The sequence below is a fragment of the Calliphora vicina genome, chromosome 3 (assembly GCF_958450345.1).
Source record: "Calliphora vicina chromosome 3, idCalVici1.1, whole genome shotgun sequence".
Taxonomy (NCBI): Eukaryota; Metazoa; Arthropoda; class Insecta; order Diptera; family Calliphoridae; genus Calliphora; species Calliphora vicina.
Window position 1 is genome coordinate 8885748 of NC_088782.1, and position 61491 is coordinate 8947238.

The window sequence follows — 61491 nt, forward strand, 5'->3', positions numbered from 1 at the left end:
ATTCAACCAATAACGAAAATTGTATATTCAATTGTCAAAATAATCAAATTCAAAACTGAAAATTCAATAAAAAATATCAAGAAATTTTGTTTTTGAGCAAATGAATACTTGATTTAATTATGAAATGATTGAAACCAGTTCAATATGGGATAAATGTTTGAATTGAAATATAATTTTTTTCTGTGTCAGATCGAATACTTGCTAAGAATATAAAAAATTACTCATACCACCCGTATCCCTTATTAATTAATTACTATTTTTGGATATTATAGAGCTACATGTCGTATGAGTAATTTTTAATTAATTTTCTCTAAAACATCTGAATTTATTTGTGAAAACTACATTATTGTCTATGAAATATGATTTTCTTGCACTTTTATTTTATCCAATGGATAAACTAAAATGTTTATTGAAAACAGGTTTTAAGGTAATAGCAGAACTAAATAAACAGAGGATGGTTCATTTATAATCGTTCATGAGTTTCCACCATCGGGTGGTTACTTACATATGAATGTAACTTCCATTCAGTGCTATTTTTGTATTTTATAAAAAAGTATAAACTAAACAGCATTAGAATGGAGAAGTTGTGAGGTATACCTAAACCTATAGAGTTGTACTTTTAAAATACCTATGTGTTTGCCAAGATTTTTTTTGGTAAGTTTTTACGCTTCATGTTGTAAGTAAGTACATACATACATAAACATTTGTGATTGTGTATATAAATGCGAATTGTGCACAACTCACATGGAAAATTATGTTGCACGTGATGTGTTTTGATAATTTATAACCGCACACACAACAGAACTCGACAGCATTTTAAAGATATTGTACATATACAAATGTATATAATACATACATTTATATACAAATGTATGCATGATTTTTAAGTATATAGATACAAATATTCATACATTTCTACATATTAACAGTTACATAGTCTTCAGCGTTTACACAATAATCCGGTACATTTACTTCTTTGAGGCATCCACAAATTAAAGTACATATTTTATTTTATTTCGTTTTCCTATGTTCGCTTTTTTATTTTTTTTATTTTATAATAACCACCTACCTGACACACCAAAAAAAACAAAAAACTCGTACATGGATTCAAACATTTTATCTGTTATAAATGTTTCTGAAGACACGTTGGGAGTTTACATTTACAAACATCTACTTTTATATTTTATTTTTCTAGTTATGTATGTGCAATGTGTTCTATTGTATATTTTGAATTTTATTTTATAACTACTCCTTTTAAATGGTGCATGAAATGTTTTTCGTCTGACATTACAAAACAATATATCATGATTTAATTTATGATATTTCATTAGGGTTTCTAAGTTCACGATATTTTTCCATTTCCGGGGAATATTAAAAGATCTTTTCATTCCCAAAACATTTTTATACCCTTCACCATGAGTGGCAAGCGTATAGATAAGTTTGTCATTCCGTTTGTAATTTCTTCATTTTTCATTTGCGACCCCACAAAGTATATATATTCTGGATCGCAGACTTGGGCACTACCAATTACATTTTGTAATTAATTAATTGTCAAATGCCAATTACCAATTACATATAATTGGTAGTTGGTATTGCCAATTACTAATTACATGTAATTGGTATTTGGTTATTGTCAATTACAAATTACATGTAATGGGTAACAATTAATTGAAATAGAGAGTAATTGATAAAAAATGTGTAATGATTACTTTTAAAGTATTTATTACCAACAATGTAATTATTAAATAACTCGTACATTACACAATATACAAAAAATAAAAAAAAAATTAATAGAATCCAAATATGTTATTACTACGGGCGGATTAATATGTAAATGCATGTTTTTTCTCGAGCGTCCAAATAAAGTGTAGGCTAATTATCTATTAGAATCGCACATTTTGCTGTAAAATGGCATTGATTTGTTATTGATAATACAATGTAGTTATATTTAAGTTCAAAATGCATATTTATGTGCATATTATCCAAGTTTTTAATAAAAATAGAATGGGCAACATATTTGTCAAAATTGTTATATAAATAGCTCCAAATGTTGTCGACTAACTTCTTCATTTCTATGAGCAATTGATAATAATCATTTCAAAACATTTGGCTTCAAAAAAGTTTAGAGTTAGAAAAGCTAACAAATTTAAAATTCAAACTTGACGGGTGTTCAAGAGGATATAGGAAAATTGGTACATTTTCTTTTAATGGTACATTTTTAATATATTAAATTAGTTAGCTTATATACATTAAAGTTGACAAACTAATGAGTACTTTTTCGTTCTGGTACTTTTTGAATTTTCTATAATATTGAACCTATAACCAGGAAATTACTTTGATTTCAAACTTGGCGGGCGTTCAATTGTGGAAAATTGGTACTTTATCTTTATTATATTTATTATAGATACAAAGTTTTACCGCAGTCATTTCCCAGCAGTTCTATGAGACTAGTGATTTTACCTATCATTTAGGGTGACAACTAGTTACATAACTAGCTACGTGACTAGTTATTTTAACACGTGAATGTCCCAAGCAGAGGGTCAATTGATACTTTGTATTACTTAGAGACGAATGCAATACTTAGATTACTTAGATGCACTTAAGTGACAATTGTCTTTACGCTAGATTACATGGGATGCATAAAGTAACTAATTGACATCTCTCTGCAATAAAAATAGCACAAACGTGTCAAATGACCCAAAATATATCAATTGGAGTCAGTCAAGTCATCAAACATTAGTCTATAATGGATAGATTTACTACTTTCTTAACTGCTGGGTTATTACTTTACAGCTCGATCAAAAAATTTATGATTTTAAAATACAATTTTCTGAAAATATGTGAATTCATTTAATTGATGCTTTACGATAAAGCAATAAATCTGAACAATTTCTGCCGTTTTCGATTTTTTTAAAACAAACAAATTTGCTCAATTGGTTATTATAACTCCGAAACCACTGAGCCGATTCAAACGCAATAAATAGCGGATTAAAGGTTATGTAACTTTAAACATTTCTAAGTTTTTTTTTATAATATCGGACTAACCCTTTTTGAGTTATCATAAATTATGTGGAGAAGCGTCTAAAATATTCACGATTTTACAAAAAAAATTGTTTAAAAAAAACTTTTCCATATAATTTAAAATTTGGCCTCTAGATACTAAAGTACTAGGATTTAACCTAAAACAGTTTTTTCAAAATAACTCAAAATTTTGAGGGTGTTTCAAAATCTTTTAAAACGGCATTATTATGTCCTCACCAGGCCTACAACCCTCATTAGGCCGATTTTAAAGTTCTGATAAAAAGTGTTAATTTGTGGCAGAGTGTTATTATTTAATGTTGTTTAGAAATTTAGAAAAAAAATTAAATGTAATTACCTTTTATGTAATTAGAATTACATTTTTATCAATTACATGCAATTACTTTACCAATTACTAATTACAGTAATTGGTAATTGGCTTTTACCAATTTCCAATTACTTGTAATTGTAATTGATATTTGTTGGTTGTCAATTACAAAATGTAATTGGATTTGTAATTGGTAAATTTCAATTACTAATTGCTAGTAATTGGTAATTGGTATTTTTCAATTACCAATTATATGTAATGTAATTGGTAATTGAAAAGTAATTGGCAACGCCCAAGTCTGCTGGATCGTTATAGATAGCGAAGTCGATATCCAAATCAAATTTCCGTAGCCCCCAAATAACTTACAAACATGATTGATACAGCAATATATCGAGAATTCTCCCGGCTCAGCTGCTGTTTAAAATCGAAAAAATCAGCCACCAAGCGGCTGAGATATAAGGAATAAAACGGGACAACCTCGATTTTTGGGCTATTTTTTATCTATATCTGGATTACTAAGTCATTAAAATAAACAATATGGATATCTAATGATAAATATTTCAAATAAATGGACCTACAATGGGTCAAAATCGGGAAAAATATTTTTTAACCCCAATTTTTTTCAAATATCTTTTTACATTAAATAAATAAAATAAAAAAAAATGTTAACCTAAAAATAAATTATAGTCTAATTTTAGATCTTTTTTATAATTAAACAAGTAAAGTAGGTCGGTCAAGCCCGACCATATAATACCCTACACCAAGTAAATGAGTAAAAATATTTTTCTTTAATCAATAATTTATATTCATGAGTGATTTTCGGAAGTGGGCCTAATATGGGAGCTATGACCAATTATGGACCGATCGCCTTGAAATTAGGTCGTGTGATTTATGTCTATATTAAAGTTAACTATGTTGAATTTTGTGTGTATACCAACATTTTTAAGCGATTTAAGCAAGTTAAAGTGATTTTCGGAAGCAGGTCTATATGGGAGCTATGACTAATTATGGACCGATCGTAACAAAATTTGGTGACATGAATTTTGTATATATAAAACTTATTTGGAGCGAAATCTGTGTAGATAAATAGATAAATTAGACATTTATGACCGATAAAGTCCAATTTCAAGGGGACTTTGTATGGGGGCTAGGTGAAATAATAGACCGATTTCAGCCAGTTTCAATAGGCTTGGTCCTTGGGCCGAAGAAGTAATATGTACCAAATTTGATCGAAATATCTTCAAAATTGCGACCTGTACTCTGCGCACAAGGTTTACATGGCCAGCCAGCCAGCCAGCCAGCCAGCCAGCCAGCCAGCCAGCCAACCAGACGGACGGACGGACATCGACTCAGAAAGTGATTCTAAGTCGATCGGTATACTTTAAGGTGGGTGTTAGACTAATATGTTTGGGCGTTACAAACATCTGCACCAACGCATAATACCCTCCCTACTATGGTGCTGTAGGGTATAAAAAGTGAAATTTGGTATTTTAAAGTATAAATTGTTAAAGGGTATATAAGGTTCGGCACAGCCGAATATAGCTCTTAGTTACTTGTTAATACTAAATTAAGCCACAATTTAAGAAATCTAACTAAGTTTAATCTGGACAGAATGTATAATTCGTTTTAAAATAAAAGTTTTTGAAATCAGAACGTATATAAACAAATTTAAACCAATATTATTGTCATTATTTTCTCTAATATTTATTTCATAGCTTTTTCATTATGCTTTGCATAATTTACTTTTATTTAGGAATTTTAATGTTAAGCATCCCAATAATTCCTGCAAGAACTTAAAATTGCAATCTGTATTAAGTCGGTCTACTAGAAAAGTTAATTTTTCTGGTTTAAATAAAAATGTTTCTGTTTTTGTCACTCAGAGAAAATAGTTATAACTACATTCATATCTAATCAAATGATTCACTCTAAATTACCGAACTTTTATATACTGAACATTTTTAATTGATTCGGTTCCTTGAATCTTAGTTCTTCTGAGATCACTGATTTCCTTTTACTAGTATCAATAAATCGATAAATAGAGATATCCTTTGTTTAGGGACGATTTTCTATTGTCTATCCTGTTCATGTGAGAAACAGAAATCTACGAGTCATTAGCAGTAACATTCAACTTTAAAATCTGGCTAACACTTCTAAAGTTATTAACAGGTTTACTTTACATATTTTGAACTTTGAATCTCTATAAAAACCAAAAACTAATTTCGAAATTCTAGAGAAAATTTTGTATGGCCATGAGAAATTATTTGTTTCATCCCTATAAGTATTTCTTAAGAGACAAATTGGAAATTCCTCATAAAAAACCAACAATATATCCGAATCATAAAATTGTTCTTTTGATATTTTTAAATCTTTATATGAGAACATCAAAAAGTTGTGTCAGGTTTCTTATATGACCTTCTAGAACTTTAGGTATAAAATGTGTAAAATTTCATAAAATTTTAAAACATTTAAATTCTACCCCCAATATACATACATAGGTACCTAAAAAGTCTAATATAAATTGTGTGTGTGTTGTCTATCTCTCTTTGTTTTCAATGTGAATCACATCGAAAGTCGTTGTCGTTAAAGTAACTGTCAACATTCCCCGAGGTATATTTGTATTCACACTTACGCTAATGTTAGGCAGCCTTTTGTGCACCTCTCTAAATACGTCACGAGAATATAATAAGGCACGGAAGCACTAGTATAAAATGCGGTAACATCATCAACAGCATCAGTTACAGTAAATCGAGGATGAGCACACGTTCCATATGAAATTTATACACATACGCTGCTCCGATGCAAAACACGTTTAAACAAAAACACTTCACACGTTAAATGATAAAACCGTCTTAAATGTATTTGTGTTTATGTGTGTGTGTACTCACATGTATACATGCCTCGTTGTATGTGTGCGTGCGGTGATAATCAGGTTATTTAGTGCGATTGAGGAGAAGTAAGTAGTCGCGATTGTCGTGTAAGTGCATCAATTCACTATCAATGCTTTGCACGTAAATATGTTTTTTTTATGTAAAGTAAGTCTAAATATTTGAAAATTATTGCTGCCAGTTGGAAATTTTAGGTCTCTGTTGAGTTTTTCCATTTGGTTCCATATACATATTCTCATGATATTATCTGACTTTCTAATAAAGAGTTTAGGACACACGTACGCAAGTTTTGCATTTCCGTCATTTATGCAGTTTTACATCTGACAGTTTAATTAAAAAATAATGAAAAGCAAAATCATCCTACGCGATGATTTCCTATCGATGACTTTTTGAAGTCAAAGGTCTATACCATTATTTCGCGGGGCAGAATAGGATATTAAACATGTATTCCTCTGAAAACTAACTATTGCAATGTCAACATTTCATGCTTTTATACCATTTTATCTACCCTTATTATATTTAAAGAGAAAAGTTTCTAATATTTCTCACTTTGATTTTTGGTTTTTGTGGTAGTTCACTGCGTGCGAACAATCAACACCACACCACTCGTCAAATGTAATCTCGTTTTACATAGTAATATATATAAAAATGTCGAGTTTGCTAGACCCAACCTGTAGCCATGAGGTAGGTCGTTAAGTTTAGACCCGGCTACCTCACCAAGGTTGGCCAATATGTAGTTGCCTATGGTCGTTAAAATGGAGTCCCAGGCGATTCGCATGCTTGCCTAACGTCCAGTGCCCTTTTAATGCTGCCAGCAAACTCGATATATCATTTATACCGAAAATACCGAAAGACGGTATGAGATGCTTTAACACAAAAAAATCAATGATACGAGGGCGGTTGACTTTTTGAATGAAACAAAGGTTTTTGGATAAAAAATCATTTTATTTTTCAACATACATTGTTTTTTAACGTTTCACCAATTTGTGTATCCCTATCAAAAAAATAAGATTTTTCGAGTAAACCACATTTTTATAATTTAAATTGATGTTGCAGAGTACCCCTAAAATTATCATGCTTAGCCTGGCGTGATGATTTTTTCCGCAAAAAATAATGCTTATGCTATCAATGGCTGTCAAACACAAACTAAATAAGCAGCTTGTTCCAATTTTGACAGATTAATGTTAACAGTAGTAGTATTGCCCTTTCAGTTAAGTGGAGGGCAATTCAAAAATGGCTTACCCTCGTATGTACCCTTCACGTGAGAAGGGTATATACAAGTTTGTCATACCGTTTGTAATTTCCACAATATAATTTTCCGACCCTATAAAGTATATATGTATATTCTGGATCCTTATGTCTGTTGAAATTAACATTCCGAAGCCCACAACTAACTTACATACCCGATTCATACACTAATATCTCCTGAATTCTTCCGGCTCGGTTGCTATTTAAAATCGAGAAAATCGGTCCACAAATGGCTGAGATATAAGAAAAAAACCAGGACAACCTCGATTTTTGACCTTTATCTGGATTACTAAGTCATTACTATAGACAATATGGATATCTAATGATAGATATTTTGCAACGACGTTTTTAACCATAGTAAGTTGGACCTACAATTGGTCAAAATCGGAAAAAAATATTTTTTAAACCGATTTTTTTTTTCAACAAAATTTTTTTTTTCGCTATAAAAAAATTTAAAATAAAAAAAAAAAAAATCAAAACTTTTTTTTATAAAAATTAAAAAAACATCTTTAAAAAAAACAAGTAAGAGAGCTATATTCGGCTGTGCCGAATCTTATATACCCTTCACCAAATTATACTTAAAAATATTTTTTTTTAAATATTTTTATTTAAACAAAATCAAAAATTTTTTTTTCCAAATTGTTTTTTAATTTTTTTTAAAAAAAAGATTTTCAAAAATTTTTTTTTAAATTTCTTTAATTAATTTTTTTGGAAAAAGATTTTATGACAAAAAAAATAGTTTGATGAAAAAAAAATTCGGGTTAAAAAATATTTTTTTCCGATTTTGACCCATTGTATGTCCAACTTACTTTGGTCATATATACGTCGTTGCAAAGGTCTTTGAAATATCTATCATTAGATATCCATATTGTATATATAAATAGGTCAAAAATCGAGGTTGTCCTAGTTTTTTCCTTATATCTCAGACATTTGCGGACCGATTTTCTCGATTTTAAATAGCGACCGAGCCGGAAGAATTTCGAAGATATTGATGTATGAATCGTGTATGTGGGGCTTCGGGAAGTTGATTTCAACACACAGGCGGACATGGCTATATCGATTCCGATATCTATAACGATCCAGAATATATAGACTTTATGGGGTCTCAAATGAAAAATGTGCAAATTACAAACGGAATGACAAACTTATACATATATACCCTTGCCACTCATGATGAAGGGTATAATCAATTTTGTTTACCTAAAAATATTTAAAATTTTTATTTTGAATTATAATTTGGTGAAGGGTATATAAGATTCAGCACAGCCGAATATAGCTCTCTTATCTACTTGTTTTTTCCACAAACTGTATAACTAATTAAACTGCTGAAGATGCTAAAGCATCTTTTTGATACCCAAGTTCCAATCAAATATTTTATATTCTGTATAATTCTTTGACCACTGTTTATCCTTTGAAATTTTAGAGTCCATTAAATGGCATCTGACTCGATGAAGAAAAACTACTGGGACCTTTTCTCGAAATCAAGTTATCGCCAAATTTTGATTTCAATAAATCGATGGTTTCGGTCAGTGTATGGCCATACTGTTGAAATCACATCTCGCCCGGATTAATGTCATCCATATTTTCAAACTGAAAATCGTTGATCATAATCATTTACCGTAATGCGAGCTACGGCTTTACGTAGCTCACTCTATATGTGGCAATTTTGTTTATTAACAAACCCTTTAAGCCAAAAATAAGCCTCATCGCTGAATACAATTTTGCGATAAAACAGTCGTCTATAAGTTGCGCGAATGACTGAGTTTCCAAAAAAAATTGGATAATATAATTTTTCAATCGTCAATCTATTCATGATGATTTTCCAGAGTTTACTGATCAAACATTTAATAAAGTGAGTTATATCGGGCATAAAAAAATAACCTTTATTTCCATTCTCTTTTTTCAATTCCCCCAATGAGTCCGTTCCCCATATGCCAATTTAAGGCTAGTAAAAAGGAGGGCATTACATGATAGAACAACGCTGCTATAATTATTTTTATTTGTAATTACAATTTTTAACGATTAATAGTTTTTATTGTTCTTATTTATATTTGTATTTAAAAAATAATAATAATTAAATAAATAAATTCATAAATTCTTCCCTAATATTATTTAAATTATTTATATGTAATTTCCAACGTTGGCTTGAGGCAAATATTTTACATAACCTATATTCTGCTTTTCTCAGAGCCGTTGGCAAGAAAAGAAAATTATTTTCATGTAATTGTTAAAAAAAACAACGAATAAACAATACAATTTCCACACACTGAAACTACAAAAATACTTATCCTGCATAAACTTGCGGTATAGCCAGATACTTTAATTATGAGCGAAATTTGTTGCATGAGTTTTCAGATTTTTATAAAATAGCGAAATATGTAGAGCAAAACTTGCACTATAGCCAGATACGAAATATTTGTTTTTAATTTCTTAAATACATAAATATAGCACATAAATAGTAATACAATTTAATTATGTTAATTTCTTTTCCACCCAAATAATTTATATTAAGCCGAATCATAAATAACATTTCTTTTTTTTTTAATTTAAGTGTTTATTTATAGAGGTTTTCTTTTATTTTCTGGTAATAAATGAAAATGTACATAAATAAGTGTCGAGTTATATTTGAAATGAATGTGTTCATTAATTATAACAATATATGTATGTATAGAAAGAAACAAGTTAATAAAGTAAAATACACACGCTGCCACATTGCAACTCGTACTCTAGTACTCACTCGTACAAGACACAATAAAAGTTTGAAAGATTAAAAACACATTAATATTTTTTTTCTTACTTACAATTAGAAATCAAAATCTTAGAAATGAAAAACAAAAATATAAAAGAAAAATACTCGTACACTTGAATATTACTGCTTACTGCCCTGCCCGCCTGCCACCTTGCTCGAGTAGTATTATTTATGGTTTGTTGTCCATGCCACACGTGGCTAGAATCGGTTTTTATTCATACTCGTCCTCGTAGTTGTGGTACGTAGTTTTAACGAATGCAGCAGCAGCTAGTTATCTTACAATGTAATTTTTGGTATGATTTTGAAAAGTTTGTAATAAATCCTTAGAAGGCACATAATGAGAGTAACACCAAATGAAGTCTTTAACAGGTTGTGTACGAAAAGCCATCTAAATGGAATGGAATGGAAGACAAACAGAAAAAATTAAATACGAAAATAGAATGAAAATGTAGGAAGATTGCAGTAACATAAATAAATAATTACACCGGTCAACACATTCGGTCAACTGTGGCGAGTGGTTTCATTTTAAAACTATTCCTAGTAGGAAATATTGCAATTCAGCAGACTTTAAAGGTAATGGCACAAAATATTTTAGTATAAATAAATTCGAATTATTTAAAATCCAGTTGAAATATAATAACGGGGGATTTTTGTAAAATATTTGGGAACTTAAAAATATGCTGTAATAAATTGAGAAAATATATGCAAAGCTTTCGGAAATTATATTCTTGACCAAATTTGTTATAAATTTTTCATATTTTTAAAATTCCTACAATAAAAATAAGAACACTATGTAACAAATTGTATGGGTCAGTGATTGGCGGGGATTATGAACACCTGGAAAAGTTATATCGGTAAATAGTCGCTGGGTCAGGTCTAGGAATCGAGATATATTGATTTGAAGGTAGCAATAATCGTGTAGGGAACATTGTTATTTTGTGTGCCTTTTTCTTTTTTATTGACCGATATAACTTTTCCAGGTGGTCAGGTGAGGATCTTATAATTGACTTATCGAGCTGATATGATAATTCTATCTTCATGGGTGATTTTAATACAGATTTATACTCTAAAGCGAGTACTGTGAGAGGTTTTGGCTCCCGATCAAATCTTTCAGTTGTTCACAACAGTATACCCACTCACATTAGCGAGTTTCATAATTGTTGAACCTTAATTGACTATTTCTTTGTTTCAGATGTTAATTTCGTTAGTGGAAAGAGTCAGTATCAATTTCCTGCTTTAAATTCTGGTCACGCTGTTATTTCAATAACATGCAATCTTAGGAATGAAGGTCAACCAGAGGAATACTGGTATAGGGATTATCGAAATATTGATATAGATAGATGTATAGATCAACTCAATGAATTAAGTTTCTCTGATTTTTATAGTACTACATGTGTAGAAAAACAGTCAGATATTTTTAACCGTATTATTAAACAGGCTTTGGAAACAACCCTAGGGGAAAAGGAACTAACACCAAACTTATCACGTGACAGTTCCAAAGTAGTAGGGACCGGTTCCAGTTCTAACACTTTACATGAAGGGGACCTGTCACTTTAACATGGGGATGTCCTAGGAAAGGGTTAATTGACACCTTTTTGACACTTTGTGACATGTCTCTGAACTTACCTAAATGGACGTATTCAATTTCGGTTAATACAAGACCTGTCTCATATATTGTCCCAAGTGAACAACTCGCTGAACTAACCTAAGCGCACTTATTCAATGTCGGTTCAACTTTTTTTTATAATATTTGGTAAAAAAAACCGGTTCATTTGCATTCATTATGTAACCTATCACAATGAGCCGAAAATATGTGACTTCACCACTTTCTAGAGTCTAGAAAGTGGTGAAATGATGGCAATGATGTCTGTCTAGAATCTAGACCAACATCATTGCCATATAAAGAGATTGAACACCCACAAAACCCAGTCACAAGACTAATTTTGTGTCAGTTACCTTTCCTCAGTAGTAACTACACTTTAACACTAGTTAAGTGATATGTCTTGTTTTCACCTATCATAATTCGTTCCTTTTGGTAATAATTTTGTATTCACTGGTCACAGGACAAGTGCTCTGAGAACAATTGACACAAATTTCCCGCAGGGAAGTGTACCACTTAGACAATATTTTCCTGCCAAATCTGAGAAATGGTTGGAATCCAGGGAACTCAAAATAGCTAAGGTGAACAGAGATTTAGCTTGGCGAGCATACTGCTAGATTAATTCTGTATCTAATCGTCAAATTTATTGCAGATATCGGAATAAAGTGAAATCGGTAATTAGGCGATTAAGAAGATTGAATAGTATTCGATTCTTTGGTGACTGTACTCAGTCCCAATTATGGACGAAATTAAGATCAAAATGAGTTGTTGGTAATGATAACATTGGTAATTCTATTGATATTGAGGAGTTTAATGAGCATTCATTGCTTCCACCAATTGATCGATGTTTTTTGCATTTCATTGCAATGGGGGCACATTTAGGAATATAGACTCGTCGGAGGTATTTGAGGCGATGACAAGCATTAAGACGAATTCTGTTGGACCTGATGGTATTTCTTTAAAATTTCTCAAAATTATATATCCTGTTATTTCATCACATCTTACTTTTCTATTATATTCTATAATAACAACCTCTATATTTCCAAAGTCGTGGAAAATCGGTCGCGTTGTACCAATACCAAAAATAAAATTACCACGTTCACATTCGGACTATCGCCCAGTAAGTATATTAAATGCCTGCTCTAAAGTGTTAGAAATCTTGTTAAGAAAACAAATGTTGAGTTATATTAGTTCCAGGAACATGATAAACCCATATCAATCTGGTTTCAGGAGTGGTTATAACACTACGGGGTTAGTATTAGATATCACTGAGAATATACGGAAGAATATTAAAATTTTTAGGGGGGTACCGCAAGGATCTATTTTAGGACCTCTTTTATTTACAATGTACTTGAATGATATATATAATATGATAAGGTTTTGCAAGTGTTATACATATGCGGATGATGTTCAATTATTAGCAAATGATTCTGGTTTTGGTCTGAATTTCCTTGAATCGAATGTCAATGATGATCTAAAACGTATTATAGAGTGGTCTGAAACTAATTATTTACATTTAAATTCTTCCAAGACAAAAGCCATGTATTTTTCGCATGATACAGTTCTACTACGTGTATATTTAAAGGACGAGAGCGTTGGCTTTGTATCTCATTACAAGATTTTGTGTATTTATGTGGACACTAAATAGGATTTTATTTTTCACATTAATTTTATAATATCAAGAGTTTCTTTTATTTTAAGTAAACTTTATTGCATCGTGATATACCTTCCTATGACTGTTAGAAAGACAGTGGCATTATCCTTATGTCTTCATTTATTTCTTTATGGCCTTGAGATATTTTCAGGGATATCTCAACAGAATTTAGCTAAACTGAAAATATGCTTCAATCGAGTTATTAGGTATATTTGCAATCTTAAGTTTAGAGAACATGTTTCTGGACATATTTTCAGTATAATGGGCTCAGATTTTGAAAGTTTTATCAAATTACAATTAATAATGCAATTTCATAAAATTGTTAAGTATTGTAAACCTCCATATCTGCTTGAGAAATTCAACTTTGGCAGATCTTCTAGGACGAACACACTTATATTCCCAAATCACTCATCTCTGTATATGACTAGATCTTTTCTATTCCGAGTTACAAGGTTATGGAACAACTGTCTTCCCAATGTAGAGCGAAATTTTAACAAATCTATTAGACAGTTTTAGAATATTTCGAAGAAATATATTTAAGTCCTATATTTGCTGTTACTAACAAAACAAAGATCTAAGCGTTTATCATCAATATTCTATTTTTTTTAACTTCGATATTTTGTGCAAAATTGGGGTTGGTTTTTTTTTTTAATTTTTTTTATACATAAAATTTAATTAAAATTAGATTTTTCTTATTTATAAGGATACTAAAATTATATTAAAATTTGTTATTATGAATTTGTTTAATATATAGTCATATTTATCTCCTAGATGTATTGGCCTTAAAGGCTTGTAATCTATTGAATAGTGCTAAAATGTATAAAAATACAAAAAGGGATTTTTGTAAATTTTTCGGGAATTTATATAATTTAGTCAGAAATCTTATAAGAAATTTTAGGGAGTTATATTCTATTCAGGAATTTACAGAATTAGTTTAAAATTATTATAAAATACAAATGATACAACTTCAGTAAAATTTTTCGCAATCCTGCTAATTTTTTGGAAGGGGATTTTTATAAAATTTTTAGGAATTTAAATAATTCTTTAAAGGATATGGTAGAGGGTTTAAAAAGTTCTAGAATAATTTATAAAAAAAATTTGAAAACCCGCAAAATTTTCGTACGGGGGATTTTAGAAAATCTCTAAAAACTCAAATAAGTCTTTCAAAAATATATTAAAATGTTTAAAAAGTTCCCGAATTAAAAAAAATATTAAAATGTTTCAAAATCCCGGTCGTGGGATTTCTATAAAATTCTTAGGAATTTAGGAACTTAAAAATTTGTTTCAAAAATGTGCTAAAATGTTTAGAAAACTTCTGGGATAAATTAAATTTTTAAAATTTTCTGAAAATAAAAATTTTAATAAAAATTTTAGGAATTTAAATAAATCTTTCAAAAATGTATTAAAATGTTTAAAAAGTTCAGGAATAATAAAATGTATTAAAATTTTTCAAAATCCCGCAAATTTTTGGGATATGGGATTTCCATAAAATTTTTAGGAATTTAGAAATTTGTTTCAAAATTTTACAAAAACTTATTAAAAAAGTTTTGGAATAATTAGATTTCTGGAAAACCTTCAAATTTGGGATATGGGATTTTCATAAAATTTTTTAGGAATTTTAAAAATGTGGAACATTTTTTAAAATAGATCGAAAATAATTAAGTTTTAAAATTTTTTAAATATTCCTCTAATTTTTATTTCAGTGAATTTTTATAAAACGTTTAGGAATTTTGAATTTTTTTCTTAAATATTATAAAAATAAGCTGCAAATTGTCGAAATTATATTTTTGACTATATTTTTTTTATAATTTTATAGAAAATTTATTTAGTTTTTTCTTTAAATTTTGGAAATAGAAAACAATTCTTTAAGAATATTTTTAAAAATTATATAAAAATCCTAATTAGATATCCTTAAAATTTTGAACAGGAACTGTTAAAACATAATGTTGCTACCAGGTTTTTAATTTTTATGTGGAACTGTGTTACGGTTGCAAGTGACCTTCCTAAGAAACCAAACCAAAGCAAAAAAAATGTAATTAAAAACTACTTAGCTAAAGAAATTTATTTTTTTTTTTCACATAATAAGTATGCAATTAATTTCCTGAAGTCTTGCTTGGTTTGTTTCAATTCCAAATGATGGCAAACTTTGCTCCATTTATAAAAAAAAAATAAAACAAATTTTAAATGTTACTAGCGACGCGACACTGTAAAAGTTAATAAACCGAAATACTTTATTATCATAGACATACCTTCGATAAAAAGTTTTCCTTTTACGCAAATCAGTTTCGGTATCCTTGAAGAAATACTTGCGTATGCCGCTTAAATACGAACGAAAATACTCATTCCAATTAATCGTGTTGGTATTGAATTGTAAAACTTTCTTTTCTTCGGCTGTCATCAATGCATCCAATTCAGCGATATTTTGATTGGAAAACATCCACTCTTTGAGACCAAACCAGGACATCATGTAAATGATTTTTGTAATCTTTGAATAAGCTTTAATGTAACTACAAAGAGCAAAACGAAAGAAAGAAAGAGAACAATGGAAGACAACAATCAGAACAACAACATCATTTATATTTAGTCTTGGTATGTATTCATAGCATTGATTGTACGTATGTGCATTATTCAATTCAATTCAATTGAAATTCGTATTTTCACATTCAAAGAGAGAAACATGCCAGGCCAACAACAACTACTTTTTTTCAAATAAATAATTGACATACTTACATGCATTTCTGTCCGGTAGCCATGGCAATTAAATCTAGTACATAAGCCGGAATATGATGTAGAAAGATGGAGGCGGCATAATGTAATGGCTTCCATGGTATTATTATGTACGAAAAGCACCTGATCCAAAACCAAACAGAAAAGAGCATTAAAATGAAGGAAAGAACTCATACACAAACAGCCAAACGTGTATTGTAAAGTTTTAACAATGACACTTTGTTCGCTCAAACGTTCGTTCGTACGTATGCCCGTTCGTCCTTTGGTCGTTTGTTTGTTTATCATCGTGGGGATTTAAATAATTTAATCGGAAAATGTTGGGTTCATATCATTCATACATTGTTGTGTTTGAGACACATACATGTTAAATCAAATACTAAACAAAAACATGCGATTAATCAACAACTTACTTAGAAGTAGTTTGGTAACGACTGTTATATAATCTGTTATATAAGCACTTGCTTACAAAATTCAGAATTAATTCATATTGAAATTAGTTGAACCTTTGAATGTTTATATTTATGTTAATTCAAATCTAATCCAGACACATTTAAAATAATTTTTATACCCTTCACCATGAGTTGCAAGTATATATATAAGTTTGTCATTCCGTTTGTAATTTCTACATTTTTCATTTGCGACCCCACAAAGTATATATATTCTGAATCGTTATAGATAGCGGAGTCGATATAGCCATGTCCGTCTGTCCGTCTGTGTGTTGAAATCAACTTTCTGAAGCACCCAAATAACTTACATACACGAATGATACATCAATATCTCGGAAATTCTTCCGGCTCGGTTGCTATTTAAAATCGAGAAAATCGGTCAACAAATGGCTGATATATAATGAAAAAACCAGGACAACCTCGATTTTTTACCTATTTTTGACCCATATCTGGATTACTAAATCATTAATATAGACAATATGGATATCTAATGATAGATATTTCAAAGACCTGTGCAACGACGTATATAAGACCATAGTAAGTTGGACCTACAATAGGTCAAAATCGGAAAAAATATTTTTTAACCCGAATTTTTTTTTTTACCAAAATTTTTTTTCACTAAATATTAAAAAAAAAATTTAAAAGCTAAAAAAATTTTTTTTTAAAATTAAAAAAAAATTATTAATTAAAAAAAAAATTAAAAAACAATTTCGAAAAAACAACTGGAAAAAAAAATTGAATTTTGTTTACCTAAAAATATTTAAAATTTGTATTTTAAAGTATATTTTGGTGAAGGGTATATAAAATTCGGCACAGCCGAATATAGCTCTCTTACTTGTTTTTATTCAGTCGGTTTTTTTTAAATTTCTTACCCCCATTAACACAAAGTCTGGTTATGCCTTAACTAATAGTTATACTGTCGGTTAAAAATTTTTTTGTATAAAAACTGTCAGTATAACTATTAGTTAAAACATAACCAGATTTCGTGTTACTGTGGGTTAGAAAATAAATGAATGTAAAATACAATTTGTAATAGATTTTATAATTATAACCATAGATAATACATATAGAGCGGAAACTCTCCTGTCAAATACCTAACTCAGTTGTCAAAAACCTAAGTTGTGAGAATGTATTTGTAAAAAACTATGTGAAAAAAAGTTTCCGCTCTACGTATATTTAATCTATGGTTGTAACTGGGGGACTTATTTTCATGAAATAATTACGCAGGTCAACATCCAAAAAGGGCTTGACTAACCACTATAAAATGGTAAAATTTTTCAATTCTATGGATAGATTTTTTTTTAAATTTTTAAGTAAAATTATAAATTTTGTTAGACGTTTCTCCAAATAATTAATTATAACTCAAAAAGTGTTAGTCCGATGTTATTAAAATAAACATAGAAATGTTTAGATTTCCATAACCTATAATCTGTTTATATATTGCGTTTCAATCGGTTCAGTAGTTTCGGAGCAAAAAATATATTTTTTACATGAAAATAGCAAATTTGTTTGTTTAAAAAAATCATGAAAAATCGAAAACGGCAGAAGTTGTTCCAGTTTATTACTCTATCGCAAAGCTACATGTAATAGCAACAAAATGACATATCGATCATAAAAATCGATTGATTCTTTTCGAATTTTTTCACAATTAAGTGAATTCGCTCATTTTGACAAAATTTTTGTTTTTTGTTTGATGTACATAAAATTGAGTAGTTAAAGTTCTTCTTTCGAATGATTGAATTTTGAAAACGTATTCCCCATACTATGTACAAATTTTCAAATATAAACTCCGTTTCAATCTGCTCAGTAGTTTCGGAGTTATATTAACAAATTCAAGCAAAAAATATATTTTTTATATGAAAATAGCGAATTTTTGTGTTTTAAAAAAATCATGAAAAATCGAAAACGGCAGAAATTGTTCAGATTTATTACTCTACCGTAAAGCCACATGTAATAGGAACAAATTGAGATTTCGATCATAAAAATCGATTAATTCTTTTCGAATTTATATAAAATTAGGTGAATTCGCTCATTTTCACAAAATTTTATATGACTATTTTGTGCTTGTTTTGTTATTGTACACCATCACAGGGAACCTGTACCGAATGCAACTGATTCGTTTAAAGCGAGCATTAGTCAGACATACAAGGTATTGGTTTGAATCGTTCTTGGCCTCAAAAGATGAGCCTTTCTTTTGCCTCGGAATTCATATGTTGCCAGAAAGATGAGAAAGGTCATAGCTAACAATGACTAATACTTTGAATAAATTTATATTCCACAAAGTTTCAAAATAAAAGCGAAAAAATTTTTAGTCGTACACCCAATAGGGGAGCAGAAAAACTATTAAAAAATAAAGATATGATGCGGTAGCGGTAACTGATCTGAAATGGTAGTTTGGGGGTAACGGGGGTAGATAGCGTTGAAAGTAGCCAACCTTTATAGATACATTTAAAAGTAGTTTGGTAAATAAATGGACAATAAGTAGAGCTTTCATAGTCGTATAAAAAAATGAGAAATGCAAATTTGCTTGATTTTGAAAAATTCTTACGAATAAGCTTTCGAATTTAACCCCTTTATGGACTTAGACTTAAAAAATGATCCATAAGTCGACTTCAATGTATAAACACTTTCAGCTTATATTTTGTTTGCATGTGTCATTCTCAGAAATTTTTTTTGTTTGCAAATGTGATGGCAAAAGCAGGGATTCGATGTGAGTGAGAGTATGTGTTTATGTTGCATGCACTTTTTATGTTGCATACGCAAATGTCGGCAAAAGTGTATGTGTTTATGTATATTAGGGTGGCCCTTATCTGGCACTTTTTGGATTTTTGGTGCTCCAAAGAACTAAAATTATGATCAAAAATTAAATTTCATCAAAATTTGGAAATTTCAAATCTAACCCCAAACAAGTAAGAGAGTATGTTCATCAATGAGGCTCAATCGTCGATGACCCGTTCGAGAAATGGGTCTGTAAATTGGCCTCCAAATTCGTGCGATTTGACACCTCTTGATTATATCCTGTGGTGCCAGTTGAAGTCACTGGTTTATGCTGATTAATCAGCAACAAGTGATGCCTTGGAGGTCAATATTGTTCGTGTTATTCGTGATATACTGCCATCAATACTCGAAAAATTAGACTAAAATTTAACTTCGTCTTTTACATGAAATAATTTTTTGATTAATATGTACTTTTCATCATTTTGTTTTTAAATGGCGGACAACAATTTAAAACCTTGGGAGTATCAAAAATCCAAAGCAGGCTAAATAAGGGCCACCCTAATGTTGTATATATAATATATGTTTGTGTTGGTTAGTTTGTTTGTACTATTACTTGCATGTTCAGCACCACTACTATCATCATATGGTTGGTATCAATATTGCTGTATCGGTTTTAGGTTACACTGCAGATAAAGTTATTGGATGAAATAGTTTGCCAAGTGTTTTGAGTTAGTTATGGGTATATCACAATGTATGTACGAGTATGTGTTTCTAACTTTTATGCATAAATATACATAATAGGGTGGACAACGTTTGTATGGTCAAAAACTGTGTTGATTCTAGCAACTAGATTTAAAATTGAAGATACAATTTTTCAAAGTTTTTCTTTGTGCGTAAATATATGCTGAAGGTTTATCCCAAAGAAACCATATATAAAGAGTTTTATAATAGTATCACATTAAAGGAATTAGAAAGAGTCTGAAAGAGCTTCAAATCAAATGAAAGAACTTTATGAAGTTGCCCAAAATGTTAAAATATTTTAAAATAGAATGTCTCTTTATTTTGCTAAGTATAAGAATAACAATAATATTTTGGAAAAGCTTTTGATCTTCTATATATTTATACCATGTCTTTTACTGGATAAAGCAACAAAAAGTTTCTTTTCAAACAAAACTAATGTTCCATTGTTTCTAAATTAAAGCGAATTTGGAGTTTCAAAATTTGTTTGGTTCAAACACAAATAAGAGCTGCAAAAAGTGCGAACATCGAAACTGCCACAAATCCGCGTACGTTAAGTATTATGGTTTAATGGCGACATTTAATAATGTTACGAAAATAATGTTAAAAAAATTTTTTTTTATTGCAAAAATTAAAATTTTATGGACCGACTGATGTTTTAGCGTTCTCAGAATATCAAAATTGTTTATAACTTCAAAATTATATTTTATCGTAAGTCAATGTTTACATTTTACAGTAAACGAATTTTATAGTAGTAGTACAGAAAAAAGAGGGAAATAAATCTGTAACTTCTAAATGGTTAGATTGGTTTCAATGAAATTTCACGTGCGCAAAGAAGAAGTGTTCTCGAGTTTAAATTCTGAACGTGGACCTCATTTGCCCACCAGGGCCGCGACCAAGGGTCCTCAAAGTAGAACACCTCGGGTATATTACATTTTTAAAATGAACCTATTTCTTCGTTTGTGATCCGATTTCAAAACAATTACACACATAAAATCTTCTCATCGAGTGCTACAAATGACCTAGTCGTAGCTATCAATTGTCTCTTATAGCTTAGGAGATATTCGCATTTGAAAATTAAATTTTCAACATTTTTACCCAACCTACTTCAGTTTTTTTGATAACAGCGATTTTCTCCAGTTTTCCTTTATTGGACTAACAACATACGTATGTGTCAAATAAGAAAAGAACTGTTTAATAATAATGACTAAGTCGAAAGCTATATGCATTTGAATTTATTTGAGAAAAAATAACTTTTTTTCTTTTTAAGTTATCGCAAAAAATTTCTAAGAGGATGTATAAGGAATTTATACTTTCTGAAAGCTAAGTTTTCACAAAATATTTTGAATGAAAAAAAAATTAAAAATTTTTGTTACCGAGGGGATCAGGTCCATTCAAAAAACACCAATTTTTTATGTAAAATTAAACGTTAGGCCTAAAATTCTTAAATCGCATATTCGATATTAAAATATAATAACCGATTTTAAATGGCCCAATATGCTTTTAATTAAAGGATTCCGATAACTTTGACCCTGGTATGGATATTATAACCAAAAAACTACAAATTTACATTTTTGGGATTTTTCAACACTTTTTTGGGAATTGCGGGATTGCTGATAATAAATTTCAAAATTCGTTTTTATTTTTCCATTTTAAATAGAAAATTTTACATAACCGTGAAATTTCATTAAAAACTATTTATAAATAAAAAATTAATTTCAATTTGAGAAATTTGTATCTATGCAGAAATTCAATAAAAAATATTTTTTGTCATATTTTTCAATAAAGTATTCCATGAATTTCCAATAATTGTCAAAAGTTATAAATATTTTTGAAAAATAGACAAATAGCTTGAACGAAATTATAATATATTGCATCATAAAATTTTTAATTCTATGTATAAATTTTAAAATAATCGAAAAAACCTTCTCCTGTAAAATTTGTGTTTTGTCGCTTACGATAATTTGGGCTCGATACTAACTGTGCTGTATAACATTCGAGTGTTTCTGGAAGTCAGTAGAAGTCGGCGCTGGTGTTTATAAATTCTGGTAGTTCGCCAACAACCGTTAAGTTTATCGTAATCAATGTTCAAGTTAATATGAATTGTGTTACCAGTGTGTGTTTAAAGTGTGTGTATTTAAAGAGAGTGACTTTTTAAATTGTTGTATTAATTTGAATAAAGAGATCTTACAAGTTTAAAACTAATTGGAACTGTTATTTGCATTTTAAAAGAATCCGGTTTAGTTAAAGGAAATATATTGATTTTTAAAAGTTGAACCCATCTAATATTTATATCTTTCAATGTACAGATTTGTTATTGTTGTTAGTTTTTTATTATTGTGTTCTATTCATAGACTCAATCACGAGTGGTTGGACTGTACAAAAGTTTCTCGTTCAGTTTGTAACATCCGCAACTGTTGGTTATACAATAATGATAAAGTTTTGTAGATTTCAACATTTAACAATATCACTGTCCGGTGTTCCCCAAAATGCATGGAATAATAATTGAAATGCCTATTTCCTGATCTCGCGAATATTTTGATCCCCCATATTTATTCGTCTACGATAAAATAATGTCGTTGTAATGGCAACAAGATGTCGATATTTGTTTATGGTCCTTCGAACCAGATATGAATCAGTGACCTATTATATTTATATTGAGCATACCACTGCTAATAATAGTGAAGATTATAAAAATGTACTTTTTGTCTAAGTTTGAAAAGCTTGTGGTCATTTTGGTTTTGGATGCATTAAAGACCTGAACTCAAACGGTTAAATAACCATATAGTTTTTTACATATGCTGTAATATTTAAACATCAACATCTTATCGAAAATCAAATGATGGACATTTTTTTAAGGTTCTACGAAGCGGATGTCAGTGAGCTATATATTGCTTATACCACACGTTGTTCTCTTAATTGAATCGTGTAATTCAAAAACCAGTCAAGCAACAAAAAATCCAAAATTGAGTTATTGGGTGATTACTGTTTTGTAAAGGTAAATGCGTGTTTATTACTGAAAGAACACAAGTGACAGCGCTTGACTGGCCCTGATCTATTTTCTCATAAATATTGTAATAAATGTAAAAATAAATAAATACGCTAATTGGTTGGATATGAAGAGTTTTATGGTAATATTTTCCAATGGCCTACAACAGTAACAGAATGCACGAATAGTTATTTCAGAACAAATACTTATGTGTATATGAATATGATGTTATACATTTTACAAAAACTTCATTTGTCATTTTACTTTTGAATTTCCTAATAAAATAATATTTCGTATGAAATTTACAATAGTAATGGTAGTTTGTTTCAGAAACCAGTCAAGCGCAAACTTTATGTTATTTTTTAAATATATGTTAATATAGACAAAAAAGCTTTATGTTTATCACACAGCTAACTTTCATAGGAAAAAATATCAATTTTGTAAAAGTAATTTTTAGGTTTCTAGAAAGTTTTTTTGATCTACTCAAAACTAATAATTTGTTGCTTGACTGGTTTTTGAAATAAACCAATCAATTATTTTATTATTTTTTATAACCATAACCATTTTAAAAGAATATATTGAACTAAAATATCCGAAGAAGCCATTTTCCAAAAATGTGAAATAAAAAATATTTGAGTTGCAAATCACTCATACCACCCGTTAACCATATAAGACCCCTTTCACACTAGGCAATTTAGTTGCGCAAGTCTCTTGTGTTTGTAGATGCCAGAGGTTATGTCGGGTTAAGGAGAAGAAAATTTTACATGCTATTTTGTTGTTGGGCAAGAGACTTGCGCAACTAAATTGCCTAGTGTGAAAGGGGTCTAATTAAATAATAAAGAAATTCAATTTAAACATTTTATTAAGAAAGCGTATTCATTCGTAATTCAACTCTGGGTGGAGGAAGAACTCGTGCGACAATCATATATATGATTGCGACAATCATGTCAATCGTAACATTAACATATTATGGTTAATGCAATCATATACATAATTACAGCGAACATAATATTGTTAAAAAACTTGTAATAATGTTGAAATGGTTACAAAAAACATGTAAAACTATTTTATTTTTCTCTGTGGCGCATGTAGAACAATTGATGTTGCAAAAATCAAAAATTGCATGTGCCCCTAAAAAATATTGAATAAACCTACTTTACAGTAAATTGTCCAACGATTTCAAATATGCTACTATTATTACAATCAGACTTGGTTCAGAAGATATAGCCCTTCAAAGTTGACTGATTTTCAGTGTTCAAAAAAACAGATCATTTTTAGGTAATTTGGTCCGCTTTCAGATACAGTATCTCGAAAACTAGGTAACGGATTCCATTGATAGATCTACTTATTAAGAAAATAATAAAACAAATTGTACTGTTTGCTTTCTGTTTGTCCAGATAAATCGATATTTACCAACTATCCATTTTTTCAATATTTCTCAACTTTGATGAAAATATAAAAAAACCGTACATTTCTTTGATTATTCCTTTACCGAATGCAAAAATTTCCGAATGTCCCATTTTTTGATAGAGATAAAATTTTGAAAAAAAGACATGGTTCCAAAAATGTGTTGCATGTATTTTTGGGGAATTTATGACCCATAAAACAAATTAGATATACATTCATTTGTGGGTTGTGAGCATTATTTTATAAAAATTTAAAAATAAATAAATCTTTTTTTTAAATAATTTTTTTTTTTGAAAAATAAATTAAAAAAAAAATTAAATCTTTTCAGAAATAATTTTAAATCATAAAAAGGAACATAAAAACTGAAAATTTTTAAAAAATATTTTATTTTACTACCCATAAAATTGATTTGTCCGCTAATTTCAACTTTGCTAACCCATAAGTAGGGAACGAAAAAACTCAAATGGCGCCACTGCGCATTACAGTTTCTCGAAGTTTGCATTGTCCAAATAACCTATAAATTATGTTAGTCTGCTTTTACACAGGGCAATTTTTCTTGCGCAAGTCTAGAGTTTATAGGAGAGAGAGGCAAGAAGAAAGAAGAGGGGTACACACTTGCTTGTACTGGCAAGTCTCTTCAATTCTCTTTTGTTTTCTCATTTTCAACATGGCGTCTATTAGGTTTTGATATACAAAATTGCTCACAGACTTGCTGTGTGTAAACAGACGAGCAAGTTTAAAAGGGAATCGACGAGACTTGCTTCAAGTAAACTTGCCCTGTGTAAAAGCAGACTTAGATTCATATTGGTGGAGACCATAAAACTCAGGAGTTTGTCAATATATTCCGGCTTCCTATACAAGGTTATAATAGGTCTATTGGCAGTTCCAGGACGAGGCTCTTCTTAGGCATAAGTCTTAATTGGAATTGGCGTTATGTATTATTACAGGGCAAGTAATAATTGACATGAGATTTTCTATAGAAATTTTCACATTCAAGACATGTAAATGAGATTTTGGCAAAGGGTACTTTGCAAACGTTTTAAACAAACTTGTCATTCTTAGTTGGTTTACATAACAAATGTTATTTTGATAGTTTTTTCAAGTATATGTAAATATACATACACCAACACACACACACACATAAATGAAAATATAAAATATTTATCTATACATGTAGTATGTTTGTATCTGTGTATCTCTCTTTATTCGCTTGTATGTATTTGTTGTTCCTGTGCATTTTTATTGTTTGTTTTTGTATTAAATCCATAAAATATGTCAAATTCATTCGAGCACAAGTCGTTAAAAAAACCACCATAGAAAAACAGCAAAAATACAAAATGTTAAAAGGGGAACGCGAGGTGTTTTATTTATTTTTATTTACTTGGATTCGAACAATTTTAAACTGCTGTGCAAAAAATGCAGCAGCAACAGCAGCAGTGAATGGATAAAACTTAAACACACTGCCAACGCAGTGACTTTTAAATGCAGGGGTAGAGTTAAAAAAAAAGTGGCATACATTATTGGTACCACTACAGTAATGTTTACATACACATACTAACAATCACACATAAATGTAAGTAAGTAAATATGTATGTATGTATATGTATTCATGTTCATATGTATATGAAGTAACATAAATTTTGCATAAATGTATCTATAAGTAAGAACATAAATTTACATTACACTCACTATTATTGACTTGTTGGGAATAAGTAGTGGTTTCTGTTTTTTTCTTTTTTTCTTTTTTTGTATTCTGAACTTTTCAATATTGACAGACTACATATGTAGTACATTTTATGCACTTTGAATTTACGAAAAGTTTGTTTTGTTACGAAAGTCCTTTTAAAAATAAATTATTATAAGGTCTCAGGTTGGTAAAATTATTTGGGAATTTCTAACAAAACGAATAGTTATTTCAATTAATAAACTGCTATATATTTTAATAGTTGAAATAATAAATAAGATATTCACAAAATTGTCAATATACATAAGTATTTGGGCCAAATATTCAAAACGAAAATTTACTGTTAAGTTACCATTTCTCAAAATTGGCTTCCATATTGTTCCTTCGTTGCGAATATGTGAAAAATCAGATTTCCCTCAGGCAGAGAAAAAATATAGTTCTGCATGTTTACTGTAACCATTTCAACATTGTTACAATAATATGGTTAATTTACGATTCAGATGATTGTATTAACCGTATATATAGTTACAATAAACAAGTAAATGTTTGTGACAACCATATAAAAAACTTGTGACAATGTTGAAATGGTTACAGTAAACATGCACAACTATATTTTTTCTCTGTGTGCTGTAAAAAGGAATATCACACACTCAAATAAGCAAATAAGATGTTGTGCTCATCTTCAAATGAGTAGACAGGGTTGGAAGATTGTAATATAAGGTCATTAAGAAAAATAACAAATAGAAAAAGATAAAAAACTGAATGGAGGGATAATGTTTTAGAATTGTTTCAGTACCGTTTTCTGAAACAATAATTCAGTTCTGAGCCTATTTAACTGTTTCAGTACTATGTCAGTTATATTAGGGTTTCTGAGTCCCATACAAATGTCCTCCTGAAATAGAAGTTTTTTTAAATAAATTTCTAATTTATATTGACATCCACACAAATTCCTAGACAAATAAGTTTTATATAAAACGAAACAACATTTAAACATTTTGTTCAGATCGATAATTGATCATAGTTCCTATGAAGGGCCCACTTTCGAAAATCACTTTAGCGTGCATAAATCTCTTAAAAATGTTTATATCCATTAAAATTAAACTTAAATAAATTTCATTTACAAAGAAATACAAATCACTTTAACGAGCATTTCTTAAGGTAGGGTCACACATGGCAAATATTTGCTCAGAAAAGCGTAACCACTATTTTTAGCATAAATTTGTTTGACGTGTTTACTTGTACAATTGTTTTGTAAAATCAAACAGCATAAAATAAAATAAAACTAAATTTTTTGTTTTGAATCATTCAAAGTAAAATAAGTTTTTGAAAAAAATAAAAGAAATCAAATATATTTTATTTAGTGGTTACGTCTTTTTCGTCAAATATTTGTCATGTGTGACCCTACCTTTAAACATGTTGTTATCCACACAAAATTAAAAAATCAAAGTTTTATATAACAACCAACAACGCTATCTATTCATAATTGAATCGTTTATTTCAAAAATCAGTCAAGTAATAAAAGAATTCAAAATTGGGTTATTAGGCGATAACAGTTTTGTAAAGGTATCATTTAATGCAAAAATAAACTAAATACTTCCCCCTTTTATGGTGAGAAATCCATGTTTAGTGCAAAAAGAAGTCAAGTGACAGCACTCAGGTCTCAATAAATGTAAAAAAAATAAAAGATTTACAAGTTTTAAAATCCTACTTGGTTGGATATGAAGAGTTTTATGGAAATATTTTTTAATGAACAATGGAAGCAGAATACACTGTAGAAGGAGTGAATGAAGACGAAGAGTTATTTCAAAACAAATATTTACATCTGAATATGATGTTAAACTTATCAAAGAGATCATTTGTCATTTTACTTTTGAATTTCTTAATCAAATTAGAATATTTAATATGAAATTTAAAATGGTGATGGTTGTTTGTTTCAGAAATCCAGTCAAGTGCAAACTTTATATTTGGTCAATTCACAAGGTCTCTTATCAGTCATATTGACATAATGTCCTAATATATCACGACTCGGCAGCTCGGCTTAACCGACTCTTAGACATTCGGCGCAGGTCTCTGCTGGTTGGGTACGATATTTTTTTCTTGAAAAACAATAAAAAACATTGTGAAATATTAGGACATTATGACAATATGACATGCTAAGAGACCTTGTGAATTGACCAATTGTCTTTTTTAAATATATGTTAATATATTTATCAAATAGCTACACAAAATGGATAGCTTTCATAGGAAAAAATATAAATTTTGTAAAAGTAATTTTTAGGTTGCTAATAAATTTCTTTGGTCTACTAAAAATTAATAATTTGTTGCTTGACTGGTTTTTTAAATAAACGATTCAATTAGTCATAGCTCCCATAAAATACTTCCAAATTCCAAAAATCATTAATTCACTTATGTAATTCAAATAAAATTTAATAGAGATATTCGGCTGTACAGAATCTTATATACGCTTCACCAAATATACTTTAAAAAAAATAATATTTTTAGGTTAACAAAATTTAAAAAAAAAAATGTTTCAAACATTTTTTAAACCTTTTTTTAATTATTGGCAAAAAAATTCATGCCAAACAATTTTTTTTAAATTTCCTTTTTAATTTTTTTTTTAATTTATTAGTCAAAAAAATTTTATGAATAAAAAATTTTGTTAAAAAAAAATTGTGGTTCAAAAATAATTTTCCCGATTTTGACCCATTTTAGGTTTGACTTACTTTGGCCTTATATACGCCGTTGTAAAGGTCTTTGAAATATTCATTATTGTATATCCATATTGTCTATATTAATGACAGTAATCCAGATATAGAGAAAAAATATGTAAAAAGTCGAGATTGTCCTGTTTTTTTCCTTATTACTCAACCGATTGCCTCGACTTTACATAACAACGGAGCCGGTAGAATTTCCGATATATTAATGTAAGAATCATGCATGTAAGTTGTTTGGGGGCTACTATCTATAACGGTCCAGAATATAATAGCTCCCATATAGGACTACTTCCGAAAATGACTTTAACATAAATTTCTTAAAAAATTTCGTATTTAAATAAAATTAAAAAAATAAGTATTGTATCTACGTAAATCATGCGTTTTAATTTCATGACAATAGGTCCATGATTAGTCATTAGTCCCATATTAGATTACTTTCATAAATCACTCACGAAAAAAAGTTATTCACATTTTAAAATAATATTTTTTTTTTGCTTTTATACTTAGCGTTGGGTGTTATAGGGTCGGGCTTGACCGACCATGCATGGGAAATTTCGTTTAAAATATGGTTTGAATATTGATTTAACTTCGTTAACTATGAAGAGCGTAATTCAAAAATGTTTGGCGAAATTTAGGTCATCCAAAATAAGTCATATAAATGTCAATATCGTGGATATGAATTGGTGAAATTTATTTGGTGGCATCGGAAAGTTGATTTCAACAAATAGACGAACATGGCTATATCGACTCCGCTATCTATAATTATCCAGAATACAAATAGTTTATGGGGTCGCAAATGAAAAAGTATAAATTAGTTGATTTAACTTTGTTAACTATATTATAAAAGTAATTAAAAAATGCAGAAATAAATTTAAGTCGTCCAAAAACAAGTCATAGAAATGTCAATATCGTGGTCAAGAATTGTAAATTTTAAGAAGTTCTCTACATTTAAAACATATATCACACAACGAACTTAAATCATACTCACCACAATGCCTTATCGAAGGGCTCGTGAAAACCTTTGCGCGACAAATGCATATACTGGCCCCAGGTTAAATTATTTTTATCAAATATATAATTATATACCGGAATTTCATGCCTTACTTTCGATTCCTTAACAGAGATATTATATCTGAAAAAATTAACATATATGTATTTATTTATTATATTTACAGTGGCCTTGACAACACCTACCGCCTGGCAACATCCCAAGCACTGGATATCATGGCATTTACACAATAATCAGCTGGCACCATATTGGCTTTACACTTCGCATTGCCATAAATACAACGTACTAAGCCACGAGCCGACCATGTACAAAGACCCGATGGACCATATAAATTATCCGTCCAACCCGGTATGGGATCCTTGTAAGTAGACATAACTAGAAATGAAAATATTATTAATTGATTTTAAGGTAAATGTTTTATTAAGGATTTTAAGGCAATGAAAGTTAAATCTTATTAATTTTAAAATGTATGTAAAACAAATTTACATATTTATACATATATTTGTTCGATGAGTTTAACGATCTATTCTTTATTTCATTTTGTACAAATTTTTTGGTTTTTTTATGCGTGATTTGCTTTCAGTTGACATCACTGGCGCATATTCGGAAAAAAATACATACAACCTAAGTGAACATTTTGCCTCTTACCACAAAACCAAAAATTTCTCAAAATTTTAGGTTAAACTGAAGCTCGTTGTATTTCATTGTACGAATACATGCAAAATGTTCATTTGTGCGAAGAGTATTCTAACTCAAAATGTGCAATATTAAAAAGAGAACATTAACTACTCAATTTTATGTATAGCAAACAAAAAACAAAATTTTTTGAAAATAAGCGAATTTAGTTAATTGTGAATAAATTCGAAAAGACTCCATCAATTTTTATGATCAATATCTCATTTTATTTATATTACATGTGGCTTTGCGATAAAATAATAAATCTGAACCGTTTCTGCGTTTTCAATTTTTCATAATTTTTTTAAAACAAAAAATATGTTCTATTTTCACGTAAAAAATATATTTTTTGCTTCAATTTGTTATTATAACTCCGAAACTACGGAGCCGATTGAAACGCAAATGTAAATATGAAAATTTATAAATATCACGAGGAAAATTCAATCAATTGAAAGAAGAACATTAACTACTTAATTTTATGTATATCAAACAAAAACCTAAAATTTTGTGAAAATGAGAAAATTCACTTAATTGTGATTAAAATCGAAAAAAATCAATCGATATTTATAATCAATATATTATTTTATTCCTTTTAAATGTGGCTTTGCGAAAATGTAATTAGTCTGAACAATTTTCGCCGTTTTCGATTTTTCATGATTTTTTTAAACAAAAAAATTGTGCAATTTTCGTGTAACAAAATATATTTTTTGCTTCAAATTGTTATTATAACTCCGAAACTGCTGAACCGATTGAAACTCAATATTTAAATGAAAATTTGTACATAGCTTGGGGAAAACTTTTTCAAAATTCAATCAATCGAAAGAACAACATTAATTATTAAATTTTATATATATCACACAAAAAAGTAAAATTTTGTGAAAATGAACGAATTCACTTAATTGTGAATAAATTCGAAAGGAATCAATCGATATTTATAATCAATACCTTATTTTGTTCCCTTTAAATGTGGCTTTGCGATAAAGAACAAAAATCTGCAATTTTTTTGATGTTTTCGATTTTTCATAATTTTTTTTAAACAAAAAATTTAGCTATTTTCACATAAAAAATATATTTTTTGATTCAATTTGTTATTATAACTCCGAAGCTACTGAGGCGATTGAAATGTAATATATAAACGGATTAAAGGTTATGTAAATTTAAACTTTCCTATGTTTATCTTAATAACATCGGACCAACCCTTTTTGAGTTATCATTGATTTTGTCTGAAAAAATTTATAATTTTGCTTAACAATTTAAATAAAAACTCTCCATAGAATTTAAAATTTGGATCATATTTGTACTACTGGAACCACAATACATAAAAACAAAGACCAAACATAAATTATAAATTATTTTAGAACTTTTTTGTTTGAAACACAAAAAAATTTTGTTAAAACTCTCAAAATATATTAGGACATTATGACAATAGGACCAAATAGCAGTGTGTGAATACCCCAAATATATATTTTTTTACGTTGCTCATAACTTTTATTTTTGATTTTTATGTTTTTAAGTTGCCTAATAAGAGTTATTCTAAAGAATATATTTTTTTCGTTGCTCATAACTCAAAAGAAGTTTCTTTCGCCACCTTGGTTGCATTTTATTAGTACATACATTGAATTTAACCTTTAAAGTCGCAAAAAATAAGCTTGGACTGATGTTCTTTATTGTGTGTTTTTTAATTATTTGTTTCACAATCAATGTTTTAGCAAACGCATTGTCCGCCAAGTTGCACCTTTTCTCAGTCAACAAAATACGCAAAGCAGAAAATGCTCTTTCAACAGAATGCATAGACAATATGAACTAATTTATTTAAAAATTGCAAAAGTATCCTTTTTCTCTTCCTAATATTGCAACCACTCGGCTTCTACGTCCAGTCTCATAGGTTTAAAGCTCTCTATTTCAGCTATAGCTGCTAATAACTCTCGCGATGTATTGCCTTTGTCATCTTCTGAAGATAAATCCACTTCAAGTTCTCTAATTGATGTTCCGAACAACGATGACGTATTTAGATTCGTCGATTCGTCAATCATAAAATCGGATATTGGTTGAAGTGGAGATACTTCAGGTGAAGTTAAATCGAAAATAAAAGTTAGGAGTAACGAAAACAAAATATTTATTATGAATAACACTTATTGAAAAGCAAAACTTATTTTCATTGAGAATAACTATTATTTAAAGAAACAAAAATTTATTTCTACAATATAACAGTTATGGCTAAATTTTTTTAGATATTTCTTATAACAGTTATGTCTCTGCATAAAAATTTTGTGGTGGTTTAAAAAGCCTTTAACATTTTTTCGATTTTGTTGCCTTGTGTTTGATTAAAAGGTTGTTATTACAAATCCGCATCCAATCCGATTTATTATATAGCCATTTAAACACCTTGCTAAATAATAAACATTCTTGCTAGTTACTTAAACCAAAAATTCTTAATTTGGAGTTAAGACAGTCTACTCAATAATGACTACTAAAGGATACTATGTATATAAACGTGTATATGTAAGTGCAAGTATTTAGTTTGTTAGTTATTTGTTTGTATCTCTTTTTTACTATTGCATCTGAATGACAAACTTTTGTTTGGTTTATCTATTTACATCTTTTGCTCTGATTCTCAGGACCAGAAACAACAACAAAAAAAAATAGTTGTTTTTACTTTTATTTGAATTTTAAACATAAAGACATTTTGCTAAAAATTTTACATTCTATTCATATTAGGCAGCTTCAGCAAATAGTAATAACAAAATTTAAAAACACCTACATAAAGAAACTCGTTTCAATATAACCAAACATTATATTATACAATTTTCAAAACTGTCCTTTAAAAAAGGTAATTTTGCCCAAAGCCAAAAAGTTTTAATAAAAAAAAGAAAAATTTAAAAACAATTTTAATTCATTTACAGTTGTGGTTTTGACACGGAAGACAAAATTTGCCCAGGCCAGCCAAAAAAGTGGCATCCACAAAGCATCTCCATATATACGATCTGTTGCAGTAGATTTTCGCATATTTCCCATGTGAGATTGCAATGTCCTAGTTATTGGATTATTGTGCGTCTCCATGTACGATGTTGCTATTAGATCCAGTCTTTTTGTTATTTTGTATCAGTTTCGTTAATCGGTTGTTGTTCCAGCTAAGTCGATAATTAGTCTGCTGTAGCTGGTCTAGGCTAGAAACAACATCATCTGTGTATTTGGTGTAATGGTGGGGAACCTTGCTAATCTTTGATTCCCACCTTTTTTCCATGGAGATGGCGGGATGCCTGACCTCTCTTCCTGTGGGAGGAGTGGTCTGGGGTCTTCTTGGATGGATTGTTGAGAGGGGGTTAATTTTTAAAAACTCGAAATCCAGCATTTTTAATTATACACCCAATAAGTTAAAAAATTTTATTCATTCAAATAAAAAATATATTTTTACCTAGATTATTCGAATAATTTGTATTCGTACCTAAGTACTTAAAGATTTTTATTTATTATTATTTTAGCAATCCCATCAATTCTAGTGACCGTCCTTTTGCATGTTTGTGTCGGAAGAAGACAATTGATACTGCATAGATTACAAAGCGACAGTCTAGTACCTGGTACAAATATTAAACAAAAATCAATAAACTTATCCAGTTGGCGCTATTAACCCCTTATAATACTGCGAGTCAAATTTGTCATCTTCTGCAAGCCCAATGATTCCAACACGATATGAAAGTAGATCAATGGACAAATAAAAAACTTGTAGGATTTTCTAAAATTGGTTTAAATTTCCGTTTAATGGACTCTTAAAATTTGTCTATATTTCAATATAAAAAAACATAGCAAATGACGCCGCAATAAATTATATAAAATCTTTTCTTTGCAGCTACCTAATAAAAACAGACAACAATGGACACAAAGAATCGTACTCAACCACTGGGACATTATTTTACTCACTAATGTTCATGTTGCAAAAAATAAAAAAAAGCAAACAAACAAAACCCAAAAAAAAAATGTGCAAAATAGTAATTTTTTATCATTTAGATTCTTTGCAACACTTTTAACAAACTAAAACCATTAACTGACTGTTCATAATGACTTGCAACGTTATTTTTTGTTAGTAACTTCATTCTACAATTTTGTTCACCCAAGGGTGTTGTCTACTAAACTCATGTAAAATACGAGTAAAATAATGATGTTCCTGCTTATATATCAAAGACCAACAATCAGGAACATATTTAAATAGATATAGATGAACAAACAAAAATAAACTTACCTATAGGAGGTCTAAATATGCCCGCCGGTAAATAGAAAGCCCTATGATTAACCAGATTCTCGGCACATTTTTTAGTCATGGTGTAGGTATTGGGCATTTCACCTATTAAACAGGGTCTAAATTTCTCCAAAGTTTCATCATCAAATATGCGAAAAATCTAGAAATTATCAATTTATATAATGAAAATTTAAGATTCTTTTAATTTATACTACTTACCTGCATTATTTTCTCATAACCAATTTCATTTTCATAAACTTTCTCTTGTATCTTTTGCAGATTACAATTGCAATACAAAGTGGAAATATGCACAAAAGACTGTAAACATAAAATCAATATTTAAATTATTGTACATATTTTCTTTTTGTATTTATCAAACACTTTTCTACCTTTAAGTTTTTCATTTCCATGGCTAAATCCAATATTTTCTTTGTACCCAGTACATTGATGTCGATGGCATCACCAATTTTTTCATTAAACTTCACAGAGGCAACAACATTGAAAACAATCTGTAAAATAAATAAAATAACAAACAAAAAAAAAACATACAGAAACTGTGAAAAAATTGAAACATGCATTCAATTAACTCATTGATGAACTATAGTTTACAAACAAATATTTGTATTTACTAGTACTACTATTTTTTCTTTTTTTCAAATATTTACTTAAACATATTTACATGTATACAATGTCTGTCGACAATAGTATACTCTACAATATATCATTTTATTTACATGAATTTACATGCAACGTAATAAACAATTTTTGTACGTTTTAGGGTATCTACATAGGAAATACCTATTATATTCACAGTATTCAAAGAAATTTTATTATTTAAACTTCAGGGAAAGAAAATCTTTTAAATTTATAAGAATTTTACATTGTCTTTGAAATTGAATTAAACTAAAAATTTCCAGGAAATTCACCCACCGTGCGTGAATTCATGCAGTGCAAATACTACCAGAAATTTGGTATGTTCTCTTTGTGCCCTTCACTGCTATATGTTTCTACACATATCCCTACAGTTTTATTAAAGACAATGTATCCCTTTTAGAGAATAATTTTATTACTGTCGATTTACTTGGCTGTCTTCAGTTCCTGTATTTTTAGTTATATGATACGGGGTGGGGGTCCACAGATTACTTTACATATCCGAAGTAATCTTGTATAGAGTCAACTGTCACTTTAGTGTCCCTAAGTAGTCTAGAGGCCCGCTTCCGAAAATCACTTTAACGAGCATGAATCTCTTAAAAAATTTTCTTATAGACATAAATCACACAATCTATTTTCATAGTGATCGTTCTATAACACTGTGCAACTAATGAAGACTTTTGGAAAAACACACTATCATGGAGAAATAGGTTCGACTCTACTACCAAAGGGTAGTAAAACTCTATACTCAGTTTGGCGTTTTTGGTGACGAAAGATTCTGAAAATCAGTGGGCCCTCAAAGAAATGTGTAATCAGTTTTTGGCCAACAGCTAATTCAGACTTGGTGATGTCGCTTGATTACATATGGCAAATATATAGCTAATAGTCCACCAAATAAATTTTGCTTACAATTTTTCTCAATAAAAATAGCTTTTTCGTGTCCTTTTTTTGAAAAATTTTTTTTTATATTTTTTAGAATAACTTCCGGGGATTCCTCATTTTTCACCAACAATATTTAACAAAGTTGTAGCTACGAAAAATACTCAGTTTTGAAAATTCTTTCGAATAGTTTTCATACAAATTTTTTCGAATCATTTTTCATTCGACACAGTTGTATGAGAAAAAAAATTATGGAAATAAATCTGTAACTTCTAAACCCTTAGTCCAATTGGAAGGAAATGTCACACGCGCAAAGATATATAACATGTCTACATTATGGTTTTTACGTGGCAAATTAATTAGGGAAAACTTAACAACTTGCAGATAATTTACCCAACATAGAAATTCATAAAAAAGCATGATGCCTACATAACATTTTTATGAATGTAAATAAAAGTGCTAGGTAAATTCTCAGCGAGTTGCTAGGTTTTCCCTAATTTATTTTCCACGTAAAAAACATAATGTAGACATGTTATTAGTTATGAATATTTTGTAATAAAGTTTTACACTTATATAGATTTTTTTTATTGAAAATGGAAAAATGAAAACAAATTTTGAAACTTGTAATCAGGAATCCCGCAATTCCCAAAAAAGTATTGAAAAATTCCTAATATCCATACTAGAGGCGGGGTTATCGGAACCCTCTACATAATTATTAAGAACATATTGGGCCATCTAAAATAGATTATTATAATTTGATATCGACTATGCGATTTGAGAATTTTTGCTCTAAACTTGAATTTTACATAAAAAATAGGCATTTTTTGAATGGACCTGGTCCCCTCGGTATCAAAAATTATATATATTTGATGTAAAGTTAGCTTTACAAAAAGTACAAATTCATTATATATCCTCTTAGACATTTTTTAGATAACTTAGAAAGACTAAAAGTACCTTTTTCTCCAAAAATAGCGAAAAATCGCCTTTTTTAAATTCAAATGCATGTAACTTTGAACTCAGCCGTGATTTTTAACCAATTATTCCTTTATTGGATATATACATCTGTTGTTAATCCTACAAAAAGAAGTGGAGAAAATCGGGAATTATTTCGAACCGCGGTCATCAAAAAACTGGAGTAGGGTGGGTAAAAATGTTGAAAATTTAATATTCAAATGCGAATATCTCCTAAGCTATAAAAGATAATTGATAGCTACGACGAGATTTTATGTAGTGCACGATGAGAGGATTCTATATATGTAAGTTTTTTGAAATCAGAACACAAACGAAGAAATATGATCATTTTTAAAATTGAATATACCCGAGGTGTCCTACTTTAGGGACCCCTGGACCCCCTCGTGGTGGGGTCATGAGGTCCGAGTTTAAAACTTAAACTCGACAACACATCATCTTTGCGCATGTGAAATTTCGTTTAAATTGGACTAAGGGTTTAGAAGTTACAGATTTATTTCCATCTTTTTTCTGTGAAATGCTGTCAAACTACATATAAAATATTTGGAATGAATGATATGCGAAATAATTTCGCAAAAGCAGTAATCTGTTTTTATTGTGGAAAACATGTGAAATACATCTGGCAACTTTATTTTTCCACACGAAATAACATACGCAGCACTTCTTTCGCACGAAATTAAAACCAACAGCTAGCTGTCAAACAGCATGTAAAATTTTTCGCAAGAAAAAACCATAAGTTTTCGCAAATATGAACAGAGTACTAGGCTTTAAATATCTCATAAAGATCACTTTGTACCTTAAAAATTTAAAGACTAAAACATAACTTTATAGTTAAAATAGTATGATCAAGTTCACACTTCTATTTTGTATCATTTACTCGGCTGATGTGTTTCGAGTTAATTTACAGATGTTCAGCTTCGTAGGCGGAATGTTGACCCTCAAAGTCTCATATTAAAAAAATCGCCAAAACTCCATTTATGATCCAAATGAGTTGAAATTTCAAATATAGATAGTCCTTGAGAAGGTCTACAAAATGTGTATGTTATCTTTTTAAGTTTAAGAGATATTTCGGTTTAATTATTTTTTCTGCTCGAACTTTTCTTCGTTTTGTAAATATGGCAAGCCTGCGAAGGGTTGAACCTTTTTTTTTGCTATAAAATTCTGAAGAAAATATAATAAACTTGATAACATTTATACCGTCCCATCCAAAGTTGAAACATCTTTTTACATGTTTCAACTTTGGAGGCATATATTTTTTAAGATTTTTTTTTTTTTTAAAAAATCCTATATTCTTTCATTTATAGACAAAATTTTCTTCGGGACTATTAACATTTTTTATATGATCTAAAAGTAAAATTTTGTTCACTTAAGCGGACACTATCCTAACTTGTCCAATTTTGAAAAAAAAAATATTAAATTTGAATAAAAAATTATAAAAACGCAAAGCACCTACCCTCGAAAATAAGGCCATATTTGTATAGGTCCATATGTTATTTAAGTACAAACAAAGCCTTTTAACTATCACACTGTAAACAAAATCAAAGTGGGCACTCTTTCGGAAAAAAAAACTGTAGGGTTAATAAAATTTTCAAGTGGTCTAAAATGGTCGACAAAAATATTTTCAAAATATGTCTTAAATATTTACTAAAACCTGCTATTATAATATTCTTAATAACTGTTCTATTTGAACATTTATCGCAGCAATTCCAAACTAACCTACTAATTAATATTAATCATACGTCAGGTGTATCAAAAATTTAAATTTCAAGAAATCTCTTACTTTTTAAACGATTTGATCATGATTTAAAGTCAAAATAAAAATTTGTTTCATTTAATTTAATCTACTAATATAAAAACTTTAATTTGTCTAAAGAATTTTATCAAAATCTTCTTTGAAAAAGTTTTCTTACTAAATTTTAATACAAAATCGAAGAAATTTCTTTATACTTAACATATTTGTGAAAGATTTGAAGTGAAAATTTAATGTATTCTATGTTTTCATTATTCTATAAATGTAAACTACTTCTACTAATTCTAAACTTGTGTGAAGTTTTTTTTTGACAAAATTATCTTTTTAAAACATTTCTAATTAAATTTTGCATGCTTAATAAAATTTTCAAATACATATTTAAGTAGATTAAAACGTTAACTAAAGCCTGTTATTATTATATTTTTAATAACAATTATACTTGAAAATTTATAAGAGAAATTTCAAAACAACCTAATAATTAATATTAATCATACGTCACGTATTTCATAAATGTAAAACTAAAGAAAATTCTTACATTTTAACATATTTGACCATGATTGAAAGTGAAAATGTAGTGTATTATCTGTTTAATATATTCTACTCATATAAAAACTAAAATTTGTCTAAAATATTTAAAGTATTTTAATGCATTGGGTTTGCATTAAAACGTCTAATGACCCAAAACAACATAAATTGGAGTGAGCCATGAAAGTAAAAATAAAGGTGATACCTTGTCAATATCAAAACTGTGGGGTTATAATCTACAGTCTGCTTTTGCCATAAACTCTTCAAATTCATCAAGTTTGCAATGCTTGATAACGCTCATTCAAATGCTAAATCTGATATAAAAGACCGCATGAATGTATGATAAAATTGTAAAGAAAATTTTAAAGAGTTAACACAACAATTTTATATGTGTAAATTTATTTAACTTTAATAGTGTAATGGTATTTAAATTAAAAGTTAAATTAATAACTTTTGGTTTAAATAATTTATGGTTTGTAGCTAAATATAAATATGGGCACGAAATGTGTATTATTTTAAATATTTATACATATCTGAAATACATATGGCTTTTGAAAATATTTTCTCACAACCTTATAATAATTGCCAGCGGAAAATAATGCTAGGTCTTCAATTTGTAAGGCCTTTTACAAACAATATTATATGAAATACTCATTCTACTCTGACTTCTCCCAGAAGATATTTCTTCTATAAACTTCATAAACATTCAACATTGCTTTACAAAATAAGGTCTAACAAGCCTTTATTTAAAATCCAAACATGATTGGTTTTGCATATTTATTTTGCTCTCTTTATTATTAAGCAGAACATGAATTAGTTTTTTATACACAGAGAAAACAGATTCGTGATAGCCACCGAATTTGTTGTCAATCGAATGATTCGGTTGCACACATAGAATTTTTCGGTTCTATCAACAGAAAGTCAGCTGATAAAGAAGAATTTCGGTTGAAGCAATTAACATTTGGTTACCCCTGTCAAAATTTTATAGCCACAACTGTAAAATTCGGTCACTAAGGTAGAATCATTCGATTGGCAACAAATTCGGTTGCTATCACGAATCTGTTTTCTCTGTGTATATAAAACTACACACTTTAAAGTCTATTATTTAGGTTTTAGTCTAAATTCATTAGGAATATTTCCAATGTAGACATTCTATGAGGACCTTGAACTCCGTTCAAGGACCTGATAGAAGCAACAAGGCTGACTGTTCCTGTGCCTGCAAAACAAGGCCTTTAGGAAAGCCACTTTACTGCATCTTTGCCCTGCTGAGTTTATACAATATATTTATATGGTAAAAAAACACGCAACCTTAAATTTTAAAATGCATTTTGAAGGCCAAAAATCTACTTTATTTGGAAAAAAAAGTTTAGCTATAAAATATCTTTTTTGCAATTATAGCAAACATTATGTGACTCAGTTAAAGTTTTTTTTATTCGAGTTTTATTTTAATCGAATAAAAGTTCATAATTTTTTTATTATTCGAATCGATTGAATTTAATATTTCCTCTTTTATTCGAACGAATAACAAGTAAAAAATATTATTATTTGAAAATAACTTTGTTCGATTATTCGATTAATCGGCAATTGTTGATCGAATAAATTTTTATTCTAAATTGAAAAATCTAAGTTATTCAAATAAAATATGACTTTTTGATTATTCGAATATCCACAATAGAAACAGGTCACTTTAGTGGGATTAAACAATTTTATTTTTTTAATTTTTGTTATTCAACACAAATAAGTTTCAGGAAATTTACATGTCGATCGGTAAATAAATACCGAAAATTACTTTAACGAATGAAATAGGTTTTCACAAGAAATCACTCGACCTAATTAAATGGCGAGCGGACAATAATTGACCATAATCACCAGATGGCACATTCCCGAAAATATTGAATTTTTAAATGGAATGGTAAATCAGTGTAGTGTTAGGGTAGAAGGGGGACCATACGCCACTTTTTTTTGAGGCGTTCTCAAATTAAAACCACAATACCTATTCTTAATTTTTTTCTTGTTTCGGATACTTATAGTAGATATGTTGGCTTTAGTTTTGATCATTTCAATCTTGCCTATCTCATCTAAATATACATATTTTTCTTAACATTTCTAGACTGACCAAAAACGGCGAAACCTCCCCACCCATGGGGTATATACGCCATAGGGATGGGGCAGATTTGTCATTTGTAAAATAAGACAAACAAATCTAAAAATATAAACGTATTTTACTGTTTTATACCTTAATTCACAAAACAAAGTGTAATAAACAAGATATTTATTTATTCACATACACAGAAAAAATAATATTTCAATTCAAACATTTATCCCATATTGAACTGGTTTCAATTATTTCATAATTAAATCAATTATTCATTTGCTCACAAACAAAATTTCCATTGTAGAATTAGCAAGGTACAATTATTAGAAAGTATGTTCTCAATTAGACATTCCCTATAACGTCAAACAAAAGAAAATGAAAAAATATCAAAAGGAAATGTTTAAAAAAACATAATTGAATTAAATTTTTTGTTACGAAAAAATTAAATTTCAACCATAAATTCATTAATAATTGCAGAAAAACTATATTTTGTTAAATAAATGTGTACTAATTTCAATTAAAACGTTTAAAATGTATAAAGTATCGCGGTAACAAATTGAAAAAAGGTAAGTAATTAAATATATAGTTTGACGTTTTAGGGTTGAATAATGAAAACTCTCTCTAATAATTGTACCTGGTAACTGATTGTACCATGAAAATTTCTTGCTATTTTCTATTGAATTTTGAGTTTTGAATTTGATTATTTTGACATTTGAATATACAATTTTCGTTATTGGTTGAATTTCAAATACAAAATAGATTGAATAGATAAATTTCGTAATTGAAACACTAAAAATAACAAAAATGTGTTTTCAATTACGAAAATTATCTATTCAATAATTTTTAAACGTTTTAGCAAAAAAAAATTAAACAAATTGTGACTGATTTTTTCTATATAATATTAAAATTTTGCTCTAAATCACAGGGATTCCTTGTATCTGGCGTATCACAAAAACTAAAGAAGTTATCACAAAAAATTCGCACTCTGAAATTTTTTCACAGCTTGTTGAAAAACCATTTATCGCGTCTGGCTCACATCATATGTAAAATTAAACTTTCAAACTTTAAGGGATAATAAATAATAGATAAACGAATACATAACTTGATGATGTAACAAAATCGATTACTCGGTTTTTATGTTATTCGGTGTTGGCAGATGTGCCTCTATGGCGCATGATCCCCCTTCTAGCCTATATGGTCGGAGTTGATCGACTACACTCTCTTACTTATTATACCCTTCACCATTAGTGGCATTATTTGTCATTCCGTTTGTAATTTCTGCATTTTTCATTTGCGACCAGAAAAAGTATATATATTCTGGATCGTTATAGATAGCGATGTCGATATAGCCAAGTCCTTCTGTCCGTCTGAATGTTGAAATCAACTTTCTGTAGCACCCAAATAACTTAAATATGTACATGATTCATAATCAATATATCGGGAATTCTTTCGCCTCGGTTGCTATTTCAAATCGACAAAATCGGTCCATAAATGGCTGAGATATAAGGAAAAAACCGGTATAACCACTATTTTTGATCTATATCTGGATTACTGAGTCATTAATATAGACAATATGGATATCTAAGGATAGATATTTCAAAGTCGATAGCAACGATGTATATAAGGTTAGTTGGACCTACTACAATCGGAAAAAATTTGTTAAAACGAAATTTTTTTCGCCAAAAAAATTTGTTTGTCATAAATTTTTTTCTTCAATAAATTAAAAAAAAAATAATTAAAAAAAAGATATTTAAAAAATTTAAAAAAAAAATTTGGAAAAAACTTTTTTAAAATAAATTAAAAAACTGTTTCAAAAATAAAAAAAATGTAAAAAACAATTTTGGAAAAAAGAATATTAAATTTTGTTTACCTAAAAATATTTAAAAATTGTATTTTAAAGTATAATTTGGTGAAGGGTATATAAGATTCGGCACAGCCGAATATAGCTGTCTTTTGAGGCCAAGAGCGAATCAAGCAAATTTCATATACTCTGCTCTGAAGTGAAGCTTATCCCGGAGATAGCGTCCTGTATCCTTCGAAACAAGTAATAATCGGACGGAGCAAGGTCTAGGCTATAAGGCGGGTGATGCAAAACTCACTTTTTTGAAAATAGTTTTTAACAGGTAACATGCAAAACGAGGTTGATCATTCTCATGATGGAATATTACGGTTTCATGTTCAGGGTATTTTTCGGTCAATGCTCGCTTTAATCTGTTGCATACGGTATAGGTTCCCTGTGATGGTTTGGTCAGATTTCCGCACCTCTTATTACTTTACCGCCATGTATATTTGGCTTTGTTGTCGATTCTACTGGTTGGAAGAGCTACGACTAACTTGTCCACAGTTTTAGAAAATAATTTCAAAAAACATTTTTCAAAATTGAGTCTAATAGCACAAAAAGTTATTTACTCTCCGAAGTTTTAATTTTTATTACTTTCAGTTTTCTCTCATAATAAAAAAACAAGTAAGAAAGAATAGTCGGTCAAGCCCGACCATATAATACCCTACACTAAGTAAAAGAGCAAAAAAATTTCTTTTAAAATTTCAATAATTTATATTTTTGAGTGATTTTCGGAAGTGGGCCTTATATGGGAGCTATGACCAATTATCACCATGAAATTAGGTCGTGTGATTTATGTCTCTATGAAAGTTTACTATGTTGAATTTTGTAAGTATACCAATATTTTAAGCGATTTACGCACGTTAAAGTGATTTTCGGAAGCGGGTCTATATGGGAGCTATGACTAATTATGGACCGATCATAACAAAATTTGGTGACATGAATTTTATGAAACTTATTTGGAGCGCAACATTTATAAATTAAACATTTATGACCGATAAAGTCCAATTTCGGAAGAACATTTGTATGGCGGCTAGGTGAAATAATCGACCGATTTCAACCAGTTTCAATGGGCTTGGTCCTTGGACCGTAGAAATAACATGTACCAAATTTGATCGAAATATCTTCAAAATTGCGACCTGTACTCTGCGCACAAGGTTTACATGGACAGCCAACCAGACGGACGGATTCTAAGTCGATCGGTGTACTTTAAGGTGGGTGTTAGACTAATATTTTTGGGCGTTACAAACATCTGCACAAACGCATAATACCCTTCCCACTATGGTGGTGTAGGGTATAAATAGACCAAAGAAGATAAAGAAGAGGCTAAAGAAGATGATCCGAAATTTGTTGCATTGTGTTAATTGTGAAATTGTTTGCTTTTACAAAGGTCAAGTAATTTCAAATAAACAAACACGGGTTTAAAAATAAATATTTAAATTTCTATCATAAAAAAATCATGGTTTTCATTAAAAAAAAAATGGTTACTCATAAAACACCTTCACCGAATCATCTTACAGTAAAAATTATTATTCTGGGTCAAATTGAAAATTAATGTTTTGTAATTCAATCACACCTATTTGGACCATTCTAATGGTCTTAGCAATTGTCCGCCCATAAAGTATTTTAATCAAAATAAAAGTAAGCTACGTATTTAAAAACTAATAAATATATGTATGTACTTACAGTAACATCATTACACAACAGCTCACGATCTGCAGAAGCAATATCCAGATCGATGGCACTAAAATTGGCACGTATGGGGTGAACTTTATAAAACAGTTGAGTATTTTCCGCACGTAACGTATCAAATATCTATGAAAGAAGCCAAACAACAAATACAATTTTACTCTTACTACTTACATACAAGCAGATACCTAAGTATTTGTTATTTGTTTACAAACTACTCGGACCATAAAGTTACTACCAAAAAAACCTCAACCCCAATAAGGGTGGGTTTTTTTTGCATTTAAATGCATACAGCATATTCATCAAATTGCTATTGATAGAACTTACCGATTCATTGAAGTACTGCTCCAAACGTTGCTCCACCGACATGTTGTTCTTGCAACGTATTAACATGTAAATTTTACGCACTTCAAAGGCACGCAATAATTTTTGAATTAATACTTTTCCCACGAAACCCGTACCACCCGTGATGAGTACGGTGGCATCTTTGTAAAAGTCCTTGATGGGAGTTTTACTGCTGCTATTGCTGTTGCTGCTATTGATATTGATGCAGTTATTGTTGCTAGAATGTTTGATGGCATTACTGTCAACAGTCTGTCCATTGCTGTTGGTATGCGTATGTGTGTTTCTGTTGCTGCTGCTGATGACATCAGCTGTACCACCAATGACATTTTGTTGGCTATCTTGGTTGCACATACTATCGACCGTATTTACAACACTACAGCTTGTACCTGCACATATTTCATATTCGTTTGAGTTGGCCATAGAGAATTTATGTGGTAACGTAGGTGCGGACAATGAGGTTGTCGATGACGCTGAACAGTATGATTTGTGATGTAATTTATCGTTGGAGAGCTCATCAGCTAAATGTATACACGAGTAAAATATAAATTGACTGGCTATTAAAAGATGCTATTTTAAATTTACCATTATTTAAATTGTCCATTAAAGATATTGTTGGTTAATTTAAAGGTGAAAAAAAAACGTATTTTTAAAATGTAAACCACACTCGACAAACTTTTAACAATAAATGACCAAGTACTAAAATTTGTCTACTTTTATTAATATTTTTCGATTAGCCATGAAAATCGTAACATGTGTCCACTAACTCACAGATACACTGCCACACAAACAGCTAAGCAAAGTATTAACCAACCAATCAATCATTTGACCAATAAATTAATCAATAAATAACAGTTAGATTTCTTGCAAGTAATTCCCACAATTCAATACCTGAATGAATGACGTGTTGCAGGACACACACGTGCATTTATTCATATGTATATTTATTAGACCGGCCCTATGAAAGTTGATTTGTTTTGAACTGATTTGAGGCCAATCGGAAATCGTTTGAATGTTGTGAAATCGATTAAAGGATTTTTTGACGTTGGAAGAAAATCTCACTTCAGGAGAATATTACACAGGGCAACAAAATCGAAAACAATTTAGAGGCTTTTTAAACCAATACAGAATTCTGATGTATTGTGGTTCCAGTAGTAAATTTCTAAACGGCTGGCCCGATCGGGATTTGACGTGACCGTAGCCAAGGAGTATTCGAGTTTAATTTATTAAAATGGATCCCACAAATGCTCCAGGGACGGCGCTATGGGGGCTCAATGTAGAGTACCTTTGACATGTAAAATTTTTAAACACGTGCCATTTTTTGTTTCCCATCCGATTTCAAAGATTTTTATATTTTTGGAAAGCGCTCTGCTTGGTGTTGCCTGTGCTATTTATCTGTTCTAATTTTCGAGTTATAGTCATTTAAAATTGAAAATTGAATTGAAATTTTAAAATTTGGCCATACCTATGCCCGCTATTTTAAAAATATAGGGCGTAATTTTGGACCGAATGGACTCGAATTTCTTTTGGTAGTTAGACAACTAAATTAACAATAATATACAAAAGATTTCAAATCAATATCTATTATGGATCCAAAAATAAACGATTTTCATTTTAAATATTAAAAAAATAGTAGATTTTTGCTGTTTTTTGGGCGAAAAGGTGACGTAACTCTTTTTTTATTAAAAAAAAACTTTCTTTAAGAACATACAACAATTTTATGTTTTTCTGTAAGGTATCTTTGCGGAAAACATTTTGGTGTAAAAAGATGTCCCATTTTTTGAATATGTCGCCCCTATATCCTTCGTAATTTGACCTATTTTTTATCAAAATTTCTACTTTGGGCCACATGTTCTAAAATCCCAAAGCCGGGATCAGAAAACGGAAAGCAGCTTTAGAAACCTTGATGTGTTCCCTATTTATCGCCAAAGTATTTTCCCAGCCCCGAAGGCCCTGGTACCCTACAGGCAAAATTGTAAAAAATACCATTTTTGGGATTTTCGTTACAATTTTTAGGAATTGCGGGATTCCCTTTGACCTTTTGAGAAGGGTTTTTAGAACTTGTTATTTAGAATGACAAACTTTAAAAACGTTGAAAATTTCATTGAGTTTCGTTAATAAATAAAGATTTTATTACATATAACATATTTATTGAGTCTCTAAAACTAAAATTTATATCAAAATTTTAATAGGATTGCAAATATTAGGAACAATTTGATCCACATTTTTTCCGAGCTTTATTTTTTTGTTTAGATAAGTTAATTTTTGGTCTTACAAAAAAAATTTCAAGTCAATATCTCAATTAGATTCAAAAATATGAAACTTTAAAACTCCGTCCTTGAAAAATATTGCACTTTTTCATACTAAAAAAATTTTATAAATTTTTTTAATGTGACTGAGTCAGAAAAAATAACTTGTGTTGAATAAAATATTAAGAAAATTTATAAAATTGTTTTAGTATGAAAAAGTACAATATTTTTGAAGGACGCTCATAGTTTCGGAGTTATAACAAATTGAAGCAAAAAAAAATATTTTTTTACGTGAAAATAGCTAATTTTTTTTGTTTTAAAAAACTTATGAAAAATTTAAAACGGCAGAAATTGTTCAGATTTATTACTTTATAGCAAAGCCACATATAATAGCAACAAAATGAGATATCGGCCATATAAATGTAATGATTCTTTTCGAAATTATTACAATTAAGTGAATTCGGTAATTTTCACAAAATTTTAGTTTTTTGTTTGATAAACATAAAATTGAGTAGTTAATGTTCTTCTTTCGGCGGATTTCCCCATGCTATGTACAAATTTTCACATATATAGTGCGTTTCAATCGGCTCAGTAGTTTCGGAGTTATAACAAAATTGAAGCAAAAAATATATTTTTTATGTAAAAATATTTTTTTTTTTTTATTTAAAAAAAATCATGAAAAATCGAAAACGGCAGAAATTGTTCAGATTTATTGCTTTATCGCAAAGCCACATGTAATATCAACAAAATGAGGTATGGATCATAAAAAGCTATTGATTCTTTTCAAATTTATTCACAATTAAGTGAATTCACTCATTTTCACAAAATATTTGTTTTTTTTTGAAAATCATAAAATTGAGTAGTTAATGTTCTTCTTTCGATTGATTGAATTTTGAAAACATTTCCCCCATGCTATGTACAAATTTTCACATATATATTACGTTTCAATCGGCTCAGTAGTTTCGGAGTTATATTAACAAATTGAAGCCAAAAATATATTTTTTATTTGAAAATTAATTTTTTTTTGTTTTAAAAAAACCATGAAAAATCGAAAACCGCTGAAATTTTTCAGATTTACTGCTCTATCGCAAAGCCACATGTAATAGTAACAAAATGAGATATCGATTATATAAATCGATATATTTTTTTCGAATTTATTCACAATTAATTGAATTCGCTCATTTTCACAAAATTATATGTATACTGTTTTCCATATTTTAAAACATTCTATCGACTTCTGCTTATCCGATTGAGCTAAAATTTTGCATCATTTAGTTTTGGCTACTAAAGAACAAAATAAGACCGATTCACAAAAATATCTTTTTTTAATGGAAGCAGGTCTAATGTTAATGTGCATGTGAAAATATTTGTATGTCTGTTAAGAGTTTGAAAACACGAACACTTGCTCCACTCATATGTATGTATTGTTTTCAAAGTGTGTATTTGTGTGTGCATGTATTTTATAAATAATAAACACACACATCCATACATATTTACATTCTTTCAAATACCTACATCCTGTCTGCTTCAATTTAATTCATTCCCTTTAGCCACAAATGTTCCATTGACATAATTTAAATTTTAAAAATTTCAAAATCAATTATTTCAAGCTGCATTAAGGGGTGACAGAGGGTGGTGACCATATGGTGCGTATGTACATGCATGCATGGAAATGAAAATGGGTTATGACGAAATAAATTTTATAAAATATAGAATAAAATATAAAATATAGTAATGAAAAAAGTATTTTATTATATCTGTGGAGTTTGGACAAAACATCTTAAGTCGAGATAAGAAAATCTTAGTTTTTATACCCTACACCACCATAGTGGGCAGGGTATTATGCGTTTGTGCAGATGTTTGTAACGCCCAAAAATATTGGTCTAACACCCACCTTAAAGTATACCGATCGACTTAGAATCACTTTCTGAGTCGAGTAAACGATGTCCGTCCGTCCGTCTGGTTGGCTGGGTGGCTGTCCATGTAAACCTTGTGCGCAGAGTACAGGTCGCAATTTTGAAGATATTTCGATCAAATTTGGTACATATTATTTTTTCGGCCCAAGGACCAATCCTATTGAAATCGGTCCATTATTTCACCTAGTCCCCATACAAATGTCCTTCCGAAATTGGACTTTATCGGTCATAAATGTTTAATTTATAAATGTATCTCCTCCAATTTCGCTCCAAATAAGTTTTATATTTACAAAATTCATGTCACCAAATTTTGTTACCATCGCTCAATAATTAGTAGGGTATTCGATTTATTCGATTTTTCTCTTGTTCGAATAAAACGAATAATTCGAATAAGAGATTTTAACTTGTTCGAATAATTCGATCACACTTTTAAAATTAATCGAATTATTCGAATAATTTAAATCTTTTTAAAAAAGTAAAGAATGAAGTTTTGATGTCGGTTTTTTAATATTTTATTGTTAAAGAAAAACAAAAAATAACGTTAAAGTTAACAATTCAAGTATTGATAATGTTAAAAAACATTCGAAAACAAGGTCCATCATTAAATTTTTAACAGAAATATTCTGATCAGATTAACTCCCGAATAATCTACAAATCAATTGACTAGCAAACCCATTGCTTTAAACAATTTGAGCTAGTTGGACATGATCCTGAATTCAAATACATTATAAACGTATTAAGAACTTTTTATGTCGATCATTAATTCAGGTATTAAATTAAGTAACTAATTCTTTAGAAAATTAATTATTCACTAATTCTTAATTATTTATAACAAATTGTATTATACTACAAGCTCTATCAACGTTGCCGAATCTTTGCTTAATAAAGTGGTCTTTGGGAATTACACAATAAAGGGAATCTTTCCAAAGTTTGATATCATTGTCAGTGAACGTGGCTAATTTGAAGTCAGGCAGTTCATGATTGACGCATTTACAAATACGCAAAAAGTTTATTACCGTGTTAGACAAAGATGTTAAACGATGTTCAAAATCATGTTTTGTTGCATGCTTTTCTTGCAACAAAACGTTAGTTTGCAATATTTGTGTTTATCATTCGATTTATTAAATATTTTGCAACACTTACTTATATATATATATATTAAGATCATGGCCTTCATCTATTTCAATGTAATCATTATAAATGTCATCCTCAATATCACTTTCGACAACCGTTTCAAAATCACATTCAACTCCACGTTAATCTAAGTTAATATGTTGATTATTCTAATATTTCGCCAGCTAAATAACAAATATTTTATTTCGTACCTTTTATTTTCATTGGTTCAAGACCTAAGTTAAAAATTTTGAAAGATTTATTTTTAGAATTGTAACTTCTTGCAGTAATATTTATATATTTGTAGAAGGAGCTATCGGAACACTCATCTACAGTGATCGAAAGTCCCTTTGTCTTTAGTTATTTTTCGAATTTCAGAAACAATACAATTTTTGTGAGTCATTATTACTTATTTAAATTTGAAATTATGAAAAATTTTAAGAAATTTAATAAATTTAAATATATATGAACATTTATTCGTTTTATTCGATTATTCTACATAAAATTGTTCGAATTATTCGTTATTCGAAAATGTCCATTTTTAAATTGTTCGAATAATTATTCGTATGAAATTATTCGATTAATCGAACGATCATTAGTCGAATGAATACCCTAATAATTAGTCATATCTCCCATATAGACCCGCTTCCGAAAATCACTTTAACGTGCATAAATCGCTTAAAAATGTTGGTAAACACACAAAATTCAACATAGTTAACATTAATATAGACATAAATCACACAACCTAATTTCATGGTGATCGGTCCATAATTGGTCATAGCTCCCATAAAAGACCCACTTCCGAAAATCACTCAAAAATATAAATTATTGAAATTTTAAAAGAAAATGTTTTGCTCTTTTACTTAGTGTAGGGTATTATGTCGGGCTTGACCGACCATACTTTCTTACTTGTTTTATAATAAAAATAACTTTTCAAAACACTTCGTTTACACTAATCTGCTTCTTTTTACGAATATTAGTTTCCGAGATATCATCAATCAACTTATTTGGAGTTGTTGTTGAATTGTTTTTGACAAAACAACTTAATTCGCAAAAACTGTTGAATTTATCGTTAATTATTTTATTATTTATCCTTTGTATAATTCTTTGAGACAAATAATAAAACTCTTCAAGGACAAATAATAAATATTGCTCGATAAATTCAACAGTTTTTGCTCTCTCTGGAAAAATTTGAAAATTCCACTTAAGTCGTTTTGTCAAAAGTTCACAGATATACACACTTACATTATTATTATTATACACATATTTTTAAATAAAAAAATAAATTATTTGTTACCTTTTGCCAAAAATGTTCAACTAGGTATCGCACCTTAATTGTTCCATATTTGATAAAACTTGCTACATTGATTATTCATGGTCATACAAAATGTTGAAGTTCTTTTTTAGAGGTTAAAATTTTAATTTTATTTACTTATGAATGAATGGTATAAAGGGTTGAACTTGAAATTGTATAAACTAACACAAAAACGTAAATCGAAAGATCAATACATGTCATTAACATTTGATTTTGTGGTCCCACTGGAAATAAACGAAAAATGTCAAATCCTAAATTTTGATTTCAATAAATAGATTGTTGCGGTCACCATATAACACGTTTTGGCATCCTGTTGAAACCACATATCGTCATCAACACTTATTTTCAAACAAAAAATCATTGATCATTGCACAGTGGTTTAGAAACTTGTTTTTTGGAAATAATTCGGTATCTTGGGAATTATTGGATATATGAAAAAGACGTACAAATTTGTCAAAGGGGGCAAGGTTTGTGGAACTTCTGAGGAGTAATTAAAGGCTTTTTATATAAGTATTTGATACTGTTGAAAACATCGTGACCTGAGGATTGAGATTTTAGTAAAATTAGGCAATTTTATAAAATTTTGGGACTTCATTTACCTTAAAAACTAAAAAAATATAATATGGTGATTTTTCACGAATAAAAATATAAAATTTGACTTAATGTTAACAGTTAAAGATATCATAGCAAAATTTAGAACCACTATAGACTCAAATGTCCTTAAATTAATGGTAATAGAGTTTTTGACATTTTTTATTTTCAAATACCGAAATTCCTAAAACGGGGAAAATGTGTTCCAAAAACCGAGTTTTTTTAGAAAAGTGCCTACTGGGACGTTATTTACCGCGTGATAGTAAAAACACTTAGTAAATATTTAAGAAACATACGGGGTTATACAAATATGGAGCTTTTTCGTGGATCCGTGCTTTGCTTTTTCAGAATTTTCTACTCAAACCGAAATTTTTTTTTAAAAATTAGCCAGGTCTGGGGGTTGATCCGCTTTAGTGAGCCAAATTTTTCTTAACACGCTTTTGCATTAAGTTATCTTTCCGAATCATATACAAATTATATATAGTCCCGAAGAACATTTTTCTCTACAAAAGAAAAAATATATGGGCTTTTTTGGGAAAAAATTTAAAAAATACTGCCCTTATTACAAGTTCCAAATTTGGATGCGTATAACTTTTTATAGGGAACATATAACTGTTAGAAAGTTTTTTTTATGTTATTTAGAATTTTATTGCCAATATAGCTGATATTTTAAAAATAAATTTCGACCCCCGTAGGCCCGCCATATCTATAAAACCATAAAAACATCGAGCAAAATTAAAAAAAATAAATCAATAAACCTGAAGATCTCTTCAACTAAAGAGATAACCTACACTTGTAAGCGTATTTTTTTAGATTTACTCAAGGACTATTTATATTTAAAATTTCAGCTCATTCGGATCATAAATGTATTTTTGGAGATTTTTTAAAAAAATTTGAGACCCGAGGTGACCAACTTTGGGGGCTATGCACTGGTCCCCATTAACGCTAGGAAGCTGAACAAACGTAAATCAACTCGAAAAACCCTTAGCTCCAACCATGTGAAAATTCGTAACAATGTATCTAATAGTTCGCGAGATACCGAATTATTTCCAAAAAAAAAGTTTCTAAACCACTGTGCATTGTGCGATAACGATCTCCATTGACCGTAACGCGAGCTCCGGCAGTAATGAGGTCCGATGATTCCACCTCATGATAAACCTGATTTTTCTGCATATATAATGGTGTCTGTAGGGTATGTTACGGATTATTCTCACTCTATATGCGGGTTTCTTAACAAACCCGTTAAGCCAAAAAATATCCTCATCAATGAACACAATTTTGCGATAAAACAGTCTTCTATAAGTTGAGCCTATCTGACTGATTTTCAAAGTAAATTTGGATAATTTTGTTGCGTTGTTTAAGCGTCAAACTATTTGTGACAGTTTCCTTTCGTAAGTTATATCAGACTTAAAAAACATCCTTTATATAACTTTTTAACCGCTTGTCCAATTTCAATATATTTTTCTAAAAATCCTTTTCTTTGCAACTCAGGCTATTGAACTAAAAAAAATTGCGCTTGAACAAAGGATAGCTCACAAAAACTATCTTCCATATTTTAAAGATTTGAAAGGATCTCAAAATAATAAACATTTCCTAATATTTTGAAGAATAATCAAAAAACTTCAAAATTATTTTTAGGCATATATTCGTGATTAGTTGTACGATTTGTATAAACTTAGTCTCATATAATCACTAAAAAGCCTTTTCCGGATAATGATAAATTTAAACAATATTCTTTTTTAAGCAAGGATAATTGTAAAAACATATCCTTAAATGTAGTACATTATTATGGTAACACGGCTTTTAGTTATACAATACAATAAATACTAAATTTTTTGTTATACATTTTATATGCAAATTAAAACAAAAAAATTTCTTACTTAACCCTCTAACCGGCAAGGCTGCCTTTAGGCGGGGTATGTTAAATGTATATAATGCTGCTTTATTTGCTTATTTCTCCCGTTATAACGGTAAATATGTGTAAAGAGACACACAATTTACATATTGTGATAAATATGAACGTGCACTTGTCTTTTGTTTTTTTTTTATTCCTCCGTATTTTTTTTTTCAAACAATAACCTGGTATATTTTTTACCTCAAAATAAAATTGGCCTGGTATATTTTTTACCTCAAAATTTCTTAAGAAAGTAACTATCAATTTTCTAGACATCATAACTACATTCCGCCACAACCTAATATTAATACACCAAAAGAAGGGTAGAAAAGTCACCTATCAAACAAAAAAAAACCGCATTAAAAAATTCCGCCTGTGTCAAAAGTTATAGAGTTTTGGCCGCTATTTTTAAATTTGCCACACGTCGGTTGACAATATCAGCAAATATGTATTTTCTCCTAGTGTTGATTTATTTAAAAAAATAAGAAATTAAAACAATTATAATTAACACAATTATGTAACTTCATTTCCATATTTTTACATTTAAATTTATAGAAAATTCCAAAATACATATGGCAGCACTGCATATTGCGTTGATAAAAGCATTTCCTACTAAATAAAAAAACTAAAGCTGTAATAGTGTCTGGACTTTTAGTGTGTCTTTACTTAATTTGGTGGAAATCTTAGCTATATGTTTAAAAGCTTTTCAACAACACAAAGCACATAAAATACTATGTTATAGATGGCGCTTTGTATAAAATGTGGAAGGTAAAGAATTGGTTTACAATTTGAAAAATACATACAGGCAAATCCCGGTATGTTGTCAGGCCCATTCGTTAAATTGAAAAATTCGTAATATCGAGATGTTTTTTTTTTAATTTTGGTCAACTTTTTTTGTATTGGAATTTAACTAAACGTATGGCGTTTTGATCCCTAGGTTGGATGAGCTGTGTGACATTAGGAGGAATGAATATCGTCCAAATCGAGGAATTGTATTAATCGTGGATAATGGCTTAGTGCATTATCCACGATTAATAAAGCCTTCATTGTAAGGGATTTCGATTCTGAAAATGATTCAACCTGTAGAAAATTAAACTGAGGGATAAACATTTAAAAAAAAAACAAATTTTGAAGATTCGACTTAATTTGTGTGAAGATAATTTACAGGAAACACTTAGCCACGATAAAATTTTTGTTTTATTTTCTTCAAAATATTGAGAACTTTGTTATTCCATATTTCATTCATTCATTTAAATTTTTACTTTTTCTTTCAATGAAATTCTTCTAAGGTTTCCCATATTTAATTCACATGAACACTTGCACAATTATTGCCTGTTTCACAATATTGAATGAAAGATTTCGTTCGCATTCTAAGCGAAAGAAAGCTGATTTTGGATTCCCTACCTTCATGTTTATGTGAATCAGTTTTCTTTCGCTTAGAATGCGAACGAAATCTTTCATTCGATATTGTGAAACAAGCAATTAAAACCACTATAGAAAAAATTACAGCACCTATTTTTAAAGAGAGTAACCATTGGAAACGGTACTGTAACTACTTATTTTCTTATTTTATCATTCTGTATACTTTTGTTTTTTATACTTTCTGTTCGTTATATTGAGCGTACAATATTCGAAAAGTTCGCTATATAAGGTTATCAATGTTAAAAATTTGGGTGTTGGTTTGACTTTGTTTGTTTTTTCTCACCATTCGTTATATCGAGCATACAATTTTTGAAACGTTCGTTATATAAGGTAGTCAATGTTACGAATTTGACCGTGCGTTAAATCGGATTTTCGTTAAAGTGAGATTCGTTATACCGGGATTTGCCTGTATACGATTGTAGCCACAAGAATAGATAAACTTTTTATTATACCCTTCATCATTAGTAGCAAGGGGTTATATGTGATTGTCATTCCGTTTGTAACTTCTACATTTTTCATTTCACGAGACACGACACTTCGTATTGTCAAACAAAATTACAACAAATCGTATGTCTTAAACTACATCAAAATACATTGACTAAAATGTACATATATTGTTATTGCAAGAGTTAGGTTTTGACAACAGTCTTAGATTTTTGACAATTACATTTCGTCGTGGCTGAGATATAAGCAAAAAATCGTGTTATTTCTTATTATTTCTCCTAGCCCCCATACGATTGCCCTATCTGCAAATAGTTAAGCTCTCATCGGTCTATAATTAGTCATAATTCCCATATAAATTTTAAAAGAAAACTGTTTATAATCATCGGGCTTGACCGACTATACATTCTTCCATTGCTCACCAAGTTCTACAATTGATGTCAAATAATGACAGAATAACTGTTCGTATATTTGGAAAATCATATCAAAAAAGACACATTAAAATTCATTGTACATACTGGATTGTTGTAAAAAAATTATCCTGCAGTAAAACTTTAAGGGAACAATGTTTAATTCAAAAACAAACTTTATTTTTACACAGAAAAATTAATTAAATTGTTTCTGGAATGAACTTTCAAATACATAAACTGTATAGAACATGAAAAGTTATAATTATATTGAGATTCATTTTTTGCATGCAGTTTTCACATACATATTACAAAAACTTTCAGTTATTCTACTAAAAACAGTTTTGGTCATGTTAACTGGGATGTAGTTATTCGAAAGTAAGAGTATATTTACAAAGTAATTTAGACAGTTTGCAGTTTTGTGGTTGACATTTAATTAGGGTTCATAATTTCTCCGGTATTTTCCATTCCCGGTAAATAATAAAACAAATTTGTTCAGTACCTTAATTCCCGATAAATTTTGTAATACTAAATCAACTGGGTGCCACAGAATTTCATTTCCATCAACAGTCGAATTAATTCCGTATCTTGCTTATTCAGAGAAAGTAAAATATTTTTTTTTCACACACGGTTATTCTACACCATTTCCAATTGTATTTCGATCGACTTAGAATCACTTTCTGAGTCGATTAAATTGGACTTTATAGTTCATAAATGTTTAATTTATACATGAATCTACACAAAATTCGCTCAAAATAAATGTTATATATACAAAACTCATGTCACCAAATTTTTTTACGATCGGTCCATAATTAATCATAGCTCACATATAGACCCGCTTCCGAAAATCACTTTAACATGCATAAATCTCTTAAAAATGTTGGTATACACACAAAATTCAACACAAATGACTTTCATATAGACATAAATCACACGACCCAATTTGATGGTGATCGGTCCATAATTGGTCATAGCTCCCATATAAGGCCCACTTCCAAAAATCACTCACGAATATAAATTTTTGATATTTTTAAAAGAAAAAAGTTTTTGCTCATTTACTTAGTGTAGGGTATTATATCGAGCCCTTAGCGCCAAATTATCGTAAGCGACATTTTCTAAAAAAAAATTTTATTGCAAAAATTAAAATTTTATGGACCGACTGATGTTTTAGCGTTCTCAGAATGTCAAAATTTTTAATAACTTCAAAATTATAGGGGGTAAGATTTTATCGTGAGTCAATGTTTACATTTTACAGTAAAAGAATTTTATCGTAAGCGACAAATAGTGTTATAGACAAAAAAGAGGGAAATAAATCTGTAACATCTAAATGGTTAGATTGGTTTGAATGAAATTTCACATGCGCAAAGAAGAAGTGTTCTCGAGTTTAAGTTCTGAACGTGGACCTCATGGGCCTACCAGGGCCGTGACCAAGGGTCCTCAGAGTAGGACACCTCGGGTATATTATATTTTTAAAATGATCCAATTTCTTCATTTGTGTTCCGATTTCAAAAAAATTACACACATAAAATCTTTTCATCGAGTGCTACAAAAGACCTAGTCGTAGCTATCAATTGTCTCTTATAGCTTAGGAGATATTCGCATTTGAAAATTATGTTTTCAACATTTTTAGCCAACCTTCTCCAGTTTTTTGATAACAGCGTATCCAAATATTTTCCGATTTTCTCCAGTTTTCCTTCATTGGACTAACAACATATGTATACTCGGAATTTCTATGAAATCGGAGGGGCAGAAATCCAAACACTTTACTACTAAATGATTTGCTTAATTATTTTAGGAGGCGTTATTAATCAACTCAATTTTAAACTTATCCTTTTTATAACATCTCGAAATTGCTCAGTTTTCTTTTATTACACATAAGTCTACTTAATAGTTACATAGTTGAATAAAATTCTTGTACTTAGAAAGTATTTAATTGTACATAATTGATTTTTTTAAACTGTTAATGACATTTTTTATAATTTTTATCTTGTTATATACTTCTATTATTTTATTTTGTTTAGTTTTTAATTGTAGCCAACTATCTGTGATAAAAAATGTATACAACATTTAAGTATGTATAATGAACAGTAAAACTTTATGACCATATGTTTTCTTTAGAATGTTAATACTAATGTTATAACTATTATTATTATTATTCTAAATAATAAGAAATAAATGAATACTTATATTTATAATGTTATTACTAGTTTATATCTATACAAAAAGAGAAATAATGATTGATGAAATAAAGTTTAAAAAGCCTTTAATTTTATATAAAAAAGTGTTCAAGTTATTTTTATTATAATTTTCTATACACAACTCAAAATATCTAAAATCCTCAATAACTTTGTAAATAAGCGTTTAATCAAGAAAAATAGCTCCATCTGTGATCACCTATATTTCTAACCAAAAATTTATATTTTCTATGCAAAACTCAAAATATCTAAAATCCTCAATATCTTTGTAAATAAGCGTTTAAACGAGAAAAGAAGCTCCATCTGTGATCACTCACATTTCTAACCAAAAATCTATATTTTCTATGAAAAACTCAAAATATCTAAAATCTTCAATATCTCTGTAAATAAGCGTTTAATTGAGAAAAGAAGCTCCATCTGTGATCACTCATATTTTTAACCAAAAATCGATATTTTCTATGAAAAACTCAAAATATCTAAAATCCTCAATATCTCTGTAATTAAGCGTTTAATCGAGAAAAGAAGCTCCATCTGTGATCACTCATATTTCTATGAAAAACTCAAAATATCTAAAATCCTCAATATCTTTGTAAATAAGCGTTTAATCGAGAAAAGAAGCTACATCTGTGATAATTCATATTTCTAACCAAAAATCTATATTTTCTATTAAAAACTCAAAATATCTAAAATCCTCAATATCTCTGTAATTAAGCGTTTAATCGAGAAAAGAAGCTCCATCTGTGATCACTCATATTTCTAACCAAAAATCTATATTTTCTATGAAAAACTCAAAATATTTAAAATCCTCAATATTTCTGTAATTAAGCGTTTAATTGAGAAAAGAAGCTCCATCTGTGATCACTCATATTTCTAACCAAAAATCGATAAACTCAAAATATCTAAAATCCTCAATATCTTTGTAAATAAGCGTTTAATCGAGAAAAGGAACTCCATCTGTGATCACTCATATTTCTAAACAAAAATCTATATTTTCTATGAAAAACTCAAAATATCTAAAATCTTCAATATCTCTGTAAATAAGCGTTTAATCGAGAAAAGAAGCACTATCTGTGATCACTCATATTTCTCACTAAAATCGATATTTTCTATGAAAAACTAAAAATATCTAAAATCCTCAATATCTCCTTAATTAAGCGTTTAATCGAGAAAAGAGCTCCATCTGTGATCACTCATGTTTCTATGAAAAACTCAAAATATCTAAAATCCTCAATGTCTCTGTAATTAAGCGTTTAATCGAGAAAAGAAGCTCCATCTGTGATCACTCATGTTTTTAACCAAAAATCTATATTTCTAACCAAAAATCGATATGTATTTTTCGATTTTTCGCTAATTTTTTGGGAAAAAAGAAATTTTTTTCTTTTTAAGTTATCGCAAAAAATGTCTAAGAGGATGTATAAGGAATTTATACTTTGTGAAAGCTAAGTATGAAGACTTATATTTTAATATTTTAAATGAAAAAAAAATTAAAAATTTTTGTTACCGAGGGGACCAGGTCCATTCAAAAAACACCTGTTTTTTAAGTAAAATTAAACTTTAGGGCGACAATTCTCAAATCGCATATTCGATATCAAAATATAATAACCGATTTTAGATGGCCCAATATGCTTTTAATTATTTTGTATCGGATTCCGATAACTCTGACCCTGGTAAAATTTCCATTTTTGGGATTTTCAACACTTTTTGGGAATTGCGGGATTGCTGATAATAAGTTTCAAAATTCGTTTTTATTTTTCCATTTTAAATAGAAAATTTTGCATAACTGTGAAATTTCATTAAAAACTATTCATAAATAAATATTTGATTTCAATTCTAAAAATTTGTATCTATGCAAAAATTTTTTTTGAATACATTTGGAAATTTCTGAAATTCAATTAGAAAATTCTGGAATATATTTGAAAATTTCTGAAATTTAATTAAAATTTCCTGAATAATAATTAGAAACTTCTGAAATACAATTGGAAATGGTGTAATCCTAATTTCAAAACGAAAAAAAGCAAATACAAAAAGATAGAGAAATTTATTATTTTTTGACTAACAATTTCATAATTAAAATAACCAGGTAACCAATATCGAAATTTCATTTTTAGAATACTCTACACTTAATTTAATATTTTTAGATAAAACATTTGTTTTACAAATACACAGAACTCAATAATTTGAAAGTAATTTCTTAATTTGGCTCCAGTTAATTTATTATAATTATATAAAATAAAAAATTCAAATAATTACCAGAAATCTCTAAAATTTGTTTCCAAATTTGTATTTTTATTCCATTAATTCAAGAACAATTTGCAATATTTTTTTCAAATTATTTTTTTTTATTAAGAGATTCTTAAACAAAAATGCAACTACACTTGAAATACA

At 29.1% G+C, this 61491-nt stretch overlaps 1 protein-coding gene across 1 annotated transcript; it reads right to left on the reverse strand.

The window, feature by feature from the left end:
* Window positions 1-10504: 10504 nt before the first annotated feature.
* On the reverse strand, window positions 10505-46388 carry LOC135954015 (fatty acyl-CoA reductase wat). The gene is made up of 11 exons (XM_065504060.1): window positions 46335-46388; window positions 45549-46133; window positions 45219-45347; window positions 35213-35332; window positions 35043-35141; window positions 34827-34983; window positions 30100-30289; window positions 29894-30037; window positions 16213-16332; window positions 15732-15989; window positions 10505-10616 (listed from the first exon to the last, which is right to left on the reverse strand). The coding sequence occupies exons 1-11, from the start codon at window positions 46386-46388 to the stop codon at window positions 10505-10507; spliced, it is 1968 nt and encodes a 655-aa protein (XP_065360132.1).
* Window positions 46389-61491: the final 15103 nt, after the last annotated feature.

Bases quoted from the DNA above. Each gene is read 5' to 3' on its own strand.
- LOC135954015 (XM_065504060.1), bottom strand. From the start codon at position 46,388: ATGATTGATTGGTTGGTTAATACTTTGCTTAGCTGTTTGTGTGGCAGT. The intron at 46,134-46,334 runs GTGAGTTAGTGG...AATTTAAAATAG, and splicing joins GTTTGTGTGGCAGTGTATCT to CATCTTTTAATAGCCAGTCA. The intron at 16,333-29,893 runs GTGAGTATGATT...GTTTTGGATCAG, and splicing joins CCCTTCGATAAGGCATTGTG to GTGCTTTTCGTACATAATAA.